We start from the raw sequence: 72089 nt of genomic DNA, 5'->3' as shown, positions 1-72089 counted from the left end.
ACTAACTATCTCCTTATATTCACATACAGTAGTAGTGGATGGAAATAATTCACATTTTACTTTGCAGATTATTTCAAAATCAGTGTAAAATCATACACAATGCATCTGTGATAACTAAATCTGTGATACAATCATTATTGGTAATTTATGATAGTTTAGGAGCTAGATGTGCACATTTCACGAACAATTTTCAATCTGAATTTTGACCTCAGGCTCGGAAACGAGCAGTGTACTTTGTTTAGTGTCAGATCTGATCTGTGAATCAAGAAATGATGCAGTTACTGATGCACGAGCTGTTTTCAAAACCACTTGCTCCTTCACTTAATCCCTACTCCCTACTAACTCACTAATTTACCCGAAGGTGAGCAGTAAATCTAGACTTCTAACACGTATGTATAGTGTTATTGTCATATATGGGCTTTGCAAGGTGAAATTAGCACAACTACAAAATGTGACTCGATGCAATACAGGATTAGTAGCAGAAAGTCGTACAGTGGACAGTACTTTATATTTTGTTCCAAGGTTTGAATATTCAAGGGCTCTGTAGAGCATACATTAGTGCACTATATTGTACGCTTCAGACACCGAGATGTTTTTTTAAATTACCTGCTATTACTGTAATAAATCATTGATCCCATGTTTAATATATTGTAATTTATACTATTGCAATAACCAACCCATATGAACTCAGTTTTAAACATATCGCAGATCCCAACACATCAATTACTGTCACTCATGTAAGACCTCCTTGCTTTATTCATCCCTTGCAGGACCCTTAACATCCAGTGACTATAAATTCTATTCAACACATCATCGCATGTCTAATGGGGTTCATTACAACTGCTACTATTCCCTTTAAATTATGGTTCTCATTGATCAGCCAAGAACCATTGACCTTGTATCATGAAAGGACACAGCCTGCACAGATAAGGACCAATTATCAAAGTAAAACATGGACCCTGGTTTGAAAAAGGCTACAAATGTCTTTATTAAAATGTTATATTGGATTTTAAGATAGCAGTATATCTCAAAATGTTGTCTGTCTTTGAAATTCACTTTGAGAGTCTGTTTTCCATACTCCCATGCAATATATACTGTGAAGAAACATTCAACACAGGAATTAAAGTTACGATAACAAGGTGAGCTTGCGTCTGAAATAAATAAATTAATACTTTTTTTTGTCCTTGGACATAAACACTGTCACTTATTCTGTTTTTTTTCCTGAAATGTAGCAGAATAATGATATCCTGTTCTAGGACGCAGCTGATGAGATTGCAACCCTTGGCTAGTCCAAATGTATTTAATTTCTGGTCTGGAACATAACACTATGGTGCACTGGCAGACCGAGATATGATACTGAAAAAGACAAATTTCAATTTCAGCCTCTTGATTATTATTATTTTGCAATTTATTTATTATTTTCTCCACCGTGTTCCTTATTTACATATCCACTGACGGCAGAAAATACACCTAGCTAATGAGAAACCGTGCTTGACATTCTCCATCTCCACTGCTTGAGGCCAGGTTTAAATTGGCCGAGTATAACTAGAAACATACATATTGTGGCTTTCCTTTTCCTTCAATTACTTTTTTTCCCCCTCATCATTACATCTTCATCACTGACTTGTGCGCCATATGCTTTTCTACAATTTTGAATACACTACTACGTAGCTAAAAAAAAAGCATTAATATCATTCTTTTAAATTTCTATAACACAACACATATCCATAAATTAATTTACCAGTATACTGGCTGGTCTGAGCCAACTTTGATGTCTCATGCATATTGCATGCTGGTCATTTTAGTGTTTCACAAGCATTAATATCATCGTCACTGTTGCATCCACGGCGCAGATTTCTACACGACACATCAGCTGGAAACAAATTAAAATGCAGCCCACTGAACATTTACATTGTATTGATGTTTGTGTAAAAGAGACAATATAAATAATGCATTTTATCTGAAATGAAATTGGATTCCCATTCATAGCGTTGGGAGCTGGGACGTATCGTCCTCTAATCTCTTCGCTGACTCCTCAGCAGCAGATACGCTTGGTGTTGGAGGGTGTATACCACATCTGATTCGTACAATCACTCTGCTGTGCCAGTGTAAACAATGGAAAGGAGAAGAGTCCAGGACAGCAAAGTGGATTTTAATGGTGCCAACCCTGCATCAGCGGGAGAGAGGGCACGTGGTGTGTTTGTGTGTCTTTGAGGCTCAGAGTTGACTGAGTGATGGTGAAAGACTGCAAACAAATTCCCACCTGTGATGAACTGTGTCTACACGTCTCTCCTATGTGCACCTGAGGTACACTCAAATGTGTTGTCATGCTGTTCAAGAAACAACTTTCGAGATAACTGTGAGAAAATCTACCATAACATCTGTGTCGTGGATCCGTCGTGTGCGGAGCCAAATATAGCAAGACAAGCGGCATGTTTACAGTGACTCTGGTGAGGCGGTTCATCAGTTTTACACACAGTTTCTTATGTTAGAGGGCTGTGAGCCTTTGGGAAACAGAGCTACAGGAACCATGTCTATCAGGCGCAGCTACATCACAGATTCTTGCACTGCTTCGACCCTAACCTGACACAAATGTGAGTGTACAGCATCAGATAATGAAGACATGCCACTGAGGTAAATACTTATGTGCAACGACCACAGTAATATCGTTCTCAGTGGTCTGAGCGATCAGATCAATATGACTCACAGCAACGATATGCATATAAAGGATCTTACTGTGATTACTTGACAGATTTTGCAATTGCGATAAGAGGCATACTAGCGTCACTGAAAAACATAAAAATGAAGATGATGTGATTATGTTTTTATATTCCCTCTCATCTGGAGAATATGATTTGTAGGCCAGGACACAATGCTTCATTAATAATGTTGTGTTGTGACATTTTACCTTTATCAAAAAATTGCAGCGCCTAAGATTTCGATATTGCACTTGGCCGTATTGCAATTCCAATAATATTTCAATTAATTGTTCAGCCCTATATATGAATCTGTCTCATACCAAGTTCCAATCTGCGTAGCAGTTAGAAAAGTGAAGACTGATTACTGCAGTGGACTTTAGAGCTCCTCATCTAATCAGCTGGCTATCAACAGCAGCTCGTTTCAGATGCACTGACAGTTGGACAGACCACGCCAGTGTGCTCTTCCACTGCAGAGAGGTAATACAAAGTGGCATCTTCACTCACAGGACACAGGAGAAATGTGAAATCACCCATACCACCTGCCCATGGTCTTTGCCACGCTTGCTTTCAAGATAATGAATTTCTGCAGGCAGACTCATTGAAGAGGCGCCACTTCACCACACTGCACAGCTGCAGCACTTGAGCAGCAGAAATATTTCTAAATAGGCTCATTTGGCACAGGTACTATTACAGGAAAGACCATTTTGTCACACTGCAAAAGAGTTCAGAGTCATCTTGTCGGAGCAAAACTTAATTAGGGGCAAAAAGGTCAAACGTGTCCTATAGGAAAATGTTCTGTTCAATTATTTAATATTTAGCTTTTATTCTTATTATCTATACAAATCTCTTTTCAATTACAATTGCAGATAGTGGTACATTGTACAGTAAAACACCAATCAGAGTAGAGGATAATAAAAGTTCAAGCTCCAACATTCAGTAGCACATAATGCAGGCTATTTACATAATTTGGGTTATGAAAACAAGATTAGTCTGCAGCCATGTTAGCAGCTCTGTGAGGCTGTGCTCGCACACAGAGGTGCTTTGAGCTAAATGCTAACACGCTCACATGATTATACAAACAGGATGATGTATAGCAGGCAGTTTATATAATTTGATAAAATGATCAGCATGTTCACCATATTAGTGAAGTGTGTTAGCATGCCAGCATTTGCAATTATCATTTATGTTATATATAGACAAACTGTATATCATTTAATTACTGTCTTGTTTGCAAATATAGATTTTAACCAGGCTATTAGACATACCGAACACATCCGAAACAATACTATATAGTCACATAAAGTCAGGCCTGATTCGGTTAGAAACTGTAAAAAAACTTCTTTGGCTGCAACTGTGATTATTTGGTTACAAGAAAAAAAAGTTCAACAAACACATACCTTTGCAAACATGAAGTTGTGTCTACTTGCACATTATGACTGCTCGATCCAGGAAAAGGCAGCTGTGGATGTTTATAAACGGGGCAAAATAATCACTTTTTAGCATGACCGTCCTGCCCTGACAACAGCTAGGACGGCAGCTGCAGAGAGCAGCTGCAAACACACTCCTTGAATCAGGTTGTGGGTGAAATTGTATGGAGTGTGTTGACAGACATAACATATGTATGTAGAGTTTCCTGGGGAGTGTTGGCAGGTCTGTTAAATCACAACTGTCAGTCTCACAGTGGTGCTAGAGGAAGAATCAGAGGATCACCAGAGTCATTCATCCTCTGGGAACCAAGAATGTTTGAAACACTTTTTTTATGACAATCCATAAAAAAATTGTCAGAAAATGTCACTAAAACCCCAAATATCAACAACATGATGGCGCCGGGGTCACCAACGTCAATAGAATTCATCCTCTGGGCATAATAAATAAAAATACTGCTGTTAATGGGAAACAGAAACTAGTCAGGGGGCAGAGTATAACACGTAAATGCAAATATCCCACATCATTTCAAGAAACACTGAGGCGACAGAATACTGAAACAGAGTGTGCACTCGTGCCTCAATTTGTCAGTGTGAGGACTGCCTCAGGCCTCCCAACACAAATAATACTGAGGCTCCAGAAGCCTGCTTAGTTATTACATTTGTGAAACACAAACACTAGCAGAGACAAACAACTGTTCAGACGATTTCTCCATTGTTAGGGGGCTTTTTCTGAGTTTAATTCATTTCTCAGCCCTGGGAGAATAACCTCTCTCGGGTGCTGGGAACATCTCTATTGATGGTGAACACTGGAGGCTATCGAAAACTGTCAGTCATGAGCAAGACTAAAGGGCTAAAAACATTATTAGTCATGCTCCCTGTTTCTCCTCACAGTGGAAGTACATCCTTCACTCTGTCACTGCTTTCCATCACCTTAATCTAGGCCTAATTAGCGCCTAATAGGTCCATTTGTCACACTACAGGAGCATGGAGACATTTGATAGACTGTGATTAATCTGTTTTAAAAGAGCGGTTATTGGTGCCTTGTGGTCTACTTTCATTCTAAGACTTGATAGATCAATTATTCAACCTCCAACTAGGAAATGTGTTGTTTCTTCATTTATTTTTTAGTGGATAACAATTTTATAGGATGTATTGTTTAGAAATGTTAGGGTTCAGTACGAACACAAATTTTCCCTTGGTGGCCGAACTGAAGTAAGGATGCATGTAAACAATCCAATTGCTGGACTCATGTTAGCAAAGTACGTTCCTGCAAGCCACGGATATGTTGAAACTTTTCTTTATGCTGCAATTTTATAAGAAGATCATGTTTCGTGTTAAAAAAAGACCTGCTTTGGTCACCACAGTCACAGCTAGAAAATTGTCCAGAGGTCTCCTTAAAAAAAAATCAAGTGGTGTCACACTTACAAATGTTGAAACACAGTCTTGAACTGTGGTCACTGGCTTGGCCTATAACGCCACTGCCAACACCTCCACCTCCCGACATGAAAGTCAGGTCATAAACATGAAATACGAACTTGATATGTAGAAATGTAAATATGGTACGTAACTTATCAGGATTATTAGACGTTTTGAAACAAGTTTGAAGCTGAGCACAAGACACTTCACACTGTACAGCTGGCACTTTTCTACTAGAGAAAAAAAGAAGATGACAAGATGTCTTGACTTTACACCCTTGGACTGTTTGTCTTGATGTTTGTTTTTCAGCTCAAGAAAACAGTTCAAGGGTGTAAAGTCAGGACATCTTGGCTCTCTGCTCTTTCTTTTTTCTAATTTGTCTCTACTTGAATTGTTGAAGTGCCCCTTTATGGTTAACACAGAGTACAGTGTATGCTCACATCAGGCAGTTTGGTAGACGTCAAACAATCCTGAACAGCTTTAGGCTTAAGTGTTGTACATTCTGTACTATTCAAATTAAATAATATTTTACTCAATGTTTTTTTATTTTAGCCCCAGCAACACAGCTTCTGTTTCACACCGCTTTGCTATAGATACTTGGAGATTTGAAGATTTTTACTCATTAAGCATTAACCCTTTAACTGAGTCAATAAGTTGCCATAAATAACTCTATTCACAGTAAACTTTTCATTAGTATATGTAGAAATATTTGTGGAACCTTTACTGGAAGAGTAGCATTAATCTGCATACAAGAGCGGTAATTATCTGGTCTAAATAAGACGAGTTTCATACTTGTTTACTTATAGTTCATTTGTATAATTGATTTAGACGTATTCAAGATGTTTTCTTTGTTAGAGGTAGATGAGATTGATGGATTATAGTTCATAGTTCAAGTATCATAAATCTGTGTTTTACGTTGTCATAAGCTTTCTTTAGCGGTGGCTGTGAGACTGACATCCGTACAGTGCTGCAGAAGCATTTATGATAAAACCTATAGACTTAATTAAAATAAGTTGTAAAATTGGTGTCAGATGGGAAATATAAAATGAATTTGCGGCGGACAATAAATCATCCGGGATTCCTTAATTGACTTTCCCTTTAGGGGACTCAAATGTCCTCTCACTTTCACTTACTGTGATGAGAATGAATTAGGGAATTGCACTGAGCTGCGGACTGTTCCCTGAAAGTCCTCTATAAAGTGTGTGACTAAGAACTGCCGATAAGAAGTTGGGGATCTTCACAGATGTAAATGTACAAAGCCAGAAGAAGCCACCAATATATGTTTGTGCTTTGGAGCTCCGGTTAAATTACTGCAAACCATTTTCAAAAGCACCACTGCTTTTAGAGGAATTAATCATCTTCTTACCTTTAAGACGGTCGGTGGTTGCACTTAACAACAGTTCAGTATGAAAATTTCAAATTAAAACTTTTCACTCCAGCAACTCAGTTATTGCAAACAAGCCAATTATCTATTTATGACAAGTTGAGTTTTACACAGTTTTGCATTATGATTTAGCTGTTGATTAATCCACTGATCATTTCCTTGATTAAGCGATTAAACTTTCCATTAGTTATTGTCTCCAAATGTCTTGTTTTGTCCAACCAACAGACTACAAACCCAAAAGATAATTAATTTATTACGACAGAAGACAACAAAAAGCAGTAAATTCATTGTGAAGCTGTAATAATAAATGATAATTTATCATTTAAACTGCAGATTCGTTTTGCTGATTGACTAATCACATATCTAGCTAAATGTTTCAGTTCTAACTTAATGCACACAATATTTTGCCCTCATTGTCAGTATTCCTGGTGTTCTGTGATCATTTAGATTGTATTAAGATAGTTTTTTTCGGAGAAAAGCCTCCACCACTTTTCATCTTGTGCCTCTCCCATCTACTGGTAGTGTTGAAAAGCATTGGGAGTGCCAGCACCACAAACCTCCAAAGAATTTCAGGAGAGACTCCTCCACCTCTAAATAACCTTTGGCACTAATATTTCCACAGGAATCTTATCTTCTCTTTAGTGGGCCTCACTCGCCTCTTTCCTGTCATCATCATTCCTCCACATCCATTTGAATGCATTTCTAAACCATAGTGGAACGTGCAGGGAGGGAATTTGAACTGCGACTTCACAGAGGTCCAATCTTTTCTGAAACACATTGGTCTGATAAATAAATTTCAAACCGATTTAATGAGTCGTTTTTGTTTTCAAAGATAATTGCCCACAAGCTTATGGTCCTCTTACCAGTGCATTGTCTGTGTATTTGACATTCTATAAACAAACGCAGTTCATACCCTTCAAGGCTAATAAGCTTGTGTCCTATTTGCATAATTGGAACGTTTTCTGTGACTCCAACTTAGGGCTCAAAGCAATGAAAAAAAAAATTGGTAAACAGAAATGACACCGAACAAAGTACGGCAACCTTGCCAGGTTTAGCCCCAATCAGCCGTGAATTTAAACAACTCCTGCCAAAACATATACCCTTGTATGGAGTCAAATACTCATCGCAGTTCTTTTTACAATGACGCGTTTATGCTGTTTGGTTTCCATTAGAGCATCTGTGCTGTTATTTGATGCAGGCGCTTCTGTCAAATGTTACATTAAATTATTTTTAGGGTGCATCTGTGTTGATATGATAACTGCTCCTCTTACACATCCGCAGCAATTGGAACAAGAGTGTATTTCTAAAGTCTTGCACACAGGGCCGCGGCCAGGAATGTAGAAATACTGAGGTCATGTGTCCTAGCCCTGCCAGGGGCAGAGCATTTTGAAGACTATAGTATAAATCTATGCATTTAAATGCATTTTGAGGGAAAAAAAATCACTTAAGAAATAATGTCAGTGCCAACACGGAGAGGAAAATATTGGACTAGAATTTAATGGAAGATAATTCACAAATATGACCAATTTTGAAATTACTCTTTTCCAGTTTAGTGTTTCACTGATACTTTTACTGATACGTGTAAAAGTGCAGCATTAGAGAGCAAAAGGAATCAGGAAATCTTGTTATTCCAAAATCTTTAGCAGCACAACGACCCAGAAGAGACTGACCTCTCTGTCATACATATGTGAACATATTTACTGCACTGATGCGATCCTCCATGAGGTGAGGTCACAGTGACCTTGGCCTTTGACCTTTGACCACTAAAATCTATTCAGCTCATCTCTGAGTGCAAGTGGACAATCGCATTCAATTTAAAGAAACTCTCGCATTGCTTTCTTTAAATATCCTGTTGACAAGAACGGGACGGATGGACGGACAACCCGAAAACAAAATGCCTCTTGCTACGGAGATCGCCGGCGCTGAGGCATTAAAAGCTGTAAAATTATACAGCAGAATTGAAACCACTAGATTTAATTATTGTAACAGTCAACAGCTCAGCATGAAAGACGGCTTCAGACATTTTAGTTTGAGAAAATGGAAGATTTTCCAAAGAGATCAAATGCAGCAAATCTGATTCGATACGCCATTTACCACACCAGTGCCTGGCAGTAGCCTCAGTCCAAATAATCAGTCTAATAGAGAAGTGGCTCTCAGGAACAGAGCGTCCAGCCGGAGCCATTAGTGGCTATAATCTGCCAGTGTGGGGAATGTAAACAGAAAGTCCTGACAATAACCAAACCAACAGTTATTAACTCTTACCATACCAATCAGCACTTCTACATTACACAGAAAGAAATACGAAAGCTTGTGAAATGTGAAGCCAAATTTCTCACAACGTCCGTCTTTCTGGAACGAGGAGTCACTGACAGTTTTGGACCGGTGCCTTGTACTGTACATGTATTGTCTACCTGCACTGAGGCATAATGAGAGCTAAATCATACTTCTCTGCAGTCAACATGGAATTTGATATAAAGAGATGGACGACAGTGTTTGACCCTGACTAAAGCCATGCCATCAGCTTGTTTTGTAACTAAGCACAGTAATGTGAGAGGAGCAAGACAGCATTGTCCTGAACTGAGCCCTTGACCCAGAACAGTATACACAGACAGAAGGGCTGTTGACCATACTGTTTAGAAAATGTGTTGTATAACTGTTATCAATGGACACAGAGAAACATAGTGCAAGGAAAATGCAAAGGGAAGGGGAGTCCTTGAATCTGAGAAACACATTTTCAGAAAAGCTTCTTCTGACACACGTTTCTTTGTGCAGAATGACGAACAGAAAGAAAAACGCCTAGGGGTGGGCGATATGACCTAAAATTTATATCGTTTTTTTTTTTTGCGGCAACAATGTTATAGCAAGGTACTACATAAATTAAAGGGATACTCCACTCAAACTCTGTTGGCAATGTAAGAGAACATATCTTAAGAAAGAAAAAGATTTACAACAAAACAACATTTGAGAGATTTCCAGATGTTGTTTATCGATCAAAAATAAAGTTATTCCACTGGATCCTCACTCCTTAGCATGGTGGAAGTAGATGAAGACGTTTATGTTGGTTCATGCAGGCAACAATAAAAAAATTGGGGTGCTTTGTTCATCTTCTGCACCTTTCCGTTGTGCTACTGAGGTCGAGGTTAACAAGGAAAACAGAAGTTACTGGATGTAACTATGAGCATGTCTTAAGCCCTTTTACTGTATGTTATTGCAGCCACATTATTATATTAAAACACTTATGATGGCAATGATTGCAAAATCCATGTCATAGCAGATCATGACACCGGTGACAGTGATGAAAGCAGTATACCATCCACCCCTACCTGACAGCAAGAGGGAAATCCTTCAAAAACCAAGAGTGTACCCTCTCTGAACCAAACCTCTTTGTTCTTCTGGATTAGATATTCATTCGTGCATCATACACGTTTCACAAGACTAACAGGTAATCGACCCACCATGACAAGGCTGACATGTAAAGTTTCAGACATTTTGCTCTCTGCTCGTTGCAGACCACTTGGCTTTACAATGACAATATATCATGCCTTCAATTAGGCTTATGGCTGTAGTGCTTCAACTTGGTAATCACATATACCATAAAGCGTGTGTCCAATCCTTGAAGATGGTTTTACAGCAGGCCAAAGGGAGGCTCTTAACCTTGGGAGGAAGACTGACTGCGATTTACTGAGACTGTTTCTGTGTGGTGTTGAGCCACAGCTGAAGCCTCAAACAGAAGCAAAACAAGGAGATTCAGGCCCTCACTGATGGCCCAAACGGTTGTAGCTTCCAAATGCTAACTGCTGACGACTACTGACAGACAAATTAACACTTAACATATCTGACAGCTACACAAGAGACCCTGCTTCTGAAATCAGACATACCAAACATGAACAAGATTAAATGTCAAAGCTGTGCTTTGCAGCAGCACACAGAGGCTACAATTTAGACAAGAGCCCATACAATAGTCTTGGAGGGAACAAACAACATACTTGTGTTGAGCTTGAAGGTTCATTCCTGACCTTGGAAACAGCAGTATGACAGAAAAACAACTAACAACATACTAATGCTTTTGTTAGAGCATCAACAGCACTGGGGCTACTATATATTTATATTTATTATACTATTTATATACGGTCCTCCTTTTACATAATGACACATCCTCTGTGCAGATGGACATTTTGACCTGAAAGCTACAGGTGAGGTAAGAAAAATTAATAAAATCACCCTGACCAACGAATATCCCCATAAAATGTCGACTACAACAAGGCCAGTGTGTTTCATTGGTTAGCATTGTTGGTTTTAACATAAATCAACAAATTCACAATGTTTAATTCTTCATGAAGTAACAGAACAAGAAAAAAAATAATAATTGGGTGCAGAGCCACACCTTCTGGAAGAATAAACACCTGGAGTCACATCGGATTCGGCTCTAATCTGGAGAGACCTCATAGATTACTTTGTAACTTTTGGAATTAAAAGCGGATTTATCTTCACTCCCATTTATCAGCCTGACTGCAGCAGCGATCTGCGGAGGTGAACTCCATTGTCAGGTGATTATCTACTGTACTGTTGACTGTCGTATCGAGCTGGAGGAGTAATGTACTGTACTTCATGAACGCAGTTATACAGAGAGGAGAGGTGATAAAAAAGAGAGAACCCTCGGTGCGTGCTGTTGCTCACTGGCCTATGGCTGATGTACAGTAATCTTGCTGTTTGGGGCGAATACACCATTAAACAACCACCATTGCTGATAAAAATCTTTGTGATGTGACTCAGGCACAAATGTTCACAGATGAGGTAATGTTTTAAAGTTTTATTCAAGATAAGTTTCGCCTCATTCGCCAACTTTCCTATCCTGGAAGTCCAAATGAAACACACCATTACTTTGAGTAAACTTCTCTGGGTTTGCACATTGTTGGAGACATTCAGAATAATGATAAAGTTCACAACTCAGCAAGATATTTAAAAGGTGTAGTCCCTTTTTAGGCCTTTTAATTCTCACATATTATATCTTGAAGGGCCAATTTCTCATATGACTAAATAAATATACTGGTGCAGAAAAGTATGCACAGTAACTTTTAGCAGAGTCAAAACTATTACCGGCAGTGATGGTGTCTCATTGTCCAGTAATGGGCTGCAGAGTGATCACTCAGCAGTTCAGGATACTCACACAGACACACACACAGGCAGAAATGTACTGACATCATCAATATAAAGTCTCTCTCTGCCAGTTTTTCTCTGACCAGTGTAGCGCATATTTTAGTTGGCAAACTAGATGTCTGTCTGTCTCCTGTTGTCTCCCTCGCCTTTTAAATTTGGAAGGCAACAGACCTAATAAACAACTAAATCACCTCAGTGGGGTTTCCTTCCCAAACAAAGAGCAGGTGAAGGTGTCTGGACACAGCGGCACAAAAACCCCACAGCACATCTGCTCATGTATATAACAACATTTAGGATTCTAGCAGGAAAGCTGCGCTGGAATCCAAAAGTAAGACATGAAAGATGCATGAGTGACGCTGTCCATTCTCATAAAACAATGCGCATGAAAGGCTGCATCAAGAAATTTCACATGGGAATGCTTTATCACAGAGTTGATTCAAGCAATATCTATGCTGATTCTATTCACATTCAGAAAAACCTGGACAAACACTTCCTTCTACCTTGACTGATGATGCATCTTATTAGAATGCAATGGACAGATTTTACGCAACATGATTTGTGTGATGCTTGAGCCAAAGCTTTGTAGACAGGTAATGTCCATGTGTTAATGCGATCACTAAGCAAACTCAGCCGTTGTCAAATTTCATCAAACATTGTGCCACTAATGATTGTGCAAGGGGGTGTGTGTGCGTGTGTGTATGTGCAAAGGTGAGAGCACAGGAAACACGAAGGAAACGAGGAGCATGAAGCCAAAACAGCAGAAATTCCAAACCCACAGTGCTTCTGGATAATAGCACTAAAAGTGTCCGACCACAACATATTTACAGTAAGCAGATCAGCTAAAATCATGTGTTAATGTTTGAACTGTGCTACGTCTGGCCCAGTGTGTGGCAAATCCACAGCAGCACCACCATTTAATCCTCGGCTCGGTGCTCGGCTGCTCAGTGGAGCACACCATTATTTTCAGGGCATTACACGTGCCACAGCCTCTTTTTAAAGTCAATGTAACGTTGTAAATTCAATTTGGGACTTGAGTGCACCTTTTCCTGGAAAATATTATTCTCCCACATTAGCGCCCACTGAGTTTGTATGTAATGTGTGGAAATCCCATTATTAAGGCAGACTGACGAGAGCCTGAAGGACAGCCTGATTCCCTCGAGCTATCTTGAGTGCGTTTGGCACCGGTGTGATCTGAATGCCAATGGCAGCTAGCAGAGGAGTGTGAATGTTTGAAAACTGACATCAAGACAGGATGAAGGAAGAGTTGAATTGAGTGTGATTATTTTTCTTTATGTCTGCTCTTTCCAATCAAATGGAACTTTTGAAGAGACGAACCAAATGCTGCTGCGGTGAGAGTAAAGGTAACAGTCTAAAACTTCTTTAATAACTTCTTTTTGCTGAAACCCAGAGTAAAATCCTATTGAGCCATAGGGGAGGAATAAAATAGATTCTTTCTGTTCTTCTTCATTCAGATAGGGCAGCACCCAAAGACCCTCTGGAATCCCAACATTCAATTTAGCACTCCAGACTGGCTTGATATTTGTGACCTTGACCCGCGCTGTTCTCGACATGCCTCTTTCAGCTGCCTGGTATTGATTAAGAGTCCCTGCTTGGATGAGGGCACAGCTGGGGTCTCGATTCTCACTTTCCTCTTGCTGACCTCCCTCCATTACCCTACCAGAGAGGCACAGAGGAAGCAGTGGATACAGGTGGGAACGAGCTGACCTGCTAACAACGTTTCCTGTCATCCTTCTTGCTGGGGTTTTAGAAATGGTTATAAATTACCACTTTTATCTAACCTCAATCAATTTGTTTAAAGCATTTTCTGAAGTGACAGCCACTCATTTCTAGAAAATTCTTGAAACATATTGAAAGTTTTTCTGCACCTGCAGATTTTTCAACTGCTTTGAATGCACAGTATGTCTTTTCTGCAACTATATGTTTTTTTCAATCAAAACAATAGACAAAAGATGTAGTTTGACGCTTGGATTAGCGTGGGCTAATGGGTGCCAACTTCCTTCCTCACTCTCTGACGAATCATCTGGTGTTACAGCGACAGGTGACCAAATGAGAGGCAAATGCGTACAATGACAGATTCCTCTGGGTTTTAACATTGTTGGAAAGATTTGGCATAATGTAGGTAAGCAACTTAATAAATACATAGCAAAGGTCTAGTAATTTATTTTTAATTTAATGTGTAAGTATTACATATTATTTCTTTAAGAAAATTTATGGTGTAATTATAGACAGTAATTAGTTGAAAGGATAGAGCTTTTACACGATGATCAAATGGATTTGAAAAACAAGATTATGTAAATCTATTTTTTTTATCTTTTAAGTTTATTCTTTTTTTCATACCTCTTAAGAAAATACTTCAAATAAAAAAATCTGAGAGGGAAAACTGCTCACAACATATGTCCACACCAAGAGTGAACCAACCGTGATGGTTAGTTGATAATAGTTTTAAAGTTTGGCACTATGACTGACACCATCTTGGTTTTTTGGAGCTAGAAGTGACATCATGTTTGGATGAGATGGTGGAGCTGGACAGACAACTCGACATGCCACGGTAGTGACTTGTCAATCACATGCCATGCCCTAAAGCATACCCTGCTTTATCATACATTTTACTCTAAATGAGACCATATTTTATAAAATGAACATCATGATGTATTGAAGAAGACTTGAAACCAGTAATTTAGACAATAAACTCGTAAGGAAACTGTTTACTGGGGTTATAAATCGCTAAATCACTTAATCACCCACTTCTTTTTGAAACCAGTGGAGTCGCCCCCTGCTGGCCAGTAGACAGAATGCATGTTTAAGGCACTTGCATATTGGCTTCAATATTCAAACCCAGAAGTTCAGTCTATATTTTTTACACCGACACCAAAACCAGAGAGAAGGAGTTGCGAGTAGACATTGCTTCATTTTACGTGGCAACAACAATCGCCCTTGAGCAAGCTTGCTCTTCAGCAGCTGCTAACAAACGTTTTATGACCTACACTTTTGTTATAAAAACAGTCTTTCAAGAACAGTTGTGAAACATTCTCGGTCAATTGAGTTTGCTTTCCCCTAGATGAAATTTAACTCGTCCAAGTATTCCTCTCTGATAGTTTGGCTCCTCAAATCCTTTTCATGTACAGTAGATGTATGGAAAAGATCAAACGTACCATAATCATAGGGGGAAAAAAAAGATCAACGTGTCCAACCTTAATCAAACAACCTCAGCAAGTGAATCTCCAACTGTGACTTACATGGTATAACAGACTTAGTTCTTACTTGCTATATTGAGTAAATTGTTGCCTAAAGGTCCCTTATCGCTTTTCTAACAATATTCTTAACTTCATGGATATTTGCAAGGAAAGAGGGAAACAGGAAAAAAAGGATGATAAAAACCAGGGCCAAAAATAGGGATTAGCGTCTAGGAGACTGCAGGAGACTTAAAAAAAGCACCACAGAAGAAAAAAAACACTAGAAAAGTGAACAAAACTTTAAGGAGTGCTGCCTACTGAAGAGTTTTACTTTGCTATTTGAGATTTGTTATGCTTGACCGTGACGAATGAACACCGAGTGCTGTTTTCTTTACTGTCCTGCTTTGATTCCTCTTATTTACTTTAAGGACTACAGCAAGCCAAGTAGCCACAGGCCTGTAACACTGACACCATCACACCAAACAAACAAATGACCCCATCAGTGGGTCAGACTGCAGGACCGTGCAACTAAACCTCTCCCAGTGGGTGGGATTGAGGGTGTGCATGATGAAGTCAAACAAGGTTTTCAGTTTAAAAGCTCATCTTTCACTGTTAAACTTGTGGAAGTTACTAAAACCCTCTAACAGAGGCAACGCACAACAAATCTAGTTCAGCTAAAATGTGCTTTGCCTTGCCGCATGTGCTGAATACACGATGTTAGTCATTGTATTTTTGCATCAATCTTCCGTTTCCTCCCGAGGCTCCACTTGATCTTGTCAGTGTGTGCATGGTCACTGTCTTTTGTTGCAGTTACTGACATTTTGGCATCTTACTGTCTTGTGTTTTGTTTTTCTTAACCTTCCACTTTGTTTTTAAAGCATATTGCCAAAGGACTGCAGCTTAAAATTAGCAGGCAGGCTCACACAGGCTAATTTACAGAAATAATGATTAATGTGTTTTGTCCTTACAAATAAACTAAAGACAGTATGAGGCATTACTTCAAACAAGGCTATGTGTGTGTAGGTCTGTGAATAAATCACATCTATGCTACTGTATAACAAAACCACCAGGTGCCAGCTTTCATTACTATCGTTTCCATAATATTCCATCAGAGAAATCGCTCCTCTGAACATACATCATTTCTGTTTTGGCAAAACATGCAAGGTATTTACATGCACAGCTACTGGCTATTTCAAAGACACGAAGTCCAACTAAAACCACCAGCAATGGGCACAAAGTCCTCACATACTGTGCGTGAGGTGGACACAACTTGGACATCTGCGTTATCAGAGACAATCGAATACAAAGCTGCCTTTGTAAATACTTTGTCAGAATGCAACTATGAAGTAATTTTTCAAGGCCATACTTTGTGATGTTGTTGCATTTGACTGCAATACATGTATATCGTATCTGTGTCAAACATAGTGCCATGTTTTCCTTTGTTCATACATCTCGCTTCAGGCAGCAGTGGCAGTAATAGTGTTACTGAACATCAGAATATTGATAATAGCTAACAGGACCCCTCCTCGCCTTCATTTCTCCACAGCAGTACAGCATGCTGGCGGATATAATCAAAATTCAAGCTGAAAAGGAATCCTTCGAGCCTTCCCCACTTTCTCTTCAATGATGCATTTTTTAATATTGAAAGGGTAACCAGTACACAGGTGCTCAGTACTGTTGCTGAGCATCTCTGTGTCTCTTACTGCCTACCTATCCCTCCTTTTGTTGTGATTTGGCACAACATAAACTAAAATGGCACTCAGTAGAGCGCATACCTCCACAGAGGCCTAACAGTCCCCTTTCTTTGCACCAAATTGCGCTAACTCATAGACACCACCCACCTAAATACGCCTGATTTTTTTCATCAAGATCCATGCATCATTCCCTTAGAAATGAACAAAAATGTTGAAGAACGCCCCATCTCGCAATGTTAAAGAAAGTGAGACGAAAATCCTGGATCCCTCCCTTTATCTGTATCCGCAGCAGTTAGAGTTAATGGGGCCTATTCTGAGCCGGGAGTCATCCTCCAGTCAAGTTTCGTTAAAATCTGTTCAGTAGTTTTTATACAGTCCTGTTGACAAGCCAACCAACAAACCAAACCAACAAAAGGACCCAGCTGAAAACACAACATCCTCGGCGGAGGTAATAAGTTTTGCTTTACTTGACAACTCAAGTCTGTTCTTTGTATAAACACATCACTACTACACGTTTTTTTTTTGTAGAAAAAAATGAATGCATGAGCCTAAATAAACTTTGCATTTAAAAATGCTTTAATAAGGCTGAAATCTGATGAGCTAAGCCCTAATTCATGGTCACTTAAAAAAAAGGTAAACGCTTTAATTAAACCTTCTAACCATTCCTTTATCAGTGTATCCTTTCCTCAGTGACTGTGTGACCTTGGTCTGAGAACAGGTAAGTAAAACTACAGGCAAGACCGAGACTGAGGCCACAATAATCTGGACACTAAACCGCACCATATGTCGCACACTCAGTATTTGACCCACTTAAGATTTGGTGACATAAAAAACAAGTTCTTGTGGAATTAGTAACCTGCAACATCCAACACCCCATTGACTTTACACCTCTCAGTGTTGTGAAGGTGATCAAAGCCTCTTCTGGTGTCTCTCTAGCAGTGTATTTCCCTACTGCTGAAACAACACATCTCTCCTAAGCTACATAAATCAATGCAAGAACCACAGGAAAATTGTGAGCGAGGAGTCGACAGTGCTTTATCTCCCTTGAGTTTAATGATCGGAGAGCGACACCGTGGAAGACGTCCAAGTTTTTAATGATATTGCAGTCAAATAGACAACAGCTTTGTGCAAAAAATGTGCAAAGTTGTCTGGAATTAGTTGAACAATTTCACAATTTGAAGTGTTACATCGGTTTCAAGTATATGTGTGTGGAAAGTGTGTTTTAGATGATGGTATATGGAAAGAAAGATTCAAAGAAAAAAATAAAAAAATCTTTGTATATTCTTGTATAAAATCTTAAAATCTCAATACTTTTGTATCCATCATTCTATTTACATGTAATTTTGTATCTCAGCTTCTTGGTAAGTGGTGACAGAGGATGTAGTCACACGATGACTTCCATTATGTGGTCATCTTTTCTGTCCTCGTGGTATCCAGGAAGCATACAAATGGGCTAATTATGTTTGCCTGATTAAATTTTGGCTGGCCTCCCAGCCATTTATCTTATATTTATACCTAATTACATCAAACATAAGCGAACTGGGATGTAAAAGAGCACTGCCTTTGATATGTGCAGACACTTGTATTTCCACTGTTCCAAACCAGCGTCAGTCTGATTGATCTGTGTTCACAATATCCTCAGGCTGTCTCATTTCCTGCTGGTTGACTTATATAGTGAGGTCTGGATGGAGGTCTGTGTTCTCTTTTTCTCGGGTGCCATCTATTGTGATACACATGACGTAGCCCAGGCAGCTCCTGCAGAGCCAGGTGCACTCTGGCTGCAACTTATAACCTTTCAGTTTCCACTTAAACGCCACCAAGCACTCTTGTTTTTGCGAAACAAGACGTGCAGCTTTAAGTGTGGTCAAGTGTGCAGTTTGCAGAGGCCATGATGACACTTTTAGTATCTATGTGACCTGTGGCCCTCTTGGAAATGGTGTGAGATTAAAGGGGGACCAGTATCACAGCAGCAGCGGGTGTGTAAAGGGGCTGACATCGATCATAGCCAATCACAGCTCATCTGGTTCCTTTGAAAGCGCTGCTATTGCTTCCATGACATACTGATGATTTGGTAATGCTGCATCAGCAGAGTCCTGGCCAACTTTTCCAAAGAGCAAACTCATATTTTGTTCAGGATTGTGCAATATAATCACCCAGCAGCTCAAATATGAATACATAGCAGATAAATCCAATGATTTTTTACAAACCCAGTCACAAATGTGCATTAATAGACACAGAATGACGTACAGATTTGATTGAGTTCGCAACAATCAACAAAATAGCCAACTATGGTGCATCTCAGGGATATTACCATGTCCAATATAGTAATAGGTCAGTGGAACTAGCATGCATTGTCTCATAAATGTGCCTTCATACTACCAGCTGCTTCGACTTTCAGCTACCTACAGTAAGAGTATGTACAGTAATGTACATGTGTGTCAGCAGGCCATCGACTGCTTTGTTGTGTGTTCAAGTGCAGCTTTATTGATGGGCCTCTGTTGGTGCCCGTTGCCTGAGGTCAGCCTGTGTGTCAGGGCCTTGAGAAAGAAAATTTGTCACTGTTACAGAATATCCTCTGGCGACAGCCCTAAATTTCACAGAACATTTCCGGTGACAGATTTATTAATTGTTGCGCACAAACGGACATGTTATAGATTTTAAAAAGTGAATGTTATCACAAATCCCTGCCTGTTACTCCCAAAGCTCCCCAATCTGTGCTGTTAAAGGGAACATGGATAAAGTGGCACGCTGGTTCTGAGCACTAAGAGAAGCCTGAACTGTGTTGGGCTCCCTGAGTGGATTAGCAGAGTTTATCAGCACCAGCACACTGTGGCACTCATTGCTCGCGCACTACTGTGGATAAGTGGCTGCAGAGAGCACTGAGTCCTTGGCCTGGGTCAATAACAGCCCTCGGGGTACACTGGGTGCTGGTCAATTAGAAAATGCTGAAACAGTTTCTTGTTCAATATATTCACGGTCACAGTCTAATCTTCTATGTATTTTGTAAACACTCCAGTGGATTGCTGCATGAGTTCATATGCTGCTTTCATTTTAAATTTAATTCACATTTCATGATTTCAACATTGGAGCCGGTGAAACAGAAATGAAGGGAATTAAATATGAAAACTACGTGCAAAGAACCTATAAGCTTTTATACTAATAATTCTCTTGCAATATATTGAGCGAATTAACAAAACAATCACCAGAACAAGTCACGTCTCCATAAAGTTATGGTATCTGCCTTGAAAAAATACTTTTATGTTTTTAATGGAAATTTCATTCAGCTTTTACCTTTCATGAAAACATCCTTATTCAGTTATGGATGACTGCTTTTGCTACCTGTACTGAAATTCAAACAGCTATCTCTAAATCATTCTTTCCCACCCACTTAATGGAAACTGCTGCAGGTCATGTAACATTCATTGCAGATGTCAAGGATTTTACAGTCAGTTATGTGACATGGTTTACATTGGGAATGAAAAACAGCTTCCATATGGTGCCTTCCGGTCCTTTAGGGCAATATGGAGCATCTTGGACACGCTACATGCATGTCCAAACATGGCTGAGGGCTTTCAACACGGAGATATTTGACAAAGACCAGCTGGCTTTCTGCATTATGAGGATGACGTGTGTGGCTCAAAAGCGGTGTTGTCAAGATTTCTCTTTGAAATGCTAAAGAAAGAGATATAATACAATAACTACATTATCACCATATTGACATGCGTGAATGCAATTTGAAGACATCACTTCGGGCTCTGGTGAATTGTGATTAGTACTTTTTCACAACTTTTTCACATTTTATAGACAAATAGAAAATAATTGTTAGTTGCAGTCAGTAATACGGCCGTCTGTCGGTAAAACCAGAAACCATAATGTATCCAGCAATGGTTGTTGCTGGCACAGACACATAGTACTCCAAATGCAGCAACCACGCAGACATCCCTAATAGATTCCTCTTTCTACCTGTTTATCTGTAAAACAAAGCTGAGCTACAGTTTTGTAGAGTTTGATTTAGCCTTACGTGGCACTGATGATGCAGGATTACAAAGGCCAACACTGCCAAATGAATGAGTCACCATATGGAGTCAGTCCACGTGAATTCATGTTTACTCCTGTTGGTGTGAACACAAACTAAATAACCAGAACTAAAAGGCAACAGTGCAACATTTGAACAGCTGAATGACAGATGTGAAAGTGACTTAAATACAAGTTGAGGTGATGATAAAATGAACAAAATCATGTGTGATAATTAGATCCTAATTTAAAGTTGTATTACAGGGTGATTTATGTTGTTATTAAACCCATCCTTCCTGGGTTCCTTCAAAAGGAACTGTAAAAAGTACAAATATCCTATCAACAAAACAGTCCTGATACTGCACTGGCACATGCGCATATCAGATATCTGATTAACCGTGACTTAAAATGTGTCTAATCCTCTTCTTGGATAAGTTAAACTGTGCCAGAGACCTGTCAACGTTGTAACGTCTTGGTTGCCGATTACGGGTCGATAAAAATCATAGATCTCTTCCATGCCCTTTTAAAATTCAGCCTCCGGTGGAACAATGTCTGCAGCAGGTATCATGAATCATTCAAATCATAGCTGATCTGGATTACTGGTTGCCATCAGCAGCTGTCATGGATTTGTACCTCCAAGATTAAGATTGAAATTCTCTTTTTTCTCTCGTCAGTGGGCACACCTGCCTGTGGCACTTTTCCAGAGACATGTAGGGGGGAAGGACTGAGAGATAGCCATTTCTACCTGGTGTTAAAATGTACTCGGTGGATGTTTGTCAGTAAAACAAACATGGCATGGTCATTGGATGTGAAACTGTGAAAAAAAACCTCTATTTTATTTTGGCAATCGTCGTCTTTTATGACTTTGGTTTTTTTTTCCAATTTTCTTTACAGCTGCTGTGAACTGACCATGTAAAGACAGAACCATGAGCGGAGGGAGAAAAACAAAAGGTTATTGTTGGCGATTTTACACAGAATGTTTTTTATGTCCTTTACCAAAGTTATAAAAACTCTTGCATATTGCGACTATAGTATATTTACAGACAGGGAAAGGTTATGGCAACTAAACTATTGTAAGGTATGATTAAGGTTAGAACATTACAGTGAAACACATGGTTACAATTAATAAAAAGATGAATGAATGAACATGTTAAGTCCTGGCACTTTACTTCCTTCCTTGGCACTTAATGTTGGCATCTCACATCATCCAACATAGGCATAATTTCTACAAATGCTGGGCTGAAATAAGACACCCCAGCTGCTTCTTCCATTTATTTTTATCCTTTTCTTCCTCTCCTAGTTTTTGATTTCATGCTGATTAATTCTGGTTTCAATTTCATCAAGTGCAGTTTTTCACTGTAAAGCGCTGTTTATCTCAGCCCTCAGGGAGCACTGCTTTCCAATACAGTCTAACGGGGCAATAATTAATCCCCAAAAGCACCCTAAGTATGTTGTTTTTCTACAAAATAACCCTCACACTGTAAGGAGATGTGCTGTATTGAATTTTCCAGTTGGCATGAAGCTAAAAGAAAAATATACTTAAATAGCTATAAAGTAAATTACAGCCAGAAAGTCACACATTTCCACACATAATTAGCCTTTAATGATGGGTGTAATTTTGATAAAAGCTCCTTGGCCTTGCATCAATTATTGTCTATACTGTAAGTCGCGCAATGTTCTTGGCCCAAAATATAGTCCAAGCTGGGCAGGTCTCTCAGATCTGAAGGGATTGTTCAGCTAGTGGAACCCAGAGTTAAAGCCAAACATAGTGAAGTTAAAGTTCACTAGATGTAGTTTAGATGTCCCTAAAAATTACCAAAAATGTCAAAAGACGCCCTATCATGCAATGTTTAAGAAAGCGAGAATATATTCCTGGATCGGTCCCTCTATCCAGATCCACACCAGAAGTAATGGGGTCTATTCTGGGTCAAAACCAATCCAAGTTTCATGGAAATCCATTCAGTAGTTTTTTTGTAATCCTGCTGACAAACCAACGAACAAACCAACAGACAAAAAGACACAGGTGAATACATAACTTCCTTGATTTAAATGTGTCTGTACTTTTATTAGATTTGTTTGTATTTGTATTTATCTTATCTTTTTAGTTTTATTTTTGCCTGTAAAGCACAGAATGCTAAAGTGATATAAAAATAACTTGCCTTGCCTTCAATCCTACATCTATGATTACGTACTGTATGGCTTTATGGCTTATTCTTTTCTTTTTAAAGAATCAGTTTCTTGTATCACTTGTAATTTTTAATTTTGCTGCATGTTAAACATCCAAATTAATTAATTTAACCGGTAAGTTACAAATGAGGTGAAAAACTTCACTCCAGGACTTTCACATACTCTGTTTCCTTTGAGACATTTACACATTTCACAAAAGGTAAATACAGTTAAACCACATTAGCAGAGCTTTATCAATCATGCCACCCAACATAAACTAAACTTGACAATGTATTATTAATCCATCACCACTGTCTTGGTCTGGAAATCATAAGTGCTGGGAAGAATGGCTTGGTTTATTTTTTTTCTCTTCTTAAATAACCTAAGTGCATACTTCAGACATTTTAACAGGACCATTCCTAGAACAAATAGGAAATGTATATCCTGAATGGTCATAAAAAGACATTTCCCCCCATACTAAAACCCTCATGCTTCCGCTGTCCCCCACCACAGTCCACAGATGTGAAGTAGATTACGCTCCCCTCTTTACGCCTCCTTTTCCCTGCCCCTCTTTCCACTGCAAAGAAAGAAATCATTCAGTTTCAGCCTCTTCTACAAACACCCCCTCCTCTATCTTCCCCTCCCAACAGCAGACAGGGGCACACAGACGACCACACTCTCCAGCCAAACCCTAATTGTGTGTGCGTGTGTCTGCATTTTTTTCCCCCCTGACATGAAGAAGGAAACCAAGTGAGTGTTTGCACTCTGTGCCTGTGAATGTGTAGTCCTGAGCCGTTTGAGTCGTTCTGCTTGACTGAGAAAGTGGAGGTGGCAGAATTTAGCTGTGAAAAATTACTGGAGTTAGGTAAGTTTGGATTTTGGATTCATAAAACTTAAGTTACAGAGTAGAATGGAAGGCTGTGTCTTTTGCACCTGGCACAAACAGCCTACTGTTACATTTCATGGCATTAAACGTATTAGATGGCTAATTCTATTATAGTTTGGTCGTAAAATACTTTTATTGATGTGGATAGTTCCTTTAGGGTTGAATATAAATTTCGATAACAGAAATAGAGCTGTGACCTTTTCTTTAAGTCTGATGGTGTTTATGTAACTTACATAATGATATATATGTGCTCATTTGTATAGGTGTGTGTGTAAACACATCAATGCTTATCTCTCTAATTACTATGCTGCCACATATGTTTGCACCTTACATGATTACCTATGAGGCTCATGTACCTGTGAGGGCTATCTATGCTCTGCTGGCTTAGTACCAAGGACCTTGTTGTCATAGCAACAGTGAAGCGGTTGAGTGTTGTGACACCTGTGAAACACACCTGTTCAGGCTTTTGACAAGAGTGGCCACAGGGCTGAGCTATAGCTACAGCAAGACGCTCAGATTAGCTCTGACCCACAGCTAAGGAGGTTGTCAGATTTCACTGGTAAATGTATTTACCAGTGAAATTTATTTTTGTACATTTTTGTTATAAAAATGACTCAAACAATGAATTAATTATCAGAATAGTTGGCGACTAATTGATTAATCGACCAATTGTTGCAGCTCAATTTGCAACCTTTTAAATAATTGACGAATCTCTCATTTTTCAGGTAAATATGCCAAACATTCCTCTTGTTCCTACTTCTGAATCGTGTCGATTTGCTGCTTTTTTTTATCGTAAATTGTATATACTAAATTTTGAACAACTGATCAGACCAAAAAATGTCACATTTTTGGACCAAATAATGAATCAATTAATTAATCCATTAACTGGGACAGTTATCCGATGAATAATTGAAGATACAAATTATTTTTTAGTTGTATTCCTGATTAAAGTATTTAAGGAAGTTGTGAAAATTCCTGATTTCTTTAAGCATCGCAAATGTAATGTTATTGTCCCTTCACTAGCATTAGTGTGCATACTGGTCATAGTCTCGGCTACCTGTAAAAAGTTGTTCTGTATGTTCAATTAAGAGTTGTTTAATCTGTTAGTTGTTGAGTAAATCAATCAGTCAATCAATAATGACTGCACCGCTGTTACAGAAACCACTAAACAAGTATTTACAGTAATCTGTACCTTTCTTTAAAGATTACAAACAAGGACTGAAATATCCTTGTCGTGCTCTGAGCTTTTGGCTGTAAATTACTCTCCTTCTGCAGGCGAGCTTCTGCTATTTTAAGCCAAAAGAAAAGTCAGCCTATAAAAGCCACTTCCAAATGACAGATCCTTCACAGTGAAGCCAAAAAAGGTCACTACAGGCCACAGAGAGTCTAACACAAACACTGTTTCAACTCAGCCATAAGACGCCAGCGTGGAAACTGTGCAGACATTTTCCAAAGACAAAGGCAACTGCTCCTGCCAATCTGTGACACAGAGACGAGCACGTGTGCTTCTTGTTAGCAGGCCCTTTAGACACCGAGTTAATGTCACTAAATGTCCTCTGACTTGTGCCTTTTACTGCTGCAGCGATAATTGAACACAGAGACAATAAAGTTATATTTTAAGATGAATTACATCTCCATTTGGCAGTATTCTGTCATTAGGCTGAAATGTTGTCATTCCAAGTCATAAGGTTTTGATTTATTAGAGTCCAAACAAGTGCAATAAAAGTTCAGAGTAATAAAAAGTGTTGGACACACTGCAGCAGTGAGACAAGGACAATTAACAAGCGTTAAATGTCTTTGAAGATGGAGACACCATCCAACATTCAAGTGTTTTCTGTTTCACCTACAAGTGTGTTTTCTGAATTTTATTAAACCATCTCAAAATTACACTTGCAAATGGCTATGTTAAAATTTTAGATTTACTTGGGATTAATTAGTTTGTTTGGGAAGTTATTTACTAGTGTCTATCTTTTAATTCATAGTAGACTTGAATTGATCATGAATACGACTCTTCAATTAGTCTGGAAATCTTAAAATTAGGTAATCTAATGGTAAAACAAGCCACATTAGATAGAGTGAGGCTACATATCATTCCCTTTGTTACAAAATAACTTGTTGCAAGTAACTGCATAATCACACTCGAATACTATTGAATGATTTTTAAATAGTGATTGTTTTTTTCCTGTGTCTTGGCTTTCATTCTTTTAGTGCGCTACAATTAACAGCTTAAAACAGTAGAATTATGAATTATTTGATTATAATCAGAGTATTTAACTTACTGATCTGAAGTAATTTGATCTAAATACCAGTGTATTCCCCTCACATCAACCTTTGAACATTTATCAGAGCCTTTCTATGTCTAGCCGGACTGAATTTATTTCAGATAAAATCATTTTGTTTTAAGTCATTTTCTCATCATATTCAGTTTTTATTTTGGTGTGTAGACTTTTAAAATATTTTTCTAAAGATTTGCACACTATACACTATTTGAGCGGTGGGTTTAAAGACAGACTAGTTACAGAAGAGAAGCACATATCTATTCAAGTACAAAGATGTTTGTAAATAAAGTAAATAATATCTGTTATATTCAAACTGTCCAAATAATAAACCGCATTCATAATGACGCTTGTCAGCTCTGGAAAAACATCCAGTGTGTATTATCAGCCTGTCTGTTACAATGCACATGAGCAAACTTACTACTCTAACATCATGATGCAAAGCCTCTGGATTGTGTCTCTGCCTGCAGTCTAGGCTGCCTTGAAAGTGTCTGTTTTCTTCTCTTCTTACAGCTGCTGTAACATGTGTGAGGTCACCATTTAAGTAAACAGAAACAGAGGGAAGGAGGAAGGGAGCAGCCAACAGTTGGGTGTTTTATTGGTTTGTGCCACACCACAACTCATTTTAAAATAAATAAGACAATTTTACAGTGTCCGTTCTAACAAGCTTGACTGGGCATTCATTCTGTGTTTCTTGACAAAATGTGGCAATAGGTGTGAGTCAACCAAGTCAAACTTTAATTTCAGCTATGAGAAGCTGAAATAGTCTCAAGGCTGCTGCAAAAAGTGAACTGTGGGTGAAACCAAATGTGCCCTGACAGCAGAAAGAGCTCTGCAATGCCTCCGTCTCACAAGCCTGGTTCGGGGTTTTAAATATATTTCCAGATGCAGAGGAGAGAAGCATGAATGCCAGTCTGCAAAATGATAAAGTGACCACTTTAACACATGCAGGGAGGAGGGGCAAACACTTCTAGAAAACAAAACCCCTCTGTGATAAAAATCACACCTGATGTTAGAGATTTTGCAAAAGCAGCTCCGTCTCTGTTATCTCATGTGTTGAAGGGATTTACAGGGTGAATAGATGTTGTGAAAGATCCCCAGACAGCAGCCAGTGACCAAAAACAACACAAACACTGCTGCAAGGGGCTATGTCAGCTTTTACAGTCCTAGCGTGACAGGACTCATGCGTCTGCTACAGTGAGCCAACCACAGAGTGTGAGGCCCCTTTCCAGTTTGTAAATGCAACACAAACAGCACACGGCTTAGTGCAGCATTTCTACAGAGCAGAACAGCGGAAGAAGCATGAACTATCAAAAGCACAATTAGAAATGTTGTCATGGGGATTTCTATGAAATCTTATTAGGAACTGAATACTTGATAGTGAAATTCAATTAATTTCTGGATTTTATAACACTTTGAAAACCATCTATCCTAAATATGAACTCATCAATTTCTTAACATTATATAAAGCAATTCCAATCAATTTGAAAATCTTGATTTTAAGCGTTAAAACATACGACAAAGAATTTTTAACTGGTTTTGAAACGGTCTGAGCATAATACTGATGCCTCTATATGACGTACTTGAGCAAACAAAAGCAAGAAGATTTTCTTTTTCTATTTATCTATTTCTATCTATCTAGTCTTGAATCTCCAGCTCAGATTCCCCACTATATCATAATATTACTAGGGAATGTTTAAACCTTTAGCTTTCTCTACATAAGTACTTTTACTGAGCAACCAAATCTGTAAACTGTCAGCTACTTGTACAGTGCTACGCTAACCGATGTGTATGAACGTTAGTAACAGAAAGCTTACTTTGTTTAACCATCATCATATTAAGCTTAATCTTCAAGCCACAAATAGATACATTATCTCACTGCTATGCCTCCTGCAAACAGCTGTGTTTAAAAAAGAAAAGTAATATTTAAATTACCTTTTTAGTTAATCTGAATTATTTGAATTTGAAAAACGGTTAACAAAGAAGACATTTCATTGTCATAAATTCAACGGGATTTACAGTCAATCTCTGCTTAAGTGAGTAAATCTCTTAAATAGGTGTTTAGTTGCTTGTAAAATTTGAATTATTACAGCATGTTCATTCCATCTCTGGTAATGTGGGTGTGGATGAAAGCAATAAGTCCTCCACATATTACTTACTCAAACTTGTTCAATTATTGTAGTACAGCAGCCTTTGTCTTTGACTGAATACTTTATATTGCCTTTTATAAAGTTATACAGTATAATTTGTCAGGGACATATTATAAAAGTTCAATAAAAACGAAATGTTAGCATATAAACTACACATCTGTATGAATTGATCATTGCTAAAATAGGCAGTGTGACATTCAAATGTCACATTTTTGAGGCAGTACAATATTAAAGATTAAATTGAAGTCATTATTATATAACTGAAAGGTACAATGTGACAGAAGGAATGACTCCTGGGAAATGCATACAATAAATATCTAAAAGGTCAGGAGACAGATTTAAGTCCCCATTATGTGGTTTTGCCTTTGAGGCCAACAGAGCACCTTTCTTTTGGCATAACAACCATCCACAATATTTGTGTGATTTAAATGAAGCTGTTTGAAACAAGGAGATGGAGGGGGTACCATGGGAAACCTTAAGATTAGGCTTAAAGCTGTGCTAATGTGCCTAATAAACAGAATGTGGTTCTTTGGATTCACAGCTGAACCATGTAAACATAAAACTGTTTATCCTTAATGACTGAGGACAGCCGAGTGCAGGAGCTTAGATCTTAAAAGGTGACAATTCACTTTGTGGAGCAATTAAGATGAGAAGACTAATACCGCTCTCAAATCCGTCCTTTAAATATGCAGCTACAGCCAGCCAGTTAGGTTAGCATTGCATAAAGACGGGTAAACGATGGGAAATAGCTCGGTTTTGTGTTTGACTAGTTCTAGTTGGCAAGCAATAAAACTTGTTGATCTTTAAAAGTGCTGGTGGAAAGATTTAGTTATTTTTGGGCAGAACCAGGATAGATGATTGTTTCCAGTCTCTATGCTAGTTAAGATAACTAACAGCTAGCTATAGCCTTAAATTTACTATAATGACATGAGAGGGGTGCCAATTGTTACATCTCGCTCTCTGCAAGAAAGCAATTAGCACATTGACGGAAATGTTAAACAACTCCTTTAATGTGCCTCTTCACCTGTTGATCAAGTTCACAGAAGTTATTCACAGTCGCTCACCTTCTTCTCTTTCCAGGTTAAAATGTGGCGTTGTTGGATGCCCCTCATCTTGGCCTGGGTATCCATGGCAACCCCAATACTCTGCCAAAGTGGAGATTGGGGTTCAGGCTTTGACATGTACTCTACCACCAACGACACGACACAGGAAATAGGTGATGAGCCTGTGAGGATGAGAGACAACCAAGACTGGATGGCATCAGCAGCTTTCTCACCATCATCCTCACCTTTGCTGCAGTATCAGCCTCAACCTGACAAGTGCTCGGTCCACTTCAGCACTAACACTGCTTCAGCTCGAAGGCTGAAGGCCCAGAAAGAGGAGCTGGCCTATCTGCAGGCCATCCAGCATGGAAACAAGGCGGTGATGGAGAACTTGGCGCAGTTTGTGGGGGCAGAGCTGGGAGATCAGAGCTACGAGGATGTGATTAAGGAAAATATAATTGGCATCCAAGAGGACCAGAAGAGTTGCCACGAGGTGGTGGAGAAAGCTGAAGAAGATCTAGAAAAGCAGCTGGAGGGGGAGGTGTCGGGCGCCCAGGCTGGGATGCAGAAGTGAGTGTAATAAATTAGTTTTTTAATAAGTAAGAAATAATGTGTTTCTGCTGAGCTTCATGACGGTTGAAATGTGAAGAGCAGCTAAGAAAAGATCAGCTCTGGTTGTTGGTTTTCTTTAGACATAAACAAATTAAGGGTGGTAATATAATTGGAGATATTGTGGTTGAATATTTGTGTTAAAATGATAGCAATATTTTGCCTTTTATCAGAGTTGACGGCTATTTTATCCCATCTTTTACAATGCACGTCAATCAAAAGAAATATGTAAACAAAACATATTACCATCCTACAACATGTCTCTTAGTGCTTAGTTTCAAGGTTCCTGTGTACTTCTCACCTTGTTGCCATTTAACGTAATCAGAAACATAAAAACTGTTTCAACAATTTTAAATGTTTCACACATTTACCAAGGAAAAATACAACACAGAGGCTGGTGCCCACCTCTCAAATGTGAGGATTTGCTGTTTTTCTACATTTTATGCCATAGTTCATTGAGTATCTTTTTTAACATAATCGTTTTTTATGTTGGTTAGACAAAACAAGCAAACTTTAGAATTCACCTTGGGCTTTAGGAAATTTTCATGGCCATGTTTTAACATTTTCTTTTTACATTTAATGAACTAAACAATGGATTGAAAAACAATTGAATGATTAATTAATGAAAATAATTTGTAGCTGCAGTTGTGAAGATTCCAATAAATCTGAATCCAGCAATTCACCTAAAATGCAGCAGCATGTTCTTTAAAGAGATAAATTATCTAATTTCATTTGCAAATGCTAAGTACAAAGTGTCCTATTAAGAAGCATTCATGTCTACACATACAGATAATAAACAAGGTGTGGTGCACCTCTAACTTGACTATGCCTTACAAGATGCACTGTGTGTCCAAATTACCCTCTTTGGTGTCTCTGTCATGTTTTAACGCAACTTCTTCAGCACTGTATATTACTCTGTTCTCCCCCTTACACAATCTTTCCCATTACATAACCAACTTTAACAGCAACCATATGTATTACTCCCCTTATAGTGAATTTAATGTCCTCAGCTCCTGTTTCACTTACTGTGTCTCTCTCAACATCTGCCCCTGTTTTTCCTCCTCTTTACTCCACCTGGTGACCTGGATGATGCGTCTTCTGGAGCAGAATCAGAGAAGAGTCCATGGCCTTTGAAGACATGCTCCACGCTGCAGCAGACATCGCCAACAGGCTGGAGATCTCATCGCAGGCCCTGCATGCTTCATTCACCAAGCAGCTGAAAGACATTGCTAAAATTCGTCGCTAAGGAGGTGTTGAAAAGATTTTGCACACTGCTCACGTCATCTGACTCGTGAATGATGTTTAGTATCCTGTGTGAGAAAATAAGGGAAATAAACCTTCCTGCAGTTCTATATTCACTAGTAATATAACTGTGTGCTTTACAGCAGTGGGAAGCAGCAACGTGTCAAGGTCAGCCATGACATCAACTGTCGGCATCTACACAGTTTTAAAAAAAAAGTCACAAACAAAAAAAAGACTTGCTAGGTAATAAAACATGTTTCCCTTTCACTGAAAATATAACGCAATAACCCATAAAATATGATATTCCATCGGAATTTGGTGAGGTCAGATGTGGCAACAGTATGTGGCGCAGGTTTAAGCCAAGTTGAGTGTTTATGGATCAAACTAGATTGGCCCACTGAGAGCAAACATAATGGCTCTGTTAGTCTGCTCCAGAGGAAGCTATGCAATGGCCATCTGGTTCCAGGGTGAGGATGGAGGCCGGGAGAGGATGGCTAGTGTGTACCTATGGAAGTTTTGTTTTTGCAACAGAAAAGCCGCAACTGGGACAATATTGTTATCAAGCATTGTTATCTGTTGTTTGGAGGAAGTTATGCAGTAACCTGTGGAAGAGGGACAAGATAAACAATTAGACGATTCCTTTGATTAGGCAGAAATTAGCAGGGAACAGCATAAGAAATCATGATAAAGCTCTTGAAACAGAGAAAGTTTAAATCTGCTCATTGTTTAAAGGATTGCTAACAGATTTTACCGAAAACTATTTGTTTGAGTGTGGATTTATCTGTTCAAACTTGAGAATCAGGCTTCAGTCCTGTGTCCAGCTCCATTGTACTATTTTCTTTTTATGCCTGCCAGGACTCATGAGCGCGGTTCGAGTTATGTGGGACCCAGTGGGAGCTGAGCTCCCATAACGAGGGCTCTGAGCTCCCATGAAAGCAGTAAAAATGCTATTATGTCATCAACATGTCACATTTTAATAACAATATATTTTTCAATGTTATGATTTAAGTTGTTGATACAAAACGACTGAAAGAAAAATGTTTTGAAAAAGAACAATGCCTTGATACCACACCCGTAAAGTCTCTCCGTCAGACGCATTATTTATCTAGTTATCTCCACCTCTGACATTAGTTATTTTAGAGACCCCCACTAAGCTCAGATTATAACTTGAACCCTACTCATGAGAGAGAATGCTTTCATAATTGCAATCATAAAATGTGTTATAATATGTGTATAGTGTATGATATTAAGTGTTTTATCCAGTAAAAAGCAGCAAACAACAAATTAACCTTTTGATATTTATATATAGAAAGATACAGTATATTTTCTATTTGTTGGATGCTTTCATATCCTCTACTCATGTGAACTAAAACTTCACTAAGCATATTAATTCACCTAGTCTGCCCTCTAGCTGTTTCCCACAGAAATACCCCTGCATGTGTGTCTTTATTTACACATCCTGTTCCATGTTTTATAAAATAAATAAAAAAGTCAGAATCTTAGGAGTTATTGGTCAATCACTTCCCATACATGCAAGTTAACACTTTTACACTGATTCATGTGGGTGTGTGTGTGTGTGAGTGTGTGAGAGAGAGAGAGAGAGGGAGAGAGAGAGAGAGAGAGAGAAAGAGAGAGAGAGAGAGGAGGAGGGACTGTTATAGGTACCAGATGAAAGACGCGAGGCGCTCAGATGTGTCCTCTCTCCTCACAGTGGATGATGCTGTTTTGCGGACCTCATACACCAGAGTGACCCCTTACAAAGCTTCTAGTCATGGAAAAGAACTAATTTTAAAAAATGAAAATGGATATCAAACTCTTAGATGAGGTTCACCAAGGACGCGTAAATTCTTGGCACCGTGCGTAAAAGGCTGGAATTGCTCGGATAATGAACACACAGCAACAAACAGGACTACCATTCTTTTTTTAATGAATATTTTGAGAGTAGATCTGAATAGGCAGTACTGTGAGCAGCTGTGTGATACAGTGTTCCGGTGCCGCTCCCTGATTCAGCACCGAGTGATGGATAGCTCACCGACTTAAGTGCGCGGACAGGCTTTTGGAGCGCGGAAACTAAAAGGTACATCACTCCTAGTCTCCTCCAGTCCAAACAGCGCTGATCACTATCGATGCTGAGCATCAGTAAAGTTATTCAGGCACGGTATACCGTCATCCTCACTCCCCGCCCACTCATATAAACGCAGCTGTAGTAACAGTAGTGGTGGAGAAGTTGTCCTGATATGCCTCCCAGCTGCGAAGATGACAGATTTTGCTCACACATCACGGTTTCAAGATAACGATTTGACAGTGGACGGAAACAGCTCCGTGCTCCTCGGTGAAGTTGGACTTCTTACAACCAGAGTACAAAATGGGACACAACCACCTGTTCTCTGTGAGGACGGCTATTCTCTCCTCGCTTCTCTTGTGTCTGTCAGGTAAGCATTTAATCATTTTAATATTATACTATAACGTCCTTCGTAAGCCCAAGTACGTAACTTAAACATGCTAGCAATACGTCACGTTTACGCCGATATTTTACCACAACAATAAGATAACTCCATTAGACACGACGGTCAAGAGTGCTACTAAACATGTTGTCCCCGCTAGAGGCGATAAATGTCGAATAAATAAAAGTTAACATGTTTTAAAAGCAGCTAAATGTTAACTTACCTTTCAGTCTAAACCGTTGACGTCCTGGAATCTAAACACCTGCGCGCTTTCAGCTAAAACTCCCACAATGCATTTCTCATATTTAGAGAAATCGCGCCAGTCTGCGAAAAGCTACAAAAATCAGTCACCTTACACTGTGTGAGTACGATTTATATTTGTTTTACTTCTTAATAATGTTGATTAGTTAATTCAATTAACTCTGTAGCCCGTTATCTTTCACTTTCACAGGAGTCATTGTTCATTTATTTTTGTTACTTTTAATAAAAAAACAAAAACACAAAGCTAGTGTTAGCAAGATGCTACATTGAGCTAGCCTCTCCCTCCTCCTTAACCAAGCAGCTGTGCTGGACAAAAAATGTCAATAGTCCTAAAAACAGTGTGAGAAAATATATTAAACAATATGCTACAACAGCTTAGTCAGACTTAAAGTTGCAATGATCAGTCGATGAATCGAGTACTCGATCGACGCAACATTAATCGCTAAGTATTTTGATAAACGATTAATCGTTTCAGGCATTTTTCAAGCAAAAATGTCAAACATTTGTTGGTTTCAGCTTCTGATATGTCGGGACTTTCTGCGTTTCTTTGTCATTTATGATTGTATATATAGAGTTTTTGGGTTTTGATCAAAAGAAGCAATTTCAAGATGTTTTTTGGGGGTCTGGGATATTGTGATGAGCCTTTTTTCACATTTTTTGACGGTTTGTAGACTAAATGATTGATTTTTAAAAATAATCTGCAGATTAATCAATAATGAAAATAATCATTTTTGGCAGCTCTAATCTTACCTATGTTTTCAGTGGATGTAAATGTAAAGATTTTTTCTTCTTAGAAACAGTAATGAACAAGAAAAAGATGAATATTTATGGTCAGAATTTGGAGTGTGTTTCAGCTTTTAGCCCCTGACAGTCGAACAAAAAATCTTTTTTTTTTTTTTTTTTTAAGGGTATATAACCATTTTGTGGACATAATTGAAAACACTGTCTAAAATAGGCTGATAATTCATTTAATTTGGACTTTAAATCCATCAAGCTTGACAGTGGAACTCAGTGCAGCTCCATTTTGAACTCGATTCAGGAGCTTATATATTGGCATGTATGACACCTCTCTCCCTCAAATGCAATTGAGGATTGTGTACTCACGCTAGTGCTCACTAAGAGGTCTAAGATAGCATATGTCTTCTTGTGACATACGTGAGCGAGGGTTTAAAAACAAACCTGACACTGTGATATCACTGTGATACGTCCCCTCCCTCCATCTCCACATACTACAGCAATCAGATGTGCAGGTGCTTGATCATGTGCCAACATACGTCTTATTATGATTCTGACAGTTTAGCTTATTTTTTAGTCAACTCATGCAGAGTTGTTGCATGTTGTTTTTCATAGTGAACTTTTTACTCTTAAGTACTTGACAGCCCAATTTCACGAGAGCGCCTCTGGCCTGAGAAGCTGCTGACTCGATCATCCAAACTGGTCAGTGTTTTATACACCTCTCGCCAAGGGGCTTGGCCACAGTCCAAAATCCACGGCCCAGTGTGCTGGATGTTGGAGGTGTCATCTCATTTCAAGTCTCAGCTGGCAGGAGGCTTTGATCTATGGCACCCAAGAGCCTTTTCTTTTTTTTAAGCCCCACATCTGGTCCTTCCCAGATGCACGGACAGATGAACATGCACCGCCCTGACTGTCAAGAGAACAGATAAGAAATCTCTGGTGCCTGCTTGTTTGCCAGAATGAAATTAGTTCATGATGGCAGGAGAGGAGCCCAAGAGAACCATGGGCAAATTAACTCTGAATTCATACTATTTATCATGTCTAGTGCCGTGTTTTTTGTCTTGTCTGAATAGGGGATATTCACAGACCACATTTGTCAGACAATTGTGTTACATAGAGACTTGTTGGGCTTTGCATGTGCACATTTGTCAAGCCCCTCTCTGTTAAAGACCCTCAGGCTTCGTAATTTGCATGTGCAATAAATCATTTACACAGATTTGCATGTACACCCTCAGGTTAGCTCCATGCAACATTGATGCTCCTCACCTGTTTATCCTCCATTGGACTGTCCTACAGTTACGGGATGTAAATACTTGTCAGTGCGGTCATCAGAACCACAACTCACCCATGGACAGGTAATGATTAGGGATGCACCGATGCATCGGCCGACCATCGGCATCGGCCGATGTTCGGCTAGTTAACTGCCATCGGCCATCGGCAAAAAAAGATTACATTCACCGATGGCAGTGGCCGATGTTTATGTTGATTTAAATGTCGCATGAACGCTGTGCTCGGGAGGAACCTTTCTATTTTCCTTTTTTTGGGGGGGGAACATAACTATGCCCACAAGAGGGCGCCAGCGCCACACTTTTCTTAGTCAGGTAAAAGAAGATGGCGACCGTGTGGGAATATTACACTGTGTCGGAGGACGATCCCCGTCATGCTGTTTGCAATGCGTGTAAAACTAATATTTCAAGAGGTGGGACCGACAGAAAGTCGTTTAACACATCAAATTTAATTGGACATTTGAAAAGCCGGCACGCAGCGGTGTACAACGAGTATCTGCAAGCTGACCACAAACGGAAAAATGAAGCTGCCAAGAAAGCGAAAACAGCCACCGCCGGCAAGACTCAGACTTTAATTGACACGGCCTTTGAGAGAGTAAAAGAACTGGCTCCAGACAGCGCTAGAGCAAAACAAATAACAAAGAAGGAAAGAAAAAACATCGGCATCGGCATCGGCCATCGGCCATGTCGTTATTTTAAACATCGGCATCGGCATCGGCCCAGAATTTCACAATCGGTGCATCCCTAGTAATGATGTGGCCTTGGCTAAGCAACCATGACTGCTTCCAGATGCAGGTGCTTCAAGGTCCCGTTTTAGGATCCTTGATGTAAGCACACTTCATTGGGTTGCATTATACCATCACACTGTCAGACAGACATCCAGAGGGAGTGGGTGTTAATGGCATGTAAATCTAACCTCAATAGATTTTTTTCTAATATTGATTTTTGAGGTTCGGCTTTGGTTCGATGCTTTGAATGTTCATCCACATTACCTTCCATAAGTCAATAAAGAGAAGTAGTCAACAGATATTTGTCATAAAGTAAGTTGTCCTTCTGTACATGAAACAATGAATGCATTTAATGCATTTGTAAACTAGAATGGCACTCAGTAGAGTGCATACCTCTGCCAAAGTGCAACAGTCCTCTTTACATTGGTCAAGCCTAATCCAAAACCAAACCTGCACCTACCTATCTTCCTGCATCCACACCTGGATATCCACATCCACACCAAAAGTTAGTGGGGTCTAATCTGGGTTGAGGCCATCCCGGCCATCCTCCATCTAAGTTTTGTAGAAATCTGTCGAGTAGTTTTTGTGTAATCCCACTGACAAACCAACCAGCCAACAAACATACAGACATGGATGAAAACTCAACCTCCTTGGTAGAGGTAAAAATATGATTAATGTACGTTCACACATTCCTTCGAGCTATAAATTGCCGGATATTAGCTTCTTCTTTTTTTCCCAACTTAGTACAGTACATATGTCATAACTTTAACACTTCGTTTTTCGTACAAATTAATAAAAATAAGAGGCAAGGGTTTAATTAATGAGCTTTAAAACATTTAGCTATTTCCACCTGTGTCGACTCATTATGCTAAGCTAAGCTCACTGGCTCCAGCTTTATATTAGCCGTACAGATGTAAGAGTGGTATCAATCTTCTTGTATCATTTTTGGCATTAAAGTAAGTAAGTGTATTTTCTCAAAAGTTGGACTATTTTTTGAGTGTGAATAACAGGGAGTGAATAATGCTGCTCCATAAATACTGTATACACTGAAGCCTGACTGTCAATTCTGCCAATAGTAGCTCAGGGCTGTTATCATCTACATGATATTAGTCGATTGGTAAGAAATAACTGCAGTATAGTAATGTCCATAGATATGTTTGAGGTAGTTAAGAAACACTGACACCATTATATAATTATTATATAGTTTAGAAAGTAGTTTGCCAACCAAAAGGTGCTTTTTTCTTATATGTAAGATGTCCCACTTAGTGTGTATCTTGATGGCAGTTCAGTTTCTAGTTTAGTTAAAAAAAGAATATTGGTAATATTATATTCATCATATTTTTTTAACTCTAAAATATAAATAATATTGTTTTCAAAATCAAGTGTCTGTCAGGAGATAGCATACACAAATGCAAACAAACACTATCGTCACCCTCTGCTTCAACTGTCAGTTAATTGTTTTATGCATCAGCTGCAACAGAGTGACAGACAGCTTGACAATAAACACCCTTCACTAGTGAGAAATTAGCTCACCTCCACTTAACACAAGCAAGTAATGATGTGTGTAATTGACTCTGACTACATTGATGAAGGTGGGAGCGATAATCCCCCAAGGGAAGGGGGTCCCCGTCTATTTCCATGCTATTCATACTGCAGAAAAATAACACACTGAGTCAGTCGGAGCTTGTACGCAAACCTGTCTAGACTGCATATTCAAAATCAATTTGATTAAGCCACCTCTTGTTTTGAAGCCACACACGTACATAACAATAACACTTAAGAGATAAAGGAGCTGTCGAGGGAGGTGAGATTCTTCCTCAGTCTCACCCCGCTCACCTCGAGAGATTTTAGCATGCGACCCACAGAGGGACTTGGATCAAAAGATTTGCTAAGATGTGTAAAAGTCAATAAGACTTTACCAAGAAAAGTCTTAGATGTTTGGAATAGACTTCAGTGCTGAAGCATGAGATGTTCACAACACGTAGTTTCACTCCAAAAAGCCATTATATCATGCCAGCCTGATTTACTAGTGTTTGTGAAGAGAGGATTAGGGGAGACATGGATGAGAGAACATGGATATGATCCCAAGCATTCCCTGTGCAGCTAACTCCTGTCCACTTCCACAGTCCTTTCACTTTCCAGTCTTCATATATCACACCATTAAATATCAACTGCTGAATCCCAACAGAACAAAGTCACAAAGTTAAAGTAAAAGCTGGACATCAATGACTTTAATTGTAAGTGCTATATTAGCTTATCTAAATGTTTAAAAACTCCATATTACAGTTCGAGTTAAGAGTGATAATTTTTCAAGAAATACTTTGTAGATCTATTAACTGCATATTTAAATGAATAAAAGATGGGTGTGAAATTTAATAGAATCTGAAATTTAATTTGTACCGTGTTGAATAAATGTGACCAACTTTTAAATTCTATTACTCTCATATTGTATCTGTCTTCTGTAAATGTTTCACACTTTAAAAAAAGATGACTTTTTAAATCAAAATGTCTGTATCTACAGCTCTTTGTGACGAGAAGACCCATTCGCACGCTGAGGATGATCTCTTCAAATCGCTGTTTGCTGGTTACAACAAGTGGTCCAGACCCGTGCCAAACATCTCCGATGTGGTCATTGTCAAGTTTGGGCTGTCCATAGCGCAGCTCATCGACGTGGTGAGTCATCACGAGACCAACGCGTGATACATAAAGAAATTAAAAGTCCCACATTGTAGAAAGTGAGATTTACATTTTCTTTTTATTACAAAGCAGGTCTGTGCTTTATAAATCTGTGAATGTATCAACACAGTCGATCCATGGTGAAATGCACACAACCCGTATTCAAATCTGTGCCTTTAAACAAGGCATTAAAAGCTCCCTAATAGGATAATGTAATATCTATCTCTCTATCTTAAAAGCACTTTGTCTGTTTACTTTACTAAAGACAAGGATTTTTATATAGGACTTTGGTTATATATGAACAAAATGCTTCAAGTTTCAATGTCATTTTAGTTATTCCCTTTAATTTGATGAATACACCATATTCATCCCTATACGAAACTTAAGGCGCTTCAACTTTAGCCCCTTTACCCTTTAGGTTTCACACTACACATGTGGTTTTTCAGCAGTATATTCTGCCATTTTTATATATAGTCACAAAAACAAACTTAAGAAAACTAGTTTATGCACCCTCTGCCCTGTCACAGAAAAAAAAACTGTTTCAGAACACTTCTGAAGTAAAGTTGCTGCAAGCTATATTTGGGTCTGCTCTGACAAACCTCCAAGAACCTCTTTCATATATTCTTCTGGCCTGAACCCAGAGTTGACAGCCTTAACTCAATCTCTCTCTCTCTCTCTCTTTGTGTGTCTGTCTGTCTGCTAGGATGAGAAGAACCAAATGATGACAACCAATGTGTGGCTGAAGCAGGTCAGAAACATTTGTGTCAGCGTTGATTTGTTATGATGTGTTACACATTAAGATAAAAAGTGAAAAAAGTTAATGAAGAATTGAATTACTTATATGACAAATAATAAATAAAGTATCATAGCCCCGCAAAGACATTCCTGTTGTTTGTATCTCCCAGGAGTGGAATGACTACAAACTCCGCTGGAGACCGTCTGACTACGACAATGTGACGTCAATAAGAGTGCCGTCAGAGCTCATATGGGTCCCAGACATCGTCCTATACAACAAGTAAGATTGATATGAGACTAACACAACAGTTACAGTAAACAATTTTTTTCATTATTGTCTATAAAATAACAGAAAATAGTGAACAAATGTAATCGCAATTCCAGAGCTAAATTACTAGGTGTTCAGTTTGATGTCAGAAATGACTGAGAAAATGTTCAAATATTCACATCTCAGAAGGATGAACAGATATTTTTTTTGCTTTTTCCCTTTATAATCTAACATAAATGATGAATTGATCATTTCAATTGTTGCAGATAAATGTACCATGCATGAATTAAAGATTAAAGATAAATTAACCAATCCATTGAGCGCTACTTAACGCATCATGTGCCAAATTGAATCCCACAAGGATCAATAAAGGTACATCTTTTCTTAACAACACTTTAATTTCTTGCAACAGCAACACTGATCATACAGCGATAAACTGGTTAAAATTGATGCCTCTTTACTGGATGGTATATGGTATGAAGATGGCACCATCTAGTGGACTTCCTACTCTATTCAGCTCTAGAACAAACATCATTTCACTTGTACAGTTCTTCCTGTCTCAAATTGTAAAACATTTCTATTTCTAACTTTATGTGTATTGAGCATCTCTGTCAGTGTCTGTGGATGCAGTTTATGATAATCTTCACATACATATTGCTTCAGTATGAATCTATTGTGAAATAGATTTTATGAAGCCTCTCCTTTCTCCTAAATTGACCTCATGGAGATAAAACTGAGCGGGTCGATGATGGAGTTCTGCTCCATCGAGCCAGAGTAATCACAATTTGTAAGTGAAATTAAAAAAGGTATGAAACTGATGAAATGATAAGGACTCGTCATTACGTTTTCAGCTGGAGCTATTATCACCATTAAAGCGATGAATGGAGGGGAGATTACTGGAGAAGATAATAATAGGAATATCATAACACTTTTTCAATGCTGATTTCTGAAGAAAAAAGAAAGAGTTAAAGGTTCATTAGAGCAGGATACGATAATATTACATAAAAAAATTAATGGGAATTTCTACATAAACAAAATAGAATTAGATGGAAAATGAAATGTCATGAAATTCTTCTGTTTTGGGCAAATTGTTTTTTTGAGTGTGTATATCACCACGACTCATATGACATCTTGCACTTTTCCAGCGCCGACGGTGAGTTTGCTGTGACCCACATGACGAAAGCTCATCTATTCTACACTGGTAAAGTTCGCTGGGTCCCGCCTGCCATTTACAAGAGCTCCTGCAGCATCGACGTCACTTTCTTCCCCTTTGATCAGCAGAACTGCAAAATGAAGTTTGGCTCCTGGACGTATGACAAAGCCAAGATTGATTTGGAGCGAATTGAAAACACTGTGGACCTGAACAACTACTGGGAGAGCGGTGAATGGGCCATCATCAACGCTGTGGGGACGTACAATACAAAGAAATACGACTGCTGCCATGAGATCTACCCAGACATCACCTATTTCTTCATCATTCGGAGGCTTCCCTTATTTTACACCATCAATCTCATCATCCCCTGTTTGCTCATCTCTTGCCTCACTGTTCTGGTTTTCTATCTTCCCTCAGACTGTGGTGAGAAGATCACCCTGTGCATCTCTGTGCTGCTGTCCCTCACTGTCTTCCTTCTCCTCATCACAGAGATCATACCATCCACATCCCTCGTTATCCCACTCATCGGCGAGTACCTCCTCTTCACCATGATTTTTGTCACCCTTTCCATCGTCATCACCGTCTTCGTGCTCAACGTGCACCATCGTTCTCCCAGCACTCACAAGATGCCCCGCTGGGTCCACTCCGTGTTCCTGGACCTGATCCCACGCTGGCTGTTCATGCGACGGCCCGCGCCAGATGGCCGGCGTCGCAGGCTGTTGCTCCTCCAGCAGGAAGCAGTGGTGGAGCGGCGGCAGGGCCGGATAGCAGCATACAAATCTGGCAACTGCCTCAGCACCTCGGCTAACTGGTTAAGAGATGGGACCACGTCAGAAGACCCTGAGAGAAGCAGTTACGAGGATTTAGAGCTGGGAACGCTGACCTCATATTTCTCCTTCCGTCCTCCCTCGCCCAGACCTCCAGGGTCAACTCCTCCACCACAGCAGAAAAACCCGCAGAACAGCCTGAACCGACAGGAAGGGGCTGCAAACAGACAGTTAACAGGGGTCAACAGAGTCAATCCAACTCAGAGGCCAGCTAAAGTTGATAATACAGTATCGACAGACTCATCATTCTTGCTTTCACCAAGTGTTATTCGCGCTCTGGAAGGGGTGCACTACATTGCAGACCATCTGAGGGCTGAGGATGCTGACTTCAGCGTGAGTATCGATGAAATACTACATCTACTTTTATCAGAATGTTGTTGTGTCAGTGTTGGTTCATGATTTACTGTATCCAACTTTCTCATAGTATTTATGAGCCCGTGTGAATGTATGGTATAAAAAAACTTTACTTTAGAGTACACAACAAGCCGAACTTTGTTTCAAATTAGACAAAAACTAGAAATAATATGTCTTATAAGACAGTAAACAAATATATTTATCCCTTAGGTACACTACCAAGTTGCCTTGTGATGTCTTGTTAGTGTACGTAGGGTAGAACTGTGTTTGTTAACTGTTTAATGTGTTTATCAACTCTTTAGTTGTTTTCTAATTTGATACAAAGTACAGCTTGTTACGTCTTATTGTACATTAAAATAAGTGTGGCCAGAAAATGACTTTGACGTAGAACTTATGTCAAGTCATAGTATTCACTCCTGCCCAGTGTGTGAAGTCTTGTTTAAGATTTCTTTGATTCTAAACACAGTGCATACACTCATCAGCACCCTCATGACAAACACCTGTTCCTGTGCTGTTGTGCAACAGGAGGGAAAACTCCAATACAAAATAGGTAAATGAGAGGGAAAATTGGACTTCAATGTGCCAGGTGGCCAGAAAAATGACTCCAAATGAATCATTATATTGAGAGACTTTTCTGGAGACTCCTAAACTGAAGCACTAGATACCTAGAGCAGTAGTTTTGAAACATTTTAGGGTGGTTGACGAGCGGAAGTGGGGCACAGAACATATTGTTTTGAGCCTGGCTGCACCAAGGTGGATGTTTTAAAAGAGGTCATGAGAGTGCATGAGTATAGAGAAAGCATGTGTTTGACTGACTGACTGAACTTTCACTAAGATAATTTCTACAAACACATTTCACACCTGTAACGTTTCAATTTCTTGTTTTCTCTGTCCATGTCTGTTTCTCTTAATGCTCCACAGGTGAAAGAGGATTGGAAGTATGTTGCCATGGTGATTGACCGCATCTTCCTGTGGATGTTCATTATCGTGTGCCTGCTTGGGACCATTGGCCTCTTCCTCCCCCCTTGGCTAGCTGGCATGATCTAGCTCTTATCAGAAAGTGTGAAAAATCCATACTCATGACTAGTTAGTGAAGTTTTACAGTCAAAATGTAGCTGAACTCCACTGCAAAACGGGGAATGTGACCATAATGTTGCCATTTTTAATTTTATTTTTAATTTTTAATGAAAAGGGTTCATCCTCTGAACAGTTCTATCCCAGACTCAGCTTGTCAGGCTCAGCTGTCCGGACTTGGCTCAACTTTTATCCGTCTAACCTTCACCTTGTCAGCTTCAGTTTACATGGGCTGTGATGGACCTGAATGCTAACATTAGCGCGTTAACATGCTCAAAATCCTTACCTAACTAATCATTTATTGTTAAAATGCTAATGTGTAGCACGTAAGATTCAGTATGTTAGCATGCTAATGATTAAATTATTGTCTCTTTAGCATCTTGGTTAGCATACCATGCTAGTCAAATGTCTGGTGCCAGCATCAGTGTTTGGAGACACAAGGACACTTTGAGTTCTGAGTACTTATGTTATAATGTAGTAATGACTACCGAGTAGTCATTGATGGGAACATCAACATCTTGATGGGCATTGTGGCTGTTGTGATCCCACCACAAGATGATCCCTAAGTACTGTTGTCTTTAGTTTAAGTCAATGCAATTTAAAATGTAGTTACTTCACCACATTACATTTATGAGTAACTTTGGGATCAGTAATAGCAGCAGTATTACTGGGATCACATCAGTTTTTTGTCTCTGTGCTTTCAGTGGAGAGACTGGTCCACATCATGGACCTATTAGGTCCACATGTTAAATGTTAGCTTAAGTTTAAGCTAACATTTGCTGTAGTTAAACTCCGGCAGAAGTAAGCCTTCTGGTCACTCCAAATTCTTCTTTACATGTTGCTAACTATCCACTGGCATACATGGAAAACACCTGGGTTTTGTTCTGAATTGCAAAGTGTGTGAATAAAGGTCTTTGAGGACTGGACCGGAGTCATTAGGATTCGTCTTCTGGAGACAGTAAATGCACCAAATTTCATTGAACTCCATCCAAGTTGTCAATGTCACTCCATCTAAAATGGGGTGACTTTTACCTTTAAGTTTCTCAACCTTCTTTGGTTGTGACCAACAGTGGCATGCTGCGCTAGGATTCTATATTACACTGGACTTGGGGAAAGTCATTTTCTTTTGTTTTCTTGACAGTTTTTCGTTCTGGCCATGCTGCCATGATAACTTATTTTTGAATGATCATACTATGTAATAAATACCCTTATGAAAACCTTTAAAAATCTGTGTATATTGCTTTTATTGATTTGTGCGAGGGTGGAAAAAGGTTGTTTCATTCCTGGAGTTGTCCAGAATACACATGATACTGTACAAGTTCATACATCCTTTTGTTGTACAGTTTACTGGATTAAAGAAACATAACATCTTGACATTAGTTATTAAAAACTGGTCCAAATGCATATACAAAGATAATTATCCATACTTTCACATCAACAGCATGTACTGGCTTTAAATGTGGTCACGAATTTTTCACTGTAAGAATAAACGCAGCGCATCGAGATTTAAATACTCAACAACAGATGTGCTTCAAAGAACAGGCATTAATGTATGTTGCACATGTCATGGTATTTATTTATATCCATTGATTTACATGCTACAATGGCTCAATGTAAATTATAATTTTATAATGGTTACAAACACAATACAGAAACCTCTGACTGTTTAGAGTTGATCCTGCCACATATCTGACAATCCACTGTCCTTGTCATTGTAGTCATAGGAACTCTACATACAAAAAAGACTTGAAAAGTTTAATGGACCTTTTGTCATTTTTACATTTTAGTCAGGTTACATTTGACAGGGTTTAAAAGAGTAAACAGTTACTTGTGTTTTGATTCGCCTATTGTATTTATCACAAGACACATTTTGTATTTACAAAGATTCTGAGCAGATAACTACGCAGATAACTCACCAATCACAAATGAGAACACGTGTCAATGTCTGAAATGACGGCATCTTCAAAATGATGCCAAAGGACCATCATCAGTCTCAGTATACACACTACACAGGTAAGCGTACACTTTTTCCCGAGTTGTACACATACAGTGATTTTTTTGTAGCATATTTAAACTTGGCAACACACATTTGACTCCAAACTCTACCACAGCTGTGTGCAAATGTTATTCCTGACTGAGAGATGTGAAAACATTTGCAGTCCACTAGGGGTCCACTGGCTTGGCTAAGTTGGCCCTGACTCTGGCTTGGTCGACAGCATCCAACATGTTCTTGCTGTCCATAGCCAGAGTGTGTGCTGCAGCCAGCATCTGTTTCTTACACTCGTCCTTCAAAGAGGTGATGGCATTCTGCTGGGCCAGCCGCATCTTGCTGATCAGCTCCGCCATGTCGTTGTTCAGCAGCTTCTGGGTGCCCTCGATCTGCGGGGACGGTAAACAAACATGGGTGGAAGGACACTTTTTCATGGATGACATGTCACAGGAGGAAAAGCACAAGTGTAAATAATGAAATGAACGATGACTCGAATCTATTTAGCTGCTTCAGTTTCAGTTTCGGGGTCTTGGTATTGTTTATGCCGACTCACTGTCACATTATAATGACTTACTGTGACACTTGAATACAACCAGGAGGCGATATGCAAAAATTTAACAGGAAGGACAAATTAGAAGTGTCTATAAAGGCCTATAAATACACCTATAAAATAATATGTCATCTAAATTCATAGACATGGACACTGTCTTTGTGAAGCTTGTACACATTTTGGTTGAAATTGCTTCAACCAAATGATTATTTTCCACCATCGATTGTTCTCATTAATCAATAAAATCGTTTAGTGTAATATAAAACGTCAATAAAGTTGTGAAAAATGCTCATCCCAATTTCCAGTAGTTCAAGTGCAACTCTGCTGTTAGCTGTTCATGTTATTTTGTCCATACAAGACATTATGGTCCATTATGTACATTTCGTTGACCCTGCGTGTGAATATCCTGCCTCCATGCCTTCCTTTTTCAAAAAAACCCTTGTAGCTCACAGTCTGGACTGGTAGCTGCACGGCTACAGTCAGCAGTAGTTAGTGGTTACTCTGGTGTTATGCTGCCCCCTATTTGTTGGGTGATTTAGTTCAAGAGGTCAATTTCTTACATATTGCACCTTTAAAGTATGTAAGAAATGCATCAAATTAAACATTTCTCTGTAGCCTGTTTGGTAAATTGATAGAAACTGCTCTAATATGCAAGCTATGGATTCTGGCTGTCCTCAACCACACCAGTAAGCATGAAATGATCACTTCCTCTTTGCTTTCTTTGTGTTCGAGGGGAAGTTCTGTCACTTTTTGTTTCAAGGACAAGTAGCAACAACAGCATGGGGGGGAATCAATAGAGACAGTGAGTAAGAAGATGAGAAAACACAGCAAACAAGCTGCAGACAATATACTGTACCTCCGTCCTGACAGACTCGTGTAAAGTGGGCAGTATGTCATCCACACTGCGGATCAGATCTCGTAAAGCCATCCCAACAGACTGTGGGCACAGATCAATGGGGAGAATTAATCCCCTGCATGACTCGAGAGGTTTGGCGTAACTTACAGTTCATAAACATTAAGTTTGAAGTGAAAAACAGATTTGTCTCGGCGTACCTGGACAAGGGTGATGTACTGCTCCGGTTGCAGCTCAGTGACGTCATTCTTGAGTTGGACAACAACTTTGACCAGGCCCATGACTGAATGATACACTTTGTCGTCAGAGCGGTCCAGCTCAGCAGTGGGCGCGGGCTAAAGAAGAGAGAATAATGTCTTTTTAATAATGGAAATCCCCATTACTTTACACAAAGGATCACTGGACACTATTTAAACTGCACTGAGGCGTCGATGCCCTTTCAACTACAGGGTAATTTAACTTCTTTGAGGTGACAGACTTCATTATAACTTCTTTTTTTTTTAATCTAAAAATCAAAGCTAATATAATTAAATGGTCTTTTCAAAGGTTGAAAAGACATTACAATAAAAAAACTGAATAGTTATAATTACGTGTGCTGTGAGCCGCGGGGGCTTCTCTGGAACTGGAACAATATGAGAGAGAGAGAGAGAGAGAGAAGAGACAGACAAGAGCGTTGAGAGAGAGGAATAATCATACCCTGAATTAAAATGTGGATTTGTGGATTTTTCTTCAAGCACTTACCATGCTCGCCGTCAGCTTCAGGGGACTGAAAAGAATAAGAGATAAGTCTTATGAGGACCAGAAAATACAAACTGTGTGTACTGTCACTGTCGAGATATTTAACAGCTCACAAACACTGTAGACAATAATGCACAAAGGTAATCCTAACAAACAGCAAGATAACTCCTTCCAGACTGAACTTATATAGAGAAGTACAATCTCCACTTAATTTGTTGTAATTAAAACTTCCAAATAAGGAGCATCGACTAATGTGCCTCTTGTACTTGATTGGTGGTGTCCTATATTTCCCGTCATGCCTGTGATATCCCCGAAGAACAACATGTGAAGCTTTTCACTGACAGATATATGACTTCAGTTATGATTGTATTGGTTTGCTGCAAATACATAAAAGTGCTTCAGCTGATATATTTGTGATCACTGGAGGAGGATGGAAAACATGTATTTTTATGAGCCCTTTCTCTTGTGCTATTTTATTAATCAAATGTATATTTAGGAGCAGAAATGGAACATGATATTTAGATTTACAGGACGTTTTCATTTGCATATAATCAACATAATATAATGCATGCATATAATAACATAATGATAGTGAAATTAGTAATTTCATGGGGACTATGACCATAAAAAACGGTATGCACTGTTTTACAGCCACTTCTTTCACGTTGTAAGCTTATGGGAAAAAGTATTTTTTGGGCCCCAGTGCATCACGTGATGTTGTTATTACATTAAAATTGTCTTCAAAGCTTGGCTCTTGTCCCTGGGTGCTTGGTTTCACCAGCAGCCTAGAATAGACAAACCAAACACGAGCTCTAGAGAGGGCCTTTCTCAATTTAAGTGGTCACTGTAAGGGAGGGTGAGGCGAGGGGTGTTCAGTTGGTTGTCATCTGCAACAACACCACAAGATGCCACTAAAACTTAAACGCTGGACCTTTGATTAAATATATAGAAATATATGTTGTCTAACATTCAGTTTTTCCTTTAAAAATGATCGGAAACTGTCTTAATTGCACTTTCCCTGATTTCCAATTTTATCCATAAGGCAAACTGCTGCTGCAAGTCACAGAAACATCATGGTGACTACATTTGGTCACTATGTTAACAAATAAAACAACCTGGGCCCAGATATCTTCAAAAGCCATTTGGTCAGCATGTTTTAGAGTTGAATCTTCCTTTAATCTGACCCTAAAATCACAGTTTCTATGTGTGGACACCTACCACTGGGTTTGCATGGTCCTCCGGTCCCATGGGGTCCTGCAAAAGAACAGGTATGTTCATTTTATAGAATATGGACGTGGACCCCCTCTTTGGTACTGTTATGAGGGGAACATTCAATTTAAGACTAGCGGGGCGTCGAGAGTGAACGAGCGGGTTGATATTGTTAAACGACGCCTTGTTCAGCGTAGCCTTCAGGGCCACATTGAATTCAGAGTGACACAGAGACACAGAGAGGGGGTTGACAAAAGTTAATGACGCTCTGCTTCCCACCAGGAGTCTCTCCTCCTTCTCCAGCCACTTTTTATCCTCCATCATCTGCTCTTTCTGATGGCGGAGAGTGTCCTGCATGTGCTGCCGCTCCCTCTGCCACAGGCGCTGGGCGTCCTCCTTGCTGTTGGCTTCCACTCGGACAAACTCGCCCTCCTTGAATCACAGAAGTATTTCAGAGGAAAGACGGGTTAACAGGGCAGAAAGTCTCAGTATTGCGGGTTTAATCAACATTGAACATGTGACTTCAAGTGTAATAAAAGTCTGTCTTACCCCCATGCTTCGACGCCGAGGGGACCTGACCGGCAACGTGAGAGTGTTCATGGAGTCCAGAGGGGACTGATATTCAGATGGGCTGGCCAGGTCAGGCGAGCTGGCACACAAAGCCTCGTTCAGCTGCACATAAACACACATATAACAGAATATGAAAAGTAAAGCCTTGGATGAAACAGGCATCTTTAGAGGTTACCTGGCTTCACTACTGTACCTGAATGTGTAGCCCGATACTGAGCGTGTTCCCAAACCGCCCCGGTTTCATTCTTGAAGGCTGCAGTAAATATAGAAGAGATGTATGAAAACATGCACGAGTACATGCATTACATCTGAATAATGTACTGTTTCGGCTGAAGGGATTCCCACCTTGGGAGGAGGCTCGTTGAAGTTGAACTTGGGGTCAAGGAATTTGGTGGAGCGCGCTCTGTCCCTCTCTCTCTCCACTTCCTGCTCCTTCTCCATCTTGTGGACATCGCTGAGAGATTAGATAGACAACAAGTTATATCATGTCTCAGTAAAAGAGATATAAATATTCAAATGGACAGTCTGACTTCAGTGCACCGTTGGTCTTCAATAACTTGTTCCCGAATCTTATTTTTTACAGTTTAAAAGCTAACCTCATCCTACATTGAACTTGAGAAGATAGAAGAACTTGAAAAGAAGAAGATATGGAGCTGATATTTATTTCTTTTCTGCGGTACATATGTCGATATGTCCCTGGATTACATTCTTGCGCTCCAGCCAAGTGCTCTAGCGAGTTATAAACAACAGCTGAACCTTGTCAGACTGAAGGATCGTCTCGACAGAGTGCTTAATTGCTGCGGGCCTCTACTTTCAGGCTCTTTGTCATTGCTCAGGAATTCAAAAAATACACATTTTGAGCACCCGTCTTCATTATTCATTTGATGATGGTTCTTGCAGGTCCCTGCAATATAGCACTTCATTGATTTATGCACCGGCACCGACGAAAGAGACATTTCAGAGTGATCCTGAACAACAGTGGTCCTCCGAACAACATGGTGGATTGGTCACCACCCAAAATACCTGTATGTGTGTGTGTGTGTGGGAAAGAATTACATCGCTGTGGAAAAGTGGAAACGCTGTCTGTATTTTAATGGCTGTTTATGCTTATGATTTTACTATGAGCTGAAAGTACAAAACAGCTTGACAGACTTACTTGATCTTCACCACCAGCTCGGTGAAGGTGGGTCTCTCTCTGGGGTCGTAGGACCAGCAGCGGGTCATGAGTGAGTAGAGGGCGGGAGGGCAGTTGTCTGGTTTGGGCAGCCTGATTCCCTGCTCCAGTTGGTTGATCACGTCTCTGTTCTCAAGCCAGAAAAACGGCTGCTGCCCGCAACTCATTATCTCCCACATACATACAGCTATTGAAGAAACACAGACAAAGGAGAAGCATTGAGGATGAGTCCATGTTTGGAGATCATTATGACACAATTGGACTGGTTTGCAGCAGAGGTCAGACAGATGTCTGTGTGCCTTCTGTACTTTGGAAACCTGCATGTGGCGCTTGTTGAAGTTGAAGGTTAACAATATGTAACCTAACCTCGTACTGTATGTTAGAGTGTCACAAGCTCACCAAACATCCAGACATCGCTGGCTGAGGTGAAGCGTCTGAAGTTGATGGATTCGGGTGCCATCCACTTGATCGGCAACCGAGTAACAGACGCTGTAAAGAAACGGGAGACATTTCAGTTTTGAACGGCAACATAAACAGGCCTCTGAAGTATTTCATGTTCCCCCTTGTCTATCTATTTTGACAAGGATATGCGTGAAATATGAATCCAGTATTTTTACGTCTCCTACCTTTGTAGTATTCTTCATCCTCGATGTATCTCGACAGACCGAAGTCTCCGAGCTTCACACAGTCTGGACTGGCGACTAACACGTTCCGAACCGCGATGTCTCTGTGACAAAACATGAATAAGACAGAACAGTTTATGTATGTACAGGTGAAGATGATACAAAATGTATTATCGCTCAACTGATAACACACTGAAGTCTGTTCACTGATTGACCTGAATTCGCCTCTCGATTACTGCAGCGCTGCCATGACTGCAGCAGAATATAAATCAAAAAGAATGTTTGCATTTTCCACACAGGCAGAAACTCATTTCCTCTGCTGTGTTTTTTCTTCACGGGAGATTGAATCCACAAGCAGCTGCTTTGCTGCCTGAAACCTGTTGATAACATTCTGCAGGAACATTCATCTCACATCAACTTTCTGTAATTTGTGTGTCTTGGTATAAATATTTATAAGTTTAAAAAAAAAAAAAAGTTTGACCCAACTTTACATTCAGATGCTGTGTTAGCCTTTTGTCAGGGATGCACAATATTGGATTTTTTAGCAGAAATCAGATGTGCAGATATTTTCCAACTCATTTCTGGCTGGTTGCCCATGGCGATATTTGCACATTTGTTTCTCTCTCCTGTCCTGGATTGACATATTATTATGTCTACTTTTATCATAGTGGCCCACAGGCAGATGCAGACATACAATGCTTTTCAAAACATACACATTCACCGGAAAAACGTCATGTATGCATAATTAAAGCTCATCTCATGGGCCTGTCATATCAGGCCATGCTGACTCATTTGTAAGCTTTATCTGCTGACGACATGTCAACAGTATTATGCATCCCCGGACTTTGTTTTTCTGGCTACATCTAACGATAGGACCGTCCTTTTCCTTCCCCATCCCTGTGATTTACCACTGTAAACTAAATCACAGGAAATTATTTCAAGAACGTACTGAACCTGTAAATCTGCGTGATGGGCCCAGAACATTACAGGTTGTGCCTCTTTTGTTAGGACATAACAAAGGACCCAATTTATCTAAGTCCTACTCCTCCAGATTCAGCACACACAGACTGTACAAACACCATCACCACGTACAAAATCAGCTTAGGTTAGCTGGTCACGGTGACTCAGAAGCACTGTCAAAGTGACAAAAGTTTTGGTACACTCCGAACACGAGACTTTGGGTTTCTGTGTGATGTTTTAGGGAACTGTTTTGGATGCATTGGGATCAGTTAGCTTGTTTCTTAGAAGCCAATGAGCTCACAACTTACATATTCACAAATATCAAGCCTTCAGTTTAACATATGTTACATATACATACATATGTGCTGTGACATGTTACATACAGTTACATGACTATTGTTTTAGCACTTTTTAAAGACATTTTAAAGGGTACCTCCACCAATTTTACACATTAGAGTGTGTTTACAGGTCTTGGGGGGGTACGACTGCATATGTGAAAAATGATGTTGTTGCATTTTGGGTAATGTAGGCACCAGGTTTTGAAAAGCAGTCCACTGTCCACAAACAAATGATCAAAATCCATACAGCTACAGATATCACCTTTTTTATTCCAATCATTCTTCTTCCTTTACACAACATGGTGCCTACATTACCCACAATACAACTTAGCTACTGAGTCACATCACTGGAGGCAATTTATCAGATTACATGCAGCTTCCTCTAAGCCGCAAAAGGCTTTATACTTTTTTTCCCCACATATGCAGTAGTACTCCCCAAGACCTGTAAACACACTTTAATGTGTAAAATTGGTGGAGTTATCCTTTAATGTACATGTGCTCTGTGTTATCAGTTTACCCTGTGATAAAAAAAGAAACGCACAGACAGAAGCAACAGCAGTGTCTCCTCTTCCTGGATAACAACACAAGTCGGCTCACCTGTGCACCATGTTGACCCCTTCGAGGTAGACGAGAGCTTTGCAGATCTGCAGGCTGAACAGCACCAGAGTTATATTTGTCAGATTGCTCTGGTTCTGTGTCAGGTAGTTCCCCAGCTGCAAAAACATCGAGTGAGACAGGAGTTCACTTAAAGAGTCTCCGTCACACTTCGCTTGCACAAGTCTAGCTGCAACATGACTATACAGCGTGATCGAAAAATCTAAAAAAACAAACCATGACATTAAGATTGGCACTGACCTCTCCGTGCTGATAAAGCTCCATGACAATCCACACAGGATCGTCCTCGATGATTCCAATCAGTTTGACGATGTGCTGGTGATCGAGTTTCTTCATGATCACTGGCAAAACACACAAAGTTCACAATGTTACCATCGGAGTTATTTATATTACGGTTATTTTATCGTTTTCTACAAATTTTTCTGATTACCTGCTTCACTCATGAACTTCTCCATCACATCGGGTGAGCAGTCTTTACAGGTCTTCACCGCCACATTAACTCTGTCGCCATTCTGTCCAGTCAACAATCGAAAAAGACATTTTTAACAGGAAATAGTGCATACTGCGCATGTATTTTGACTAGGAAGATACACTTACATCTTTTTTGTAAACTCCGTCGTAGACTTCCCCGAAAAAGCCCTCACCGAGGATTCGTCCCAGAACAATGTCACTTCGGTCGATGCCGTACTTAACAACTACAGAATGAGAATTACAGTCACGAAATTCAAGAGTGAGTTACCTCAGTTATTATTCTGTGTGTGAACGCAAACTTTCAACAAACCTGATCTTGGCCTTTCGTCCAGAATCTCGCAGTAGATATCTGACCCTGAAAATACAAGAGAAAGATTTTGTTTTCCTAATCATACCCTCATAGCTTCTATTAATTAAGTAATAAATTCATTAATTAAGAACATGATATGTATTGTATTCTACATGGAGGTTGTGTAAAAGTAAGAACACTGTCCGCTCACCCATGCTGTTTCTGATCGAGCTGTCTCTGCTGCTCCAGAGAAAAGACAGAAAGAGGAAAGCCCTCATCATAAATTCTCAAATTATGGCTCCTCAGAGCGCCGACAGGATGATTCAGTAAAACAGCCTTCCTCATCAATAACTCTAACTCTTCATTTCATATTACAACCAAAGAGGGGATGAGTACAGTGTGGACTCAGCAACTGCACTGACGCTCTGAGAGGTCACAAATCATTCAGAGTTGTGCAACGGACAAAATCCACTCACTTTGTGGGAATGTCAGGCAGGGCAGTCCGTTGATTGGCATCTAGAGTATGACATAAATTAGTATTTATAATTAAAATTTTGTTAAAATAGCTTCATACAACAAGTAAATATTCATGCTGTTTATTGTAAGCTTTAACCAAAGCCATGAGAAAACAAAAGAGGAAGTAGCTGCATCATACACACCTTTATTTGGTCTGTAGATAACAGTATCGTCTGTGTCGTTTTCCATCCGACAGTACCCATCAATCAGGTCCATCATGTTCTCCGCCATAGGGACCGTCGCCACATTGATCGATAGGCGCTATGAGAAAGGGAATGACAATGTGAGCGCAGGTGCCGGGTCTAATCCTCTGTGCAAACTGTAGTAAATGAACTTAGTACTTTATTCTAATCCCGTGCGATGTAACATTGTTCAACAGTGTTGCTGTGGTGCTTACTTGTCTGGCCCCCTCTACGTCCATGCTAAGGAGAGCCTTGCCGTCGCTCTGAGACAAGCACTGTATTTTCTTGATCTGTTTGAAGTCGGCTAGAAAAACAGGCTGAGGCACAAGACAGAGAAGTGCAATGAGATCGATTACGTTTAACAAGCGGTGTCAGATGTGCTGTGTAATGATGCAGCATTCACTCAAAGCAAGAGATGTGGAGCAGATTCTTTGCAAGACGTGTCTGGAATTGAAAAATTAATAAATGAAATCAAACTTTCAGAATAAAATAATGGTATTTTAAGATACTAGTTCACTTTAAAGGACTGTCTGTACAATAACTTTGAAGCAATCAGTTAGCCTAGCTTAGCATAAAAACTGGAAAAGTAACATTATCTGCCTACCAGCACCTCTAAAGCTCACTAAGTCGTATGTTGTTTGTAGTTTGTTTCACCTGTACAAAAACCAAAGTCTACAAATTACAAATGAGGTTATATGTGGGGTCACGTGGGGTTTCATCAAGCTTACCGCTGAATTCTTCTGTGTGCGTTGGCGAATTCCCCTCCCACCGATGACCAGCTCCACTGACAGACTCCAGCCTTGCTGTTGACAAGTGAGAACGGTTAAATGTTTAGTGAAATTCATGTGAGCAGGGGCAGAATAAGGTTTGGATCATCATGCTGATACTCACCACGAGTTCACAGGGGAAAACCTCCTCGTCATAACTGTTGAAATCTTTGAGGGTCTCAAAAAACCTGACCATGCAGTCGTCCTCCTTGAGCGTCGCGTACTGCTGAAACGTTTGCTGGATCAACTTCCGTAGCTGCCGTGACTGAAACACAATAAAATATTTTCAGTAGTAAATACGGGAAATAAGTGTGTGGTTGTCTAGGCATTAAGAGCTGAAGTCATCGCTTACCTTCATGCTGTTAATCAGCTGTTGAGGAAAGAAAAGGTCCAGGCCCACTTCTTTTCTTCATTTATAAAGCCAAATTCAGGGGGAAAAAATTAAAGCCATGCCAAAAGTCAACTTTTATTGAAGGGAATATAAATCAAGCTGCTCCAAAACTACAGTTACAAGATTTATGAAAAATAAAAACTTACTCTAGCAGCTCAAAGTTGGACTTCTTCTCTAGACCTTTTGCATTCATGTCTTTATAGAACCTCCTGTTAAAGAGAGAAAAAATAAAACTTGAAAAATTTATTGAAACCATACCAATAAATCAAATTAAATTGAACGAAATTAAGGCGAATGAACGAGAAGAATGCAGCGACTCACCTGATCTCCAAACAGCCGAGCTGCAGCGCCATCCCATCACTGACCTTACTGGCGTGGAACTGCATGTAATCATTGCGCACCTGTCATGAAATAAACACAGAAGTCAGACAAGCCAATATAAACACTGGACTAAATACATTTGTATAATTATTATTTTGCCTTTCTGCAGAATCAAATGGTCTCCAGCAGCCTCGTAGCAAATATGTTGCGGCCACACACACTCTCATGTTGTATGAAAACAATACTTCTTATTGCTGAGTATCCATTGGCAAAAATATGAAAACAAGAGGTAAATTCCATATAAGCCAAAAAGTTACCTGTTGGTAAAAATACACTAACGTAGATCTGTCATCTTTGAATTTTTCCAGGAAGTTGACAGGAACGTATCTGATACGAAGGTCGTACCTGCAGAAACACCAAGCAAGTTTATCAAATGTCAGACTTTAAAGGAGACCTGTTGTGCGTTTTCATTTTTCCTTTCCTTCAGTGTGTTATGTACGTTCTTGTGCGTGTAAAAGATCTTGAAAGTTAAAAAGGTCAAAGTCTGCACCAACAGAAGCTCCTCTCTCCCACAGAAATCACTGCTCCTTAAACGCCTCGTCAGTACTCTCTCCTTTAATTGACTTTGTGACATCACACTACGTCACCATGTCACACATTTGCAAAATTAATGCCAAGCGGCTTGTTCGGCATGTAAGAATTGATTTAGCATAGCTGCTCTGTTGTTGTTAGCATTGCTGGCTCAGGCATGTGAGAGCTGACCAATCAGAGGAGACTGGGTATTCGGGAGGGGGGCCCTTAAAGAGACAGGAGCTAAAACAGAGTACAATGCTTCTGCACTGGACAGTATGAAAAAACTGATGTGGTTTTTGAGCATTAAAGCATGTAAACATATTGTTGTAGTAACCCAAAATAAAATTGCAAAGCTAATGAGCACAATATGTCTCCTTTAACATACTTCATCTCAACAGATCACATTCAAACACTCGCTCTACAAGACAAAACCAGATACAAACATCTGCGTGACCGATCTTTACCTCCACTCAGCTTCCACATGATGGCTCTCGTAGCGTTGTTCTACCTCTCCGACTGTCAGATCTGGATGCAGCCAGTGAAGTTCTTCTGACTTCAGGTGCTTCAGCAGGAGACCGTAGCATCCTGCGTGTTGGATGTTTGGCCCCAATCGACCGCTGATCAGAATCGAACGAATAATGGCCTGAAGGAGACAAGAGAGTGAGCAACTTCAAAAAATCTATCACAAACTTTTAGCCAGACATTTATTGCACTTTGTGGATATACTTGCTTCTTCTTTGGCACTGGAGATAACATGTTAAGCTTTTATTTTTGGCTGTTGCTGTACGCTCAGAGAGGGAATAAGAGTATTTGCACATTGCTAAAGAATTTATTATCTTTCCTGCATGTTAAGGATGCCAAATTAAACATATTTCTGGCTCAAATACAAAACACCACCTTTCGAATCTCTTTATCACAGTCTTCTGACACATCACCACCTTTCCCCAAATTTTTTTAAGATGACTCTCACCCTAATTTGCCAGGAGCTGTCACATTTCACCAGCTTGAAGTTCTTGCCCAGGTTGTTGTTGCTGCAGAAGCACACTTTGAGGATCTTGACGGAGCCTTCGTCTCCAGTGAAGTTCAGTTCAGGGTTGGACTCTATACTACTTTCTCTTGGACTGGGAACCTTCCAGCCCAAGGTGTCTCCGGACATCACCTCATACATTGTCACGGTTGTGTCGGCACCATCATATCCAAATCATCCTTCAGACAGACAGAGGAAAAAGACTTTAATTAAGATTTTAAATGAGTAGCGAAGCCTCAGCGGTCCATGTCTTGATCCTTAACTGGTAATCTTTAACCCTAAAGAAGGAAAAGGTTTTAAGGATTGTAAGGATTGTGGCCCATGAGAAGAAATCCTTAATGTTGAATGAAAGTCTGAGACTAAAGTTTCTTTAACACAACAGTACACACTGTTCTGTGACTCGCCTCGTCGTAGTACTGAAGTCATGCTAAGCTTCACATTGATGTTTTGATCTCGTGCCATGTGTTGTCTGACTCACACCATTTGACTCTCAGATCCGTCAATTACATTCTTTCCTAACCGTGATTTCAAGTGAGGGCCTGTGTGATTCATGAAGCGAAAACTGTGACAGTGTGTAGACTTGTATCATTTATGTCAAGAAAACTCTTATCTAGAAGGACATTTGATCTTGTCAAATGAAAATGCAACTTAAAATTCCTTACGTACCCGCTAAAAAGGCAAACGTGGAAGAGGAAACTTCCTGCCCACACGCTGACAGGGATGAAAAAATGTCTTAAACCCAAACAAAACACCTAAATCTATTTGTAACCGAACGACAGTGAATAGCTGAGAGATGACTAACCGACCCATGCAGTAGCTTCTCCGTTCTGAGCCGTTATGCAACTTGTGTTGATTCATCCTGAGGTGAGAAAACTCCAAAAGTAGCGGGAAAGCAGCTCTTCTGTTCTTCTTAAAGCAACAAATTCACATTTTGGGAAATACTCCAACCCTTTCACACAGCCATTGCCGAAAGTAAGATAAAAACACTGATAGCATATCTGTCCTTTCAGTATTAAACACACAACAGGAACTTTTGACTGGTTATGAAACAGTCTTAATCTCAAACTGATGCCTCTAAATGACTTACATAAGCAAACAAGACCAGCAGTGAGAGTAATGGGGATCAGCTATTTGCATATAGTGATTCTTAATGCCACCCAACGGGTCGGATTCTGGAAACTAAAAAATTTACTATGACTGAGGGCTGAGGATTAATTGAGGAGTCTCAGCCTGAGGGAAGAAGTTGATCTGTAGTCCGTCTTACATCCCTGCTGTACCTCGCAGTGTCATTATGAAGACATAACATTACCATGGAATGTGAATAGCTTTAATTAAAATTACCATTAGAGGTCGATCACACAGACTCGGTGCTCCAGGTGCGGCCTCTTTTTTAAAACGCCTCGGAAAAAGCATCAATTTGGACAAAACAGCGTGGAGCGCTACCACTTTCGTCCACAGGGGCCGCCAGAATCGACACAAAATGTACGTTCGTTGTAGCTGCTTTAAGCTCGAGTCATGGTTAGCTCAGTTTAGCGTAGCTTAAAGACTTGAAACATGAGGAAACAGTTACCCAGGCTCTGTACAAACATCACAAAAATCTGTCAGCATCTAAAGTTGAATATGTTATAATATCTTCAATCTTCAATTCAGTGGTTTCTGGTGAGTGTGTATCAGATCATTTGTGTGCAGTGACTTCCTGAAATTGCCATGAGGTCATTTTCACACCTCTGGTTTTGAGATACAGCTTCTTCCTGTCGCACATTTATTCATTCAGTCACTGCACTTTAACTGTTTACTTATTTATTCATTCATTGCACAACAACTGCTTATTTAGGTCTGTCCTAATATATTTTATTTTCATTATGGATATAGTTTCGTTGTGTTCTTTTTATACAATTACAATAAAGTGTCTCTATTACCTTTAAAGATGCGAGAGGGTGCATTTGTTACCTTAGCACAGAGCCAGGCTAGCTGCCTTTCTCCTCTTTCTGGTCCGTGTGCTAAGCTAAGCTAACCGCCTCCTGGCTCCAGCTTTAAATTTAACACACAAACATGTGAGTGAGTGAGTGGCATCAATTTTCTCAACTAACTCTCGGGAAGCAAGTACGCGTATTTCCCAAAATGGCAAACTATTCCTTTTCACAATATAAATACCTCTCAAGAAAAACATCCCAGCAGCGGTAGATCCTGCTCTGACCACTTCGCTTTAAACAAACACAGCGATGGTTACCGGAGATCGTAAAAAACTTCAGCAGCAGCTGCAACCACGGCCCACAAATGCTCAACAGGAAACAGTCAAGAGAAATCTTATCACTGGATAAAAATAAAAACTGAGAACTTGCACGCATTTTGAATGAACTTTCAGCTTACATCTGACATTGAGAAGGGCAGCAACCCACTGATGCATCAAATAAAAGATCAGCAAAAACTTCACCCGGAGCCGCTCTCACCTTAAGAACCCTGACATAAGTCAATCTCACCTCCTCACATTAATATTCTGGCCTGACAATCAAACATCTGAGGGCATGTTCACTCAGTAAACAGAGCAGGAGTGGGCTAAATACTTCAGAAACAACCTTGACAACACACCTAACTCTCAGTTAGAGATTCTGCCGGTTACCCACCTCAACAACAGCGTCCGTCAGAGAAGTGCCCTTTGGCTGTCACAACGTGTTTTCTCATATATGAAGCAGCATGCTGCGAGTCTGCTGCGAGGGAGCTGAGCTGTGTTGGTTTCTCTCAGGGCTTTTCTGCCGCCGCTGGACGGGGTTGTGTTTTGTTAGCCTGAGGCCATGAATTCCCCAGCAGGGCTGTGTGGGTGTGTTTGCGTGTAAGCTCGCTTGTGTGTGTGTGTAGTGACAGAGCGAGAGAGAGAGAGAAAGGGGAAAGAGAGCGAAGATGAGTGTGCAGCATGGCAGGCATGTTGCACCATCACCTGAGTGTGGGAGGCCTGACAAGGAGGTGAAGTTTAAGAGTTCTTCTAAGATAAGAAGACATCCATGGATTACAGTGTGTGGGGGGGTTATGGATAGACAAAAACATTCTCTGGTTCATGTGGAGGAAGTGATGAGTAAACCTAGTGACATACAGTATATACATTGTAGATGTGCTCAGATCACATTGTAAAACCAAAATATTTGCATGCACTACGTCTCCAAGAGGAATGACGTAAGACAGAGAAAGCCTGTGGCTTATAAATGGCTTATAACATAAATAGATAGGTGAGGGCTGTCAGCTTTATAAAACTAAAAACAGTGAAGAAAAAAAATCTGAAATAAAGTAGAGAAACAGTCCTGTAGTGGTTGTGGTGCAGCTCTGAACATGTTTTCTCTGTCACTGTTGAATGACCTCTATGCTCTTTCAGGTAACAAGTGTGTGAGACTTGATTTTAGGCTTTAACGCTTAAACACTAAAACACAAAACAATGGGGCACAGATGCAGAAGGACAGCCTGGTTAAAAATATGGCTGCGTAGCAAATCTCAATACACTTTTTTCGTGGAGGACATTTTGACTTGCTACAAGCAGGAAAAGCAGGTGATTACATTAATTGTTCCATTAAGTGTCCTTGTATCACCTAATAATGTCATAATTCCCTGAAAATGCCATTTGTGCTTAACCTGATCGAAAATGTATGAAAAAACAATGAGGTAATAATGATTTTTTTCTCAGAAATGTTACGTATGCAAGTTGGCCTACATGACTGAAATGACTGAAAATGTAATAAAGCAGGGTTTGTAGGTCAAATTGGGATTGTTAGGGTTGTTTTGGGCTTTGGACAGTAGCCTTGGCTGCTAGCCGTAGCCATGTTGCTAACACTACGTTTCCCAGGGAAACACTAGGAGGGATGAAAAGCTGTCTATTTCCGCTTAAAGTGCAAATTTGCTTCCTTTCACCGATTCAAATCACTTTTTTAGTGGCAGGAAATGACTACATTATCGTGTGCTACGGTCCTCATGAAGTGGGCGAGCATGCACATTACCTAACCCTGGAACTGGCTCTCCTAACTGAAATACAGCCATCAATGATTTTATTAATCACACCTTTGCTTTTCCTGTCCTACATGTCAGGACGTCTACTGGGAAACAATTCATTCCCACAAAAACGCATCATAATGTGTCAGCAGACTCAGCGCTGAATATCGAAACCTGTCATTACCTAAAAAGTGGAGCGTAACGTTTCCTTGTTCCTTCTTCTTTACGGCTATTTATTTACTGTTTTTCTTTGTCTTACGTGATTGTGATCTGGTAAAACAAGCAATTTGAAGATCTCACCTTGGAATTGTGATGGACATTTTTTTTTTTTTACTATTTTCAAACACATTGTAGACCAAACAATTACTGAAAATTGATAAAACTTTTATAAAAAACAATCAGAGCTTCAGCCCAACATTGAATGCCTGGTCAGATAAATAGTCCATTTTACATGATTCATATAATGATAGATATTTTAGCTTCCTTTATGCAGGATTTAACAATCAAGACGTTTGGTTTGGTTTGCTTAATATAAATAAAGTGTTTTGTAGAAAAAACATGCTTATACTTTTTAAAGAAATGTACCCAAAAGAGGGTGGTTGTTCACATGATTTAATGTGGTCATTTCACATCATTTAATTAAAATCCACTATAATGAATATATAATCTCGAACCTATTATTTTGTAAGCAGGGCAGTTTTGTCAAGCAGACAGAGACCTCACAAAAAGTAAACAAAAACTGAGCAGACAGCCATGAAGTCCAAAGTGTTTCAAACATCGCTCTGGTTTTATTTTTAGGTCAACAAAAGCTACGCTTTCTAAGCTCGCTGTGTTGTTGTCTCTTTCGCACACAGTCATGCTGGCACTTGAGTTGTTATGGTAACTGTAAGTAGTTCCCGGGGGAGATTTCTATCACAAACCGAGACCGAGGTGGAGCGAGCGAACTCCTCCAGCACTCAGCCACAACAAACGCTGCAGCGGGACAATAAATAGGAGTATTCAGCACCCAAACATTTGTCTGGATTAGGAGTTATTTCTGCACATCACCGCCGCCATTCTTCCATTTCTGAGCCGAACACAGATAGAAATGTCCATTATCTACTGGAGAGATGTCTGGAGGTGAATGACAGGGACCGATTCAGGGTCACAAATGAGAATAAAATTCCACGGAGAGAAGAAACATACTTCAAAAAAACTGCACTTGAGAGAAAGAGGAGACTAGCTAGAAAGGCTAGAGCCATTGTGCAACACAGTAAGTCACAGTAAGAGAAAGAAATCTCACCGCATGCAGCTGGGGAAGTGCCTGAAAAATGTCAACCACACTACAAGCTCATGGTTAGAGGCTGTTTTTTTGTTTGGTCATCATTGCAGGAACTGACTCTTCTTGTTGTAATATTACTTGGCTTCCTGCACAGTTTAGCAACCTCTTAAATGATGACAATTTGACTCATGTGCGACTAACTGTTCATCCAATATGCAATGTAGCCCCCAAAACTACATGGTTATTCATCTACTCGCTGCCAGGCTATCTTGATACTACGGCTATGCTGCTATTTATAATCAGTCCACTCAGAAGGTTCCTACTAGAGCTAGACTGATAGATCTGATAGAGATGGGACGATTAGTAATTAATTAGTGATCAATACTTGATGATTGACAGTTTGACATGTGAAGAAAAGGAGGAGGGGATCGAACCTTCAACCCTGCGATCAGTGGACGACCTGCTCGCTAAATTACAAATCCTTACTACGGTGAAGTTGGTTAAGTTTAGACATGAGGAGTGATGATTGGTTAAGGTGAGGGTAATATACCAAGGTAAGCCAATCAGAGGCAGAGGTGGGTCACGTCTACGCCACTGTAGGAATCATACATCTGCTGCCCAATCAATAATCAATTGATCGTTTAAATATTAGCTCAAGCAAAAATGTCAAACGTTCCACAGTTCTTTGATTTTCTGCTTTTCTCTATTCTTGTCAGTGTAAACTGAATATATTCAGGTTTTGGATCATCGGTAATCAAAACAATAATAATAACATTTTTTTGGGAAAAGTGTAATATGCGTTTTTTCACTATTTTCCAGCATTTTAAAGAGGCTCTATGTAACATTTTATAGCAATTCACATGTATTAATCACTTTTTTTGGCCACATGTAAGCGGATTGTAACGTGAAGTGAAAAATTAAACCTTCCCTGTCTCTCTGTTGCCTATACAACACTGTGGACGATTTGTTTAAGTTGTTTTATGCTGCTGGACTGTGTGATTGCACAAAACAAAAGCTCCTTTTAACGACCAAACAATTAACTGAGATAATAAACGACATATTAAGTGCTAACGTGAATGACCTAAATCTGTTGCCTGATAAGTAACGAGAATTTGCAGGGCAGAGATGGCAAGCAAGGTTTGAGGTCAAGTGGAAGCAGTGTCACTATCACAGTTTGTCCACAAGAGACACTGACAAGTTGATATTTCAAGTTGATATCGTTTCTTCTTGACTGTAAGCAGATTTATCGTTATCGGACATTTTAGGTCAACTTTTAAAGCAGCTTATTTCGACCCATGTTGATTTTTCTTGTCAGGCGGTGACCTCTAGTGGCTGTAGTAAATATTACAGCAGTAAAGGAGGAGGTCAGGCAAAGCAGTTAAAGTCAGCATAGAGAGGAGGTCGGGGACGGATGGCTGAGTCAAACAAGCGCAGGCATTTTACCCAGGAGGCTGCTGTTCATGTCTGGTGTGAAAGCCAAAGTCAACGGCGGGTCAAGTTACAGTGAAGTTACATCACGTAGTGTAGTAACAGAGGTTCATTTGTAACTAAAGTTTCGTAACTAACATAGTTATCGTAATACAAGCCACACTGTTTTCCTAAACCTAACCAAGTGGTTTTCTTGCCTAAACCTGACCAAACTGCGAGCCCGCGACAAAAGTCCGATACACCTGTTGCTGGTTCGTGGTCGTTTTGGGAGTGACTGAACATCAACCTATTCAGTCGTTGAGGTATGTGAGGATGTGCTGGTATCTGCCTAAAAGAAATTCCACTATCAATCAGGCAATAGTTCCCCTACACAGGTACAACCTTTGGCTGTCTCTGCGCTGTCAGCCAAAGCAAACCGCACAGTGGTGAAATGGAAGACACACTGTCTTTGCGAGAATCTGTCACGACATGCAGTGCTGACTGTGTTAATACCCATTCCATCAAGAGGTGTCATCACATGCCGATTGTGGGTAACACCATTACAGGAAAACTCATTGTATTTTCAACGGTAATCTGAGAAAAGGATGTTTTGGAGAAAAAAAAAAAATCTTGGCTTGTATAACCAGTGTATCAGCTGGAAATCTGGGCATTGTTGAACCATCACTGAATAAAACAGCTTCATCTTACAAAAGCTGTGAGGTATAAAAACCGCAGGAGTCACAGAGGAGCCTCTTTTCCTGGTTTTCCAACACAAGACAGGCCTGCAGTCTGAACTGTGTTGTGCTGAGGGGGTCTGCATATCGCAACGTCATGACCCCAGGCACTGGAATGTGGCTGCTGCTGCTCCACCTGCACAGACATGCTGTGATAATGAACAAACTCCTCTCTCTGACGGGGAAAAATGGATGTTTGCGCTTCACATTAGTTACCTTGAAAACACAACCACTCAAGCACTTAAAAGCAGAGTTTCACATTCTGCACGGTCCTCACAAAGACTGAAAATCTCATTTTAACAAGGAAAACACGTGTTTTAAGAGCAAGTTAAACACAGAACATGCACTTTTCAGCTCATGTAAAGGTGTAAATGCAGATCTGCCTGTTTATAACCTCTAAAAAATGTGGGCCTGTGTGAGTAGGAATGGCTTCTTCAGCTCCACCTGAACAGAAGCTGGAGATCCCTCTGCTGGAATAAACAAATCTGTTCATCTTGTGTCTTACCTGATTCTGATTGAATTCCTCCCGAGAATAAAAGCTTGACACAAAGTGTTATTCCTCCCGGAGAGCTCAGGCCTGACAGTTTGTCTCTCGCAGGTGGCCACTCCCTCACCTATGCAGCGGTGCAGTCAGGTGAGCCCACTTCCTCATGTCAGGAATCTCCAGGAAACATGGCGGACTGCCCTTTATTCCCAACGCAAAGTGAAGTTAAAGTCACAGCACACTAAAAAAAAACGACGTTGTCTTGTCAGACGCAGGGATGGTTATGAAATGTTATGGCAATAGCTTTGCTGGTTGCAAAACGCCCCCCTAAAGAAATCTTGTGTAACTAAGTTATTCAGCAGAAATACAACTTTGACAAACTGAAAGGTTATTTTAGTTCATTGCCTGACACTTTCGTTTTTGCTTTGCCCTTCCATCTGTACCTTACACGCATAATTTCCCCTCTATTTTCAGTCATTAATAGCTTTTATTGCCGTTATAGTGGTGTAATAGCATCGCCTGGACAGCAGATGGCGCTACAAGCTAAAAAATATTAATAATAATAATCAAGACGTATGAACTTTCAAGGCCTGAGATGTTTTTTTTTAACTGCAGGCTATTGTGTAGGACTATAATTGAAATAATGGAAGAAAAATAAGCCCAAATAGTCACTAATGTTTTCATGAAACTATATTCTGAGAACAGTATTCACAGCAAAAGGAGGCCTATAGAGAAGGAAGATTGAGCGATACAGAGCAGACATGAAGACAAATGAATATTAAAGAAAGAAAGACAAGAAAGTAGGCTACAAACAAATTATTCTGGTCTTCGAACACATCATCTCAAATCACGTGTTCTACAAATCACAAACCAAATACTCAAGTCCAGTTTATACAGGAAAAACATATTTTCTTATTAACAAACATTACTGATACACACAGATTTTTTTTGAAGCATCACAAAACTATAACTTCAGTGTAGTTGTTATCCGTAGTGTCATACTAATAGTTGAATACTTAAATTCAGCTGTGACACATTTGAAATCTCTCTCAATTGTGGAAAGTGACAATATCATAGTGTAAAAGTATTATTATTTGCAAAAGTATCACTAGTAAAATTACTCATAATGCAGCAAAATGGCTCCTTTGAAGGTAATATTTACATGTTGTTGTGTGTGTTTTTTTGTGTGTGCGCAAGCTGTTCAAAGAAAATTCCCCTTAATAAAGTTGTCTGATAACAAACAGTGGCGGACTTAGGATGTTTAAGGAGCAGGGTCGAAAAAAAGAGGGCACAGCTGTATGCGGTGGGGCACCAATGCACAAAAAATGTATGTAATGTTTATTCTGATCTGCAACGGGTTACTCGTAGCTGAAAAACAACACATGTTCAACTAAAATGGCACTCTTTAGAGTGTATACCTCCACCAAGGCCCAACAGTCCCCATGTGTACTCTCTCATAGATACCAGACACTTAAATACACCTGATATTTTTCATTAAAATCCAGGTTTATTGCCTGAGAAAAAAAAAAACCTTATCATGCAACATTAAAGAAAGTGAGAAAATATTCCTGGATCTGTCCTTTTATCTGGAACTACACCAAAAATGAATTGGGTCTATTCTGAGCTGAGACCCATCATCCATCCAAGTTCTGTGGAAATCTGTTCAGTAGTTTTTGTGTAATCCTGCCTACAAACCAACCAATCAACATTAAATGGATGAAAACATGAAAACCCTCATTGCAGAGGTAATAAACATGCAGCTTTAATGTTCTGGGCAGCATTATCTTTTAAATGGGGGTCATCTTCATTAACACGTCCTTCTACACTCCGTATTTATAAATGCATTGATTTTCAGACTTGTCACAGTGGCATCTTTTATTCACCCTGTCCTCTCCGTCCTTTCTCTCCTTGCAGTATGCGGCGCTGCTCTCTCTGCCGGAGGGTTTGGAATAGCTGTGTGGAACAGTGACAGCTGTAAAGGAGTTCAAGTCTGGGTCAGAACGAAAAACCAAACCACACCCACCATCCAGCAGAGCACAGCAGTGTCAAGGGCAAGAATCCGCACAACAGGTGCCTTTGGGGCTCAGATATGAATGCATTCAGACAGTAGCAGGCAGTGGTAAGCTTCAGCAGTAACAATGGTTTCACTGTTCACTGGGCTCTATGTGATCATTAACACTGACTTTTTAAGACCCCTCCTGCACTGAAACCATCACCTCCTCCTCCTCCTCCTCCTCTGCCTCCATTCGCAGCCTCGCTGGGCCGCCTCGCTGTGTGCCAGTGTTTGGAAACATAAGCTCCGGGCACACAGGTGGCTCTGTGGCATGCTAATGCAGAATGTCTCTTCAGGGAGTCAGAGGTGATGAGGGAAAAGTATCAGATATGTTATGGCAGCAAAGGAGCTAATAATATGATTCACTGTTATTGTTGTCACTGCGGGTTATAACATAATGATGATAACATGGCGACTGCTGTGCTTTGTTGATGTTTATAGTCATCAGTATAATCTTTTATAGTTGGAGTGACACGTTAAGACAAAGATACTTGACCTGAACATGCATATGGAGGCACCTGCGTGTTTTGGGATGCCATTTTTGCAGTTTTTTTTTCAAGTTTTGTTCATGAGTGGCAGCACACTCCCTGGCCAGCCAGAGTTCCTTGAAGTTCTTCCTTAACACCAATACATCACTGAGGTCAGAGGATGAACAAGATTTTACGGCAGGGCCTTGTCGGTCATTATAGTACGCACTGAGGAATTTATTGCTTCAACTGACTGCATTTACTATCAACATTCGTCCCTTCAAGTGGTTCAAGTAAAATGCTTTTAGATTTACAGTACAGTACAATATTTGAGTAAAAGTACTAAATTACAGCCTAACAGCAGGGTAAGAAGTAGTCTAGCCTAGTCTTTCTTAAGTAAAAATATTTAAAAATAAAATTATTCTATTACAAGTCAAATTCCAGCATTTAAAGCCTTACTTAAGTACAGAAAAGTAAATAAATATTATCATCAAAATGCACCGAAAGGTCCAGTGTGGGGGATTTAGGGGGATATACTGGGAGAAATGGAATGTGACATTCATAATTCGTGTATAATCACCTGAAACTAAGAATCGCCTTGTCTTTACCTTAAAATAAGTCTCTTATATCTACAGAGGGAGCAGGTCCTCTTCCATGGAGTCCGCCATGTTGCACCACCATGTTTCTACAGGAGCCCAGAATGGACAAACACCTGCTCTAGAGCTCTAGAGAGATCTGCAACCACGCACCTACCAGTTAAACTTATTTTACAGATCAGGCAGTATTCTGTGTTTTTGCTATCGTCAACAAATCCCTTTGAGAAGTCCAGAAGCGTCCATGTGTTCCCCATGTCTCTCAATGCTTTGAGGGGTCTGTTACATTTTTATAAACTACTCAGTCATTTCCGAAAACAGCTAAGTACTGTAGTTTTTAGCAAATCTTACCTAAACCTGAGTAAACATAGCATTTGTTGGGGATTATTTCCAGATGCTGACTTTGTGCTAAGCTTGTTTTTGCTGCTACAACATTGAGAGCGTATGTGTTATTGAAAAATTTGCCTGTCAAGATTCGTCCGTGCACGCATGCCCTGGCAATGTCATGTAGTATTTCTCCTCTGTCGTCCGCCTTGTTGCTGTGGTTTACCAGCAGTTCTGTCTCCGTCCACCAGGGGATTCATAACACAAACTATCTGATGCTGCATAAAATATGGATTGTCATGTTCAAAACCCCTAATGAGTGTTTATATTCGACCGGTGTGGCACTTTTACCCAGAACATCTGAAGCTGCTTGACTACCCAAAGAGCAAATATTGTTATTTAACCTGCTGCCAGAGACGTCATTTTGACTGAAGCCTATTTTTAGAGGCTGCTCTTTTGATGAGGGATGAAGTGTTATAAAAGCTCTGATGACTCCCACTCCCTCCTGTCCGAGCATCCCACCCTAATGACCAAAGTCCCCACCCTGAGCGCTTGCTGTGCAAATGGTAGACATGGTATGCTTTGATCTTAAAGGCCTCCTCCTCCTACTAACTCATTATAGAAATCTTCGCCCCACCTCTTGTCTGTTTTATAATGTCTAGAATATTTATCTTTCCCCTGATGATCATGAAGTCCACATTCTTGCAGCGGTGACCTCTGAGGTCAGAGTGCTGTTGACATCACTTCTGTGAGTAATGGTTAGCAACGACTCGTCTCTCTATTTGTTCACCTTTTGACTCGGGGGAGCGGACACCTGCAAGACAAAGAGATGGGACAGCAGAGCACAGGAGCAGAAACGGGGGAGTTATTTGGTTTGGGTAGCAGGTGTGTGGGGTCTCCAGTGTTATTTGTGTGTGTGTCCTGTAAAGGGGCGGTTACTGAATCCCATCCAAGCTCAGCGGGAGTCCACAGTGTTCACCGAGGTGTGAAGTGGCCCGGGCCAGGAGTGGATTATAAACCCGGCGCGCATTACAATAGAGGTGAGAAGCAGCAGGGGCCCCCACGGTAAAGCTCAGCAAACAGGACAAAATGCATAGGAACATCCCATGCGCCTCCTTAAAGAGCTCTTTTGTATAGAGACCTGCTGTTTGAAATGATACACAATCAAGCCTCCTGGAGGAAGAAGAGTAAAGGTCACAGTGGTGCTTAAATGGGTCCTCAGCATGTCATTAAAGACAGGTTAGACTGGTAAACCACACAGGTTAGATAACATCACAAAGTCTATTTAAGTTTTCACACACACTTTCAAATGTTGTGGAAATGACAGTGGTTTTAACTTTATTGGACCGAGTGTGTAAAATCTCTGTTAAATAATTATTCAATTTCCCTGAGGGAGTCATCCCAACGGGATCAATAAAGTGAAGTCTAAATAGGCAACATGCTGATTTAAAGTGTCTCAGTTGTTTTTTCACAACAGAAAAGAACCGATTATTTTTCTGTTCAACAAAACCTTGCAGTGATTTAGATTGTTAAAGGTGCACTACGTAGTTTTGGGGAAGACATTTTAATCAGAAAAGAAAAGATATTCATTAAATAAAAATGTTTTGATTTTGTATTAATACCTTATCAGTATTGTAAATATTACCTTTTGAATTTCTTTCACAAACTACACAGTGCGCCTTGGAGATAAACTTTATTGATCAAATGCAGAGAAATTAAGAAGAAACGTAGACTTCACCCTTTAATGCTGGCTTTTATCTAATGTGTGTTTATTTCGACTTGCATTTTTACTGTTATTTCTTATTTAATTATTGATTTAATTATGTTTTACATTATTTTATTCTTTTAAATGTTTTATGTTTAAACTCATGTTCTTTTTAACTTCTTTTATGTTTGGCTCTTGGGTTTTCATTTGATGTGTGACTTATGCTATATAAATGAAGTTTAGTTGATTGATGTGTGAAATTGAAAGCAGCTAACACAGAAACACAGTCTAGAGCAGTGATTCTAAAACTTCTTCACATCAAGGACGCCTAAACTGACATGAATAAGACCACGGACCCCAACTTGATAAGAATTTTGCTCTTAGATATTTCTTTTACACAAAGTCTGAGACACCCATGTTTAAAAAGATGAACGAGGACCAAATCCACCGAACAAGAAATACAAATATGGGAACAAACAGGCGGAGAAAATGAGTGGCTGATGTGAATTTCTCAATAAAGTTGGGGGAAAAAAACCATCTTCTCTTATACTCCACATACGCACATCTTATCGGATCACTTTATTAAGCATCCATGTGAGGAAAAGGTGTAAAGAAAACATGTCTATGTAACCACATCTAGTCATCTGATCCAAGATTAATATAAAAAAATATGTTGCTGCTCCACTGACATGTCGGACTGGGCGTAGTCAGACTGGGCGTTGATTTTGTTGACCCATAAGATTTTTGTGGCATGACCTAAATGAGGTTCAAATTCCAGGTCATACACCTGTAAGCGCTCAAAGTTATTTTTGGTGCAGTGAGTCAGTCACCGCCATTTTCAGATCTTTATTTTACTTTCCAGTGGCACCACAGGGCCAGCGGTTTCCCTCATATTTGTTGTAGAGTGATTCAAGTTCACGGACTGTAACAGAACCGTACCGAGACACAGAAATAACCATGACAGTATAACGTTATACATGAGATGTGTTGAGATGAGATGACACGTTTACCTTCCACCCCCGTCCCTCCTGAAC

At 39.8% G+C, this 72089-nt stretch overlaps 2 protein-coding genes across 2 annotated transcripts; one reads left to right on the top strand and one right to left on the bottom strand.

Annotated features, from left to right (window-relative positions):
- Positions 1-33722: 33722 nt before the first annotated feature.
- chrna2b (cholinergic receptor, nicotinic, alpha 2b (neuronal)) lies at positions 33723-43871 on the top strand. The gene is made up of 6 exons (XM_073492869.1): positions 33723-33789; positions 39333-39484; positions 40191-40235; positions 40393-40502; positions 41636-42803; positions 43746-43871. Exons 1-6 carry the CDS (start codon positions 33723-33725, stop codon positions 43869-43871), a joined length of 1668 nt encoding a protein of 555 aa, XP_073348970.1.
- A 1586-nt stretch (positions 43872-45457) lies between these two features.
- On the bottom strand, positions 45458-60809 carry ptk2bb (protein tyrosine kinase 2 beta, b). The gene is made up of 31 exons (XM_073493230.1): positions 60680-60809; positions 57999-58234; positions 57493-57671; positions 56773-56860; positions 56456-56535; positions 56281-56343; positions 56096-56150; positions 55868-56008; positions 55705-55779; positions 55192-55293; positions 54938-55055; positions 54755-54794; positions 54490-54518; positions 54300-54344; positions 54116-54213; positions 53949-54030; positions 53759-53859; positions 53501-53616; positions 51609-51709; positions 51382-51471; positions 50965-51169; positions 50154-50262; positions 50002-50061; positions 49788-49910; positions 49518-49670; positions 49248-49283; positions 48033-48057; positions 47882-47913; positions 47492-47626; positions 47295-47375; positions 45458-46277 (listed from the first exon to the last, which is right to left on the bottom strand). Exons 2-31 carry the CDS (start codon positions 58194-58196, stop codon positions 46062-46064), a joined length of 2976 nt encoding a protein of 991 aa, XP_073349331.1. The 5' UTR covers positions 58197-58234; positions 60680-60809; the 3' UTR covers positions 45458-46061.
- Positions 60810-72089: the final 11280 nt, after the last annotated feature.

This window comes from Pagrus major, chromosome 22, assembly GCF_040436345.1.
Source record: "Pagrus major chromosome 22, Pma_NU_1.0".
NCBI lineage: Eukaryota > Metazoa > Chordata > Actinopteri > Spariformes > Sparidae > Pagrus > Pagrus major.
Note: the sequence above shows the minus strand (reverse complement) of the source record. Positions and strands in the feature narration are given on the sequence as shown.

What these genes read in the sequence shown, in the direction of transcription:
- chrna2b (XM_073492869.1), top strand. Translation starts at nt 33,723, where the DNA reads ATGGGACACAACCACCTGTTCTCTGTGAGGACGGCTATTCTCTCCTCG. An exon ending in GCTTCTCTTGTGTCTGTCAG is followed by an intron (nt 33,790 to 39,332) that starts GTAAGCATTTAA and finishes CTGTATCTACAG; the next exon opens with CTCTTTGTGACGAGAAGACC. An exon ending in GACATCGTCCTATACAACAA is followed by an intron (nt 40,503 to 41,635) that starts GTAAGATTGATA and finishes GCACTTTTCCAG; the next exon opens with CGCCGACGGTGAGTTTGCTG.
- ptk2bb (XM_073493230.1), bottom strand. Translation starts at nt 58,196, where the DNA reads ATGTATGAGGTGATGTCCGGAGACACCTTGGGCTGGAAGGTTCCCAGT. An exon ending in AGCTGATTAACAGCATGAAG is followed by an intron (nt 56,009 to 56,095) that starts GTAAGCGATGAC and finishes ATTGTGTTTCAG; the next exon opens with TCACGGCAGCTACGGAAGTT. An exon ending in AGGACCATGCAAACCCAGTG is followed by an intron (nt 48,058 to 49,247) that starts GTAGGTGTCCAC and finishes TATTCTTTTCAG; the next exon opens with TCCCCTGAAGCTGACGGCGA.